Genomic DNA, 72,089 nt, shown 5'->3' on the forward strand with positions numbered 1-72,089 from the left:
CACCTTTGGTGTAGGCTCTCCAGACCCTGAGGAAACATACCTAACTTCTAAATGTTTTTAGAACATAGAAACACCCCTGTTGTTTCATCATGGTGGCAACAAAGAATTAGTGGGCATGATACAGATGGCACTGCAAACAGAAATGCAATACAAACACCCCTCTAAAAATCACTTATTGTGAATTGGATCAAATTTAAGATCAAGAGAATTCATGTTAAAAGAAAGCCCTTATATGCCCAGATTTAATATTTTTATTTCCAGAAAGTAGTAATTATTGAATAGCAAATAAATGGAATTATTTCACTTTCACGTAGAATAACAGCCTGAACCCTGCAGTGCAGCTTAACAATACTAATGAGCACCACTGAGAGTATCAGCAGAATGCTAGCTAGGGGGAAGAGAAAAGTGGTTCAGAAATCAGTGTGAGAACATGCAAATAAAACACTTACCAGTTTTCAAGCCTTGCTCTCACAGTCATTGCCTCTACTATTAGGACAGTGAACAGATTCTGTGATGTGCAATTTCCTATGTGCTTTTTTTTTAATGCTACTGGTTGTTAATTTTTAATTAGGATGAAAGTGTCGAATAAAATATAATATCTGAAATGTAGAATTAAGGATGCTGCTTCTATCATTTTGTGTTTATTGTTGTTTTCATCCTTGTCGATTTAATATTTTGGCTAAGGGCCAACTCCCTGCCTATTGAAGTCAACTGGAATTTTGACATTTACTTTAATGGGAGCAGAATCAAACCTTAAGTTCTTGTTTTCCCTGTTGTTTTTTAAATAAATGGACAATCTGTAGGGTAATTGACATAAATATAATTGATTGTCTTAAGGTTCACACATCACTCTAACTGGAAAAATGTAAACACCAAACTGTAGTAGACTGAATAAAATGGTGATACAGTTTGGCATGCGCTTAGGGTTTTAGTTTGGGTTTGCTGCTGGACTTACCAGAGTTTTTCTAATGATGGGAAGTGTGAGGAACAATGCCAGACCTGCACAGAATGCTGTGTACACAGGGCAAAGGAGAAACTCAATAGGTCCCTGATCCTGCAACCTTGCTCTGCATATGTAAATAACCTTACTTCCATGGGGCTTGTGCTAATGCAGGGGTCTACCCATGTGGACAGCTTGTAGGATCATGTCTTAACTGACTATATAGTGGAGACAGTAAAGCTGAAAGTACACAAAATGCTGCCAAATACAGAAAATAGCAAACTGGAAAAATACATCTTTTTTTCTGCTAATTTTTTTATGTTTCAGTAATCTTAGGTGTTATGTAACTATAATAAGCATAGTGTCCTTTTAAATTCTGCAGAAACTAACTTAGTCTCTGATGTAATACGCTACTGGGTACCAGTTTAGTCCTACCCCTGATTAAACCAATCCTTATCTGTTTTTCTACCTCTTCAGGCAATAGGGCAGCAGCAGAACTTGCTATGCATGTGAGAGGATGGATAGCATACAACCCAGAAGCTCAGTTGTAGAAGAAATGCTTTCAAGAATCGCAACTGAACGTGTGATCCAAAGTTCATTGAAGTCAGTGGAAAGACTTCCATTGACTATAACGGGTTTTGGATCAGGCCCAGGGGCTTCGGACAGTTCCACAGGCAATTATACTGATAGTTCATGCTTCTCCTTCTGTCACACGGCTAGATTGCTCTGGGGCTGGCTGGGTTACCTAGCTCTCCTGGAAGCCATTTCCTTTGACTGAATTTTGATTGTGAGGAATAGGTTATTGTCATATGTTTGAAAAGGAGGCTTTACACAAATCCTTACAAGATCAATATGCCAGGCTCATTTTATAGTTAAAATAAAAAGCATCGGCTCCAAATGGCCACATATGACTTTGATGTAACTCAATTTGTGCATACCTGTCCCCTCTTAATCAGAATCCAGGAGTAAACTTGTGTCAGCCTTTCTATTGAAAACACTCTGTACTTAGGGGCTAAGAGTCTCTTTTCATACACCGAAAATCTTCAGATCCGCAGAGATCATGAACGACTTTAAAATCCTGAGCCTGATCCCAAACCGTTTAGAATAATGTTTTAGGCCTGGCTTTGCCGAAAAGTTATTGCCATAAAAGCAGGAGGTGTGTAAGGCAGCCAGTGCATTAAAAGCAATGTAAAAACAATAGAAAAGTGATATTTGCCATGTACTCGTGATCTTGGCCAGGCTTCAGCATGCATAAGATCAAGCACAGCAATCAGGATTAATTGTGTTACAGCTACAGCTCACCTACAGTCCCATATACAGAAACAAGGGAATGATTAGAAACAAGTGTGGTAAGGTGGAATAGAAGAATGGAACTTAGAAGCTAAGTTGCTCTCCTGCAACTTGATTTGCTATATATGTATCTATACACAAATGGGGAAATTATCCCTTCAGTTGACAGCAAAGTTTTATTTGACGTTTGAAAGGATAAAACAATGTCCCCAAATTCTTCCATAAAGTGAACAATGGGGAACACCTTATGGCTGTGAAGACTGAGAGGAGATTGTTTTAAAGGACTGTGACTCTAGGCTTCTTTGTTGTGTTAGCAGAGCTTTTCCGGGGGATTTAGCATGGATTGATTTGCAGTTTATTCTGCAGCCATTGTTTGTAAGGTGCTTTGCAAGCTCATGTACTCAACCTTAATTGTTCTAAATTAAACTATCGGGACCAGACAGCACACATTTCAATCAAATTTACAAAATATTGCCCCACATTCCATTGGGATTGCGATGTGTGCAGTGTTTGTGTACATGAAGGAGCAGGGAGGAAGCATACTTAGGAAAACATTTTCTTATAATTTAATTTACCCTTTTATATTTGTTCATAAACGTAAAACAAACAAGGACAGAGATCCAGGCAAAGCTAAACAAGTGAAGTAGTTACAAAGATGCCTATACAGTGGTATTTTTCTTATACTGTTTATGCAGTTGCTTGTGTATGTTTTGGAGCACAGTGTGTGTACAGAACATACAGTCCAGAAAAATGGTCATGACAGTGGGGAGAAATTTTTGATGCTGAATAGAGTCACATTGACTCTGGCAGCGACATAGCAAGCAATAAAAGTTTAGTTGGACTAGCATATAAGGGAGCAATATAGCTTGTATTGATTTGTGTGATTCTGGGAGAAAGAAGCAAATATCAGTAGGGCTGTAGCCCTTCTAAGCCAATATGTCTTTGGACTATGGTGAAAATGCCCTTGTAACATTTGCATGAAAAATACCTTGCTTATCCTGTACTAGGTCTGAACTGGGCTCATGGTAAACTTTGATGCTCTTTGGAAGAGCTATGTTGGCAGTAGCAAGCTCCACAAAAATGGTGCAGACATGCACTGTATACAAAAATGTAGTCTGCAAGTAGAAGATTTTGGGAGGCCGAGATACAACGTAAGAGCTCCATGGTGGAATACAAGCAACAAACATTCTGGAAAGTGGCAAGAAGATGCTAGCCTGAAACCACAGCAGTGCTGGAATCAGAGCTCAGTAAGGGCAGGTCTACACTACCCGCCTGAATTGGCGGATAGAAATCGATCTCTCGGGGATCGAATTATCATGTCTCGTCGGGACGCGACACTCGATCCCCGAATCGACGCTTCTACTCCACCAGCGGAGGTAGGAGTAAGAGCCGTCGACGGGGGAGCCGCGGAGGTCGATTTTCCGCCGTCCTCACAGCGGGGTAAGTTGGCTCCGATACGTCGAATTCAGCTACGCTATTCGCAAAGCTGAATTTGCATATCTTAAATCGACCCCCCTCCCTGTAGTGAGGACGTAGCCTCAATCTCAAAAGATTCAAAGATCTGGTTCACTTTGCCTGCATGTGTATCGAACTCTGTGAATCTCTCGCCGTGATTTAGGATCCAGTAGCCGAAGAGCTGAAGCACTGATAGAAAGATGCTTTTTTTATTGCCCACCTGATTAGAAATAAAAAATAACTTTTTGCATGAGACTCCCAGGTGAAATTTTCAGGCCAAAGATATTTGCTTAGTTCAGGGAAGCACCTGAATTTGAGGGTATTTTTTTTTAAGTCAGATCATTTGAACTTTGGACCAAATCCTGTGGCTAAGCTGTATCCGTGGCCTTTCAACTCTCCTATGCCTGCCGAAGATCAGCCTCCTTGGGCTGTTGTGGAGCTGCCTCAGGGTTTGCGGTAACTTAAACCAGGCTGCAGTGAGCACAGAATAAGAATAAAAATGCAGTTGAAGACTGTCATGGCAGAGGAATAACCGGCCTGTTCCCATTTCCTCCAGCCATGCTCCCTTTTCCCTGCCTCACCAGCAGCAAGGAGGGTGAATGCTTTCAAAGCCCTCACATTGGTTGTGCACCAAAGGATGTCATTTACAATGGGATGATCTTCCCTGGGGTAGATTAAGCATGTTTTAGGGCCATATGATGCTGGTGGGGCCTTGCAAAATGGGTACACCATGATAGTAAATGGTAACTTATATCTCCTCTCTCACTGGAAGGCCGCACTGACCAATCAGAGATCGAGGGCTTAAACCTCCACAACGTTTGTATCTGGACTACAGAGGGAAAGACTCAGGTTCACATGGCCACACTGGATGGGCACTCTCCCAAGTGTTTACTAGCTGACTTATTTTACCTTGTCTTTTGTTGGTTTCACTGCTCTTTGCACCACTTGAGTCCTTCTTGTGGTGAAGGGCCAGAGGGTCCCAGGAGAAGGAACCAGGGCAGAGAAAATGAGAAGGTTCACCAGATTTGGGAGGGGAGGAGACATCATGAACAGCACAGCCATCAGAGGGCAACCCCAGAAAAAAGGAACCGTGCTACAAGGCATTAGGGTAGCCAGTGGGGAGAGAAAAGAAGATCCTTGCCGGCCAAGGTCTACTCCCACCCTGAAGGAAAGAAGGCAGGAGGACAACATATAAGACAATTGTTTGAAGGCTGGAGATAAAGGGGACTTCTGGGAGTGAAGCACTACAGTTGGGATGAAAATGGCAGTGAGAGAGGTGGACAAGCCTTGGAGTTTGGGGAGGAGGTCAGGCAGAGTCAGCCTTGGAAGGGGATCAGGATTTGATGTGGGACCCAAAATAGAAGAGTGATGAATTGTGGGATGGGGACTGGGACAGGAGTTTAAGCCTTTTCTCTGCCCCCATTTAAAATTAGGACCTTTTCTCCCATTTCTAGTGTAGAGAAATAAGAATCAGCTAAACAGAAGCTCCACAAACTCTAGAATGTTACAAATGATGTGTCAGAGTTTTTTTTTCTTCTGCATGTTTTACTATTTAGGCAAAGTATTTACTTCTATTTATTGATCACACATGTGCTTCCTTGAAGAGTCTGAAATAAACGCTCTCCAACTCAATTTAGCATAACCGTTTGGATTAGTTAATTTTAGTCAGTGTTTGCTAGGAGTAAGATCTACCAACATCCCATGTTGGACAGACATTAAGATCAGTATGAACATTGACAGACTTGTTCTCTAAAGGGAAAGATAAAAGTATTCATATGAACAGAAATGAGAAAGGTCAAGACTCAAAATCCAGCAGACAAGTCTCCAAACAACAGATTGTCTCATGAGGTCACAACTCATGTAAGCCAAATACTTACTATATACATGCTGACAGATGCACAGAAGGGAGCAGATTACTTTATTATCAAAGAACAACATTGACTGTAACTTTACAGAAAACATTAAAATGTGTTTAGATGAAAGTTTAGTTATGAAAAAACAAACTTAAAATGTTCAGATGAAATAATGAATGGTCCCAGTCCCAATACATCATTTTCATTTGGTTACCAAGCTCCTGACTGGATATCTATCTAGGTATTTATATGCCAGTCATTAATGGGTTTATCATCTCAAATACACTATCTTTCACATTTTACAGATTGGGAATTGACACACAGAGACTAAGGCCAGACTAAGAGAAAGAAACAGGGGCCTCAAGGTAGATTTCTAAGTCCATACTTAAAGCTTGCCTGATTTTCAAAGTGCGGAGCATCCAGCAGCTCCCTTTCAAGAAGTGGGTGGCACAGCCAAGATTTTGAACCCACATCTACTGAGTCCCAGTCCAATGCCTTTATCACAAGACCATCCTTTCCTCTTATTGGTTAAGTGTCGATGTCATACAAGATGCAAATAAAGACAGTCTCTGCCCCAAGGTAATGTGTCTTGTGCTAGGTAATAACAGCCCTGGGTGCTGCCATGGCAGATAAAGATATGCTAATTAGATAATTGTATCCTCATGTTTAGGTGTTATATGAGACACTGCTCATGTGGGAAGGAGTAATGGGGCTGGACGGGTTTCAATTTCATCCAAAGAGGATCATTTTCGATTTTTTGGAGGGTTTGAAAACACCAGCCTTAAAAACAAAAACAATAAAAACCAGGATCTGATACATAACACTGTAAAGGCGCAGTGCACATGTGCAGCAAATACTCTGAACAGGGACTTTTACCAGGAGACCGTTCAATAGATATCAGGTTAAATTTTGTTTACATTGTCTAAGGAGGTTTATTTAGATGAGTGTGTGAGTACAGATTACTGCACTGAGTCAGGCCCAGGATGACAGTTGACCTGCAGTTAATCAAATGTGATGGCTATTGGTGTCTTACATGGAATAAGTTTGATGGGTCTCAGTCCATTTTAAAGCAGACAAATGGAAACTAACATCACACAACTGGCACCATTTTTGGCAGTCTCAGCAGAGAGCAAATGTATTTGTAGGCATGGAGACGAGGTTACTCTTAAGGTATGTCTACACTGCTGTTTAATTGCAGTGTAGATGTTTGGGCTAAGGCTGGAGCCTGGGCTTTACGACCCTTCAAGATGGGAGGGTACCAGAGCTTGGGCTACAGCTCAAACCCAAATCTGTACACAACAATTAAACAGCCCCGCGAGCCCGAGTCAGCTGGCATGAGCCAGCTGCGGGTTTTTAATTGCAGTGTAGACATACCCTTACAGACTGTGAATGCCAGTCTGGTTTGAGGCACATTGGCGATCCAATGTGGCATGCTTGCACTTGTTCTTGGGCTTCCCAGCGTTAGGCAATACTTGAACCTGTGACCTCATTCCTGAAAATGCTAGTGTGCGTAACTGATAAATAAAGGTACAGCAGCCACTCCTGGCTTGGCTGGGTTCTCTGGTAAAGTAGCTTTAGGGATTTTAGGGGGAAAGACCAGCGGGTTCTGGGCATTCAATCCTAGCTTTCCATCTGAGCTGCTAAAAATGGATTTAATAATATTTCTAAGGAGCATTCTTCCAGTGCAAACTGCTAGTCGCACCCAAACAACAAATACTGAAAAAAAAAAAGTGAATACAAGATTTCCCCATTACAGAGCCTCAGTCCTTCCTCCACTCTCCCACTGCCATATGCTGGCACCATAGCAGAGAGAGAACAAATATTTTGTGGGAGAACAAATACTCCAGCAGCTACAATTCCTAAAGTAAAGTTTATTATTTGTACAGCAAAAAATCAAAACAACCTTTTATTTGTCATTGTGGGAGAAGAAGAAATATGATTCCTGTCTTCTTGCTTTGTAATGTCCTCTCCTTCAGATGCTCATTTTTGTCCAGTTGTCTGTTATGTTACTGAAAGCAGGGTTTCTTCTTCTTCTTCTTTTTTAAATATCTCACTGTTCTTGACTTGACCTCTTGCTCATGTAACATCTCAGTTTTTAAATGGTCATTCCCTATCACCATTTCTTTTGGGGAAACACATTTCTAAGCTTAAGCATACAAGATTATAGCAGATTTTTTTAGTTTACAGTGTAGTGTGTTCCCCCTGTGATAGCTTCTCCTCAGGAAAGCTATTCTTTCATGCAGCCATAGCACCAGCATTGATCAGTGGAAAAGTTCAAGGCAGCAACTCATCAAGCACAGCTTCAATACTAGATTCCAGACAAGGTCTGCAATAAATAAGACCAGTAACAAAGCATCATATTTCCTCCCTACACAGAAAACCAACAGTGACACAGCTCTAAATTTCAGAATATAGGGACAATTTCTTCTCTGCACTACAGCAAGATGAAAGCTGGATGTATTTTCCCTTTTCATACGAAATATCTTTAGATAATTGTGAATTTTAGAGATGCTAGCCTTTGAAGTGCAGTAGCATATAATTTTAAATGCACAGGTACTTACTGTATCAGATTTTTCAGGGTCTCCACTAGCTAATACTTTGGTTTTCCGAATAGGATAAACATCATGGTGTTACTGAATAGGTGTGCTTAGAATATATTATTTTGACTCCCAGTGTTAGTTACTGCTTTAAAAAAAATGGCTCCAGGATTTCAATGTTAGCCAACAAAAAAGAACAGTCTATTGCTGTAAGCAGATAGGAGAAAAAAATTCCAAATAGCAGCACGATAAAAAAATATACACCCTATGAGGCCCTCACAGATTATTGCTATTGATTTCTTTCCTGGAGACGTGGAAATGTTACCAGATGGGGTGTTAGGCAGTATGTGTGTGGGTGCAAATGCAGTTTATTGCTTTCTGTCTAGAAATCACTGAAAACCTTCACAATTCTGTTTGGCTGTGTCACATAAAAAGGTAAATTTTTGACCTACAAAAAGCTACATGACATACCATAGCAAATGGGTCTTTAAGGAAAATAAGATCAACAAGAGAATTAGAAAAAGAAAATAAATTGCTTCATACACATTCTAATCATTTGGCCTCCTCTTGGCCTCATCCTTGTGCTACTTTAATTTAAATTTATTTGACAGACTAAATATATTTATTTCATAAGTTTTCCTTCCTGTCTTTGCTTTGAAGAGTGGACTAGTCTGGCTTGTATTTTCTGCTCATGGAAGTGCTAATAAGATTTGTTGTAGGTTTCTAAAAGTCAGGTACTAGAGCTGGAGTATAATGCACAACTGTGTCTGACCCCCTCGGGGACGCACCCATTAAAAAAAAAAAGTCTGACCTTCTGTCACTTTCTTCCTCCTCCCTTTTAATGATTCCTTCTATATCCTTTTGAGAAGATCTTTACAGCCCTTTGACCCCTGTTAGAACAAGAAGACTTAAACAAGCTAAAAGTACTCTCAATATCAGTTGTTGCCAACAAGAACTCAAGAGACTTTTTAGGAAATGCCAAAGACAATAAGCTATGTTTTTAATACATTTAGAGGCAGGTCCGAATTCAATATGATATTCTTCCTTAGGTTGTTTTATACCAGCATCTATTAGTTTCATGGACACTGCCTACTAGAGGAGCAATCCCCACACACAGTAAAGTTTCTGTGTCGGAAGCAGTCCTACACTTAATGCCAACACAGTATTTTGTATGAGTACTCTACACTGTGACTTGTTATTTGGAAAAGAGCAACAGAATGTTATACTTTAGAAGAATCGTTTGGCTCTGGCTCTTTGTAGGCGATGTTATCCATTCCTGCCATTTTTTAATTGATATGTAACTGTTCTCTTTACTCTGTAAACTTTAATCTCACCTTGAGGTCAAGCTCATGTAGTTGATGTCTGAGGAAAACAAATGTAGCTGAACCAGGCCATGCCAAGCAATGTTGTCCTTCCCTTTCTTTCCTTGAATATTTTTCAGGTTATGGGGCACAACCTGGCAATTTGTAACAAAGCAGATCAGAGCTCACAGCTGGATAACAGCTTGTTATTGAACTCGGACATCAGAATGAACATCCTGTGAGAGGAAGTCTATATGAAATAGTGAGAGCAGAGTAGTTGGAGTAGAAACCAAGGGATTAAAGTGCCTCCACAAACTATAATTTAAAGGGGCTAACAATTATGGTAGCTACTAAAATGTAAAGGAGCCATTTCTTTATGGCATTTTCAATATTTTAGATACTTCAGGTTTGTTTATGGGAAGGGTCGTGTGTTTTTCTCAAGCCATATTTATTCAGTTCAAGTAGAAAATTTCATTTCAGAGGTGAAGTTGCTTAAGTGGCAGGTATTGACATAGGATGGGATTTTCAGAAGTGCCTAAGTGATTTAGGAGCACAAGATCAATTGAAAGTCAATAGTCACTTAAGACTTTTGAAAATACCATGCCTAAAATTCAATCAATTAAGCAGTTCATTTCAAATGGTAAGATATTTAGTGACTTTTACATTTAGGGAAGACTATTTTTGAGTGGTGAAGTAATTTAGGAAACAGCAGTAGCAGGTAGAGGCAATTCTGACCCAAATCCTCTAATGTGCATTGCCCCTGAGCTTTGGGAAAGTTTGGATCTTCCTCCTGACTTAAATTGTGCAGCTGACCCATGCCCAGCCCACAACATTTTGGCATCTGACGCGGGGAGCTCAAATGACGCCTCCCATACCCCCTCGCTTGGGCCAAAACTTTGAAAGGTCTCAATTCTGCCTTCTTCCAGTTCTACTCCTCTCATGGTACTGCTCTGCTACCTACCCCAATAAAGGAGAACTAACAACTTAAAATGCCTTGCTCAAAAATTTTAAGTAACACTTAACTTTCAAAGCAGCAAAGAGTCCTTTGGCACCTTATAGACTAACTGACGTATTGGAGCATGAGCTTTCGTGGGTGAATACCCACGAAAGGGATAGCTTTCCCTAGGGGGAGGGATAGCTCAGTGGTTTGAGCATTGGCCTGCTAAACCCAGGGTTGTGAGTTCAATCCTTGAGGGGGCCACTTAGGGATCTGGGGCAAAATCAGTACTTGGTCCTGCTAGTGAAGGCAGGGGGCTGGACTCGATGACCTTTCAAGGTCCCTTCCAGTTCTAGGAGATAGGATATCTCTATTTATTTGTCAGATGCATGTATTCACCCACGGAAGCTCATGCTCCAATACGTCAGTTAGTCTATAAGGTGCCACAGGACTCTTTGCTGCTTTTACAGATCCAGACTAACACGGCTACCCCTCTGATACTTAACTTTCAGACGCCTGAACATCAAATGTAACTTTTCTGGTCTGCATAGTAAACACTGGCATTTTTATCTGTTTGAATAATCAAAGTGGTGCTTTCCGTGCCTTCTTGGTTGCAAAGATTTGAACTGCTTCCTGCTGAAGGTCCACAGTCTGGGCCAGCTCATGCTCTATTGAGATGGTTGCAAGGCCGACCAGTCTCTCCTCTGTCATTGTGGAGCGTAGATGTGTTTTTATTAACTTCAGCTTGGAGAAGCTGCGTTCTCCACTGGCAATGGTTACAGGAAGTGTTAGAGGTATGCACAGAGCAACAAAAGCATTTGGAAAGAGGGTGGTCATCTTATTTGTGCACATATATTCCAGAAGAGCCTTTGGAGTTGATCCTGCTGAAATGTATCTTGAAAGGGCTTTCAGTTCATCACTTAAATCACTCGCATCAATATCGCGCATGTCATCATGTGTCAACACTGTTTCTAGTGCCTTGCTGGTGTAGGTCTTCTTCAGGAATAGTGAGGAGTTTTGGAATATCATACAACATCTCAAATATACTGCTGTGTTCCTTGAGCTGCATGAAACGTTCTTCAACTGACTGTATTGCACAATCTAGAACCTGGTTAAAGAATTCAACTTTGAATTGTTGTTTGGGGTCTCTTATGGGATTATCCTATACCTCGTAATCAAAATGTCATCTTCTTCGGTGACTCTTGTATTCTTGAATGGGTGGGAAAATAGCTTCCGTGTGAAGTTCCTCTGCCAACTTCTGTGCACTCTTCAGAACCTCATCTGACCGGTAAGACTGTAGGTATGACTTTGCTTTGTCCAGTTGTTCCATTGCTCCAGATATATCAAGGTCAACACCTTGTAGTCTCTTGCTTACAACATTTATTTCAAACAGTATGTCATGCCACAACACCAACCACACATACATTTGAAGTTATGTATGTTTCTGGTGATTCCATTTCCCTCTACCACTGTTCTCCCACGAACAATTCCTATCATAGCATTCAGAGTAGCAGCCGTGTTAGTCTGTATCCACAAAAAGAAGAACAGGAGTACTTGTGGCACCTTAGAGATGCTCTAATAAATTTGTTAGTCTCTAAGGTGCCACAAGTACTCCTGTTCTTCTTTTATCATAGCATTATCCTCCATAATGGCAACTATGGCATCATCTATCTTCCCAATTTGGTGTTTGATAGGCTTTATTGCCTCCACTCAACTTTCCCATTGTGTGGCACTCAGTCGTTTCAGTGTCAGAGAGGATGTTCCCAGATGTTGCTTCAAAATTTGCCATCTATGAGTTGATGCAGAGAAAAATACATAGATGCTTTGAATTACATTAAAAAATTCAGTAGCCTCACTAGAAGCTGATGCTGCATCACTGACCACCAAGTTCAATGAATGAAAACTGCATGGAAAAAAAAATCTCAAGGATTTAACTCTCGGATCCGTATCTGCACTCCTCTGTTCTTTCCTCTCATGTTGGCACCATTATCACAGCCCGGACCTTTCATGTCAGCTATCACAATTCCCGTATCTTCCAGCTTTTTAAGAAGCACATTTGTCATACCAGCTCCTGTAGTATCATCAATGTCAATAAATTATAGAAAATGCTCTCTGACAGTCACCATTGCAGGGACATTTTCACTAGGTTCTGTTGTTGTTACAAAACGCACCATTAAAGTCATTTGTTCTGTATGGCTGATGTCAGGTGTGCAGTCCAGAATAACAGAGTAATATCTTGCTGACTTCAGATCTGCCACAATCTTCTGTTTGACTTTTGTTGCCAGTAACTGTATCTCATTTTGAATCATTTTTCCAAGGTAGTGGTGTGTGTACATTTCTTGGGTGGTGACTCTTCTTAGATGCTCCTGGAGTACAGCATCAAACTCAGCCATCAGCTCCACAATTTTAAGGAAGTTTCCATTGTTCGGCACGTACAGCTGATCTGAAGTACACACAGTGCTAGATTTTGGGTAGCAAGGATTCTCATAATGACAATGAGCCTTTTCAGAACATTTTGCCAGTAAAGAGACTCTGATGCAATCTTCTCTTGATGCTGCTCTATGGTGGCCTTTAACCTTAGTCTTATCTCAAGCTCTTTTCACCTATGGAATCCTCTCTGGTGATTTGCTGCCTTCTCGTGGCATGCCAGATTTTTCCAGTCCTTTGTTCCTGTAGAACCCAATGTGGCTGGAACTTTAGACTGGAAGAGTTTGCAACAAAAACAGTATGCAGCATTCTGGATTTTTGAGTACATAAGCCATGGCCTCTCCACTTTGTCACCATTGGGGATTTTACGCCAGTAATGTGTTGGATGGAAACTTCTATTTTCATTGTCTTTGGGGAACATGAAGATTTTCACTTGCAGCGAACCGCGGCCAGTGGGAGCCATGATTGGCCGGACTTGCGGACGTGGCAGGTAAACAAACTGGCCTGGCCCGCCAGGGGCTTTCCCTACACAAGCGGTGTCCCAAGTTTGGGAAACACTGCTCTAATGGGTTGCACCAAAACATCCACAGGCTTTGAGGAAGCTCAGATGCAGATTGACCCTTTCTACTCTCAAAATCTAGCAAGCTTGAGGAAATTAGATGGCTAGACAGAGACCTACAGTTTAAAGATTGTAGGCAAGGATAATTAACACAAATTGCCCACTGTGTCTTGCTACCTCACAATCCTTGTTAATGCTTGATGTTTTTGCAATAGAATTTACTTACTTTGATATCTGATGCAATTTGCTGCTAAAGTGGTTTAAAGGATTTTGCTTGGGTGCTGTTAGTTGTGCCTGTGTATTGCAATGGATAATTCAGTCTCCTTTGTCATGATAAAGAAACTCTTTTAAGCAGTATTAGTAGTATTGAAAAAAATACCTACATAGAGATCAGTTGACTAAGGGTTTATTTGAGTGAATACAGTATGGAGATAGAACTGTCAAGGGTGGCCTTATTGGGTCGTATATAGACCAGTAGTTTTATAAAGGATGAAACTACTCTTCATGGTAGAGATTCCAAAGACAGTACTAAGGAGACCTCTAAGATTAATAATGTTGAAGCAGTGGACATGATCATGAATATATTAGGGCCAGTACCCCACATAAGTGTTCCTGCAAACACTTAAAACATATAAATAATTTTACTCCTGTAAGCAAAGTTATACTTGTGCTTGTGTGTTTGCAGGATCGTTACATAGTGTGGTGTCCCAGTGGCTGTCCAGATAAGAATGAAATGTGGAGTCTGACATTTCCCATATGAAAAAGCCTTTGTTTTAAGAACATACATAAAGCAGAACATTACTGCACTTCCGTTGCATAGTGAAAGCTGGAATGGTGAATGCAGAAGCATTTCAGATGTTGCTGGGTGAAACCATCTATTCTCACTTTACAAGCATAAGCAAGTAAATATTTTATAGGAGGAATATTTTCCCCCAATTAATTTGCAAATTTGGCCAAGGACAATCATTTTACCATTTTCAGCCAAGAACCCAGCATTCACAGAAAAATGGTAGCAATTTACGTGCAAGTTCCCTGCTATGGGCCTAAGCCCGATAAGTCTAGTATGTCCCAACCTGAAGAAAAGGTCTGGGATTGTTTAGGTCTGGGATTGTAGCATTTGGAAAGGCCTGTTATGCATCAAGTGCAGGGGCTTCAGAAGGAGATCATCATATTTATTTGTAGATTTATTAGATTGATAGAAAATCGTCCCCCTCCCCCTCACAAATATTCTCCAGGTGTAACTCCATTGAACTCAGTGCACTTACTCTAGTTAAACACTAAGGCCCTGATCCTGCAAAGTGCATGAGTAGTTTATTTCAATCAGACTACTCATGCTTAAAGCTAAGCATATGCTTAGGTGTTTAAGGGACTGGGCCCCAAAACTGTAAATATTCACATGAAAACAATACCTAATGGATCTTTACGCCATGCTCTATGAGTCCCATCGGCTCCTAAACCTTTAGGTTGTGTAAGGTTTTCATGAAATATTAAATAAGTAAAGCCAGCACAACAGTCAAAGGAAAATCTAACAAACTGGCCAGACACATCTAATGAGTAAAGAAATGGAAATATGTAGAGTTTATGTAGGTACATCAGTGGTCAGAAATTAACAGTACTTTAGGTGTGTTTTAAAGCATTGAAATAAAAAAAAATAAAGAACCTAATATATTCTGAAAATTAATTTTTGTTAAAGGCATTTAATTAAATGAAAAAAACCCTCATTTAAGTTCTTACAAAACACATAACTCTAGTATACTAAATAGAATAGTCCTCACTGTTAGCACAGAGCCAGTATAAGCCGTTAATACATTGAAATAGCAATCACTAGTTAATGAAATCCAGCCTTAGAAGGGGTCATTTTAGAGTTCTGCAATAACCAATGAAAATTGCATGCAAACATTATGATCATTTGTTATCATTATAAATTGTGATAATGTCATGGCTGACGTACAAAGATGATGACCTGAAAGGCCATGACATTATGACATTACATTTTATCAATAATGAAAAATTGCTTCTTTTGCATGATTGTACCATAGGTGAAAGTGGATCCCAGAAAGGCTTCTAGGTTGTGCAGTTCACTAGTGCCTGAAAGGAAAACAAAAATAAATAGGGAAGTAAAACTGTGTGAAATTTTACAGCCTCATCATGCTAGCAAATGGGGTCCTGCAGGCAGCGGTGATCTGTGCACATAGAAGAAATTAATTTATTTAATTTGTATACAAAAACAGAGTCCCCAATGCCTGAGCCTCTGATGCATTTACATCTATAAAAAAAGTGAAGGCACATTTTGTGCCTAAGGCCTTCCCCTTTGTTGGGGGCAGAGTAGAGCTGCATAGTTTCACAGGGGGAGTATTAGGAAGGACTGTGCCCATCGTGAGCTTCCTGGTGCACGTGATGGGGGACATGCCTGCTGATACACTCCTTTATGGGGGCATCATATTCCCTCCTGTGTGATGTTCTTGCTATGTGGCCTGCTGCAGAGAAAGAGTTGGGGCATAGCCTCCCCTTCTCCCTGCCTCTTTGGGGCACTTTGTGGGTCTGGGCAGTATGGGGAAGGAGTCCCTACTCCTCAAATGTGCCTGCCCCTTACAAAGGCTGTGCAGGCTCCCAACCATGCTATATCCGTTTAAGCACTGGCCTAGAGTAGGCACACAATTAGCAGCAATAAATTAACATCTTGTCAACAATGGGCTGTCAGATGAGCCCCCAAGCCCCCGCTGCTGCCATTTCATCATAAAGAGAGCAAACTCAAAGCAGCATCTCCTACCAGCTGCCCAGGCAACCCTTGTACAATGTTCCTTTCATATCATCCCACCTCTGGCAAAGGCCTGACAGAACAGAAAGTCCTTACTCGGTGCCATGTAGATCAACTAACATGGGCTTTCTGAACTAGCAAAGGCAGAGAGCTCAGACTCAAGTCATCATTAGCTGATTTAACTCAAGATTTATATTTTGATTTTAGGCCTAGTCCTAAATTCCTTGCACATCCAGAACTCCCGCCATCATGCTTAATGGGCAAAGACTTAGACTAGCTTTCAACTTCTCACATTTGGCCAATAAGTCTTGCAAATAAAGCATATATTGACTTCTCTGTGCCTCAGTTGCCCATCTCCAAGATAGGTATAATATTTACTGATGTTTCAGAGATGCTACAGCTTAAAATGCATGCCTTGTTTTAATTGTTTGGAGATTCTCAGATAAAAAGGGTGCTACATATTACTAGTATTTGTCAGAACAACTTCATAGTGAAATATGAAGATTTAAGAAAAATTGTATTTAAGGCTCAGTCCTATGTTTCAATATTAAGACCAAACAAAGGAGAGTTGATCATTTTAGTGGCTGGTTTACCAAGGTTGTAATATTTACAAGCAGGCATGTGCAGTGATGACTTCCCAGCAAATCATGTACATGGTGATTGTTTGAGAACTTGGAAAAAAAATTAAAGCAAAATGTAGAGGTATAACAGTACCTTCTCTATTCTCCTCAACTGCACTTATTCTATCAGACATCAATAAAGATCAGAACACTGTACTACACATAGAAACCATGGAGTGAAACTCCTAATATAGAAACTGGAAAGGAATGTAAAATCTTTAGATTTTGGGGTGTAAAATAGATTGTTTTCTTTTATCTTTTATGCAAGTGTTTCATGGCAGGAACATAAAATATCCTATTTGAGGCCAGCTTTTCACAGTCTCTGCTTCTGTACAGGCTTTGTTGATGCCACCCTTTCAATCAATCTCTCTGCAGGAATTAAAAACAATAGTACCTTAGAGTTGAAAATGTAAAGAAATTCTGTCTCAATTCCAATGGAAACGAGTGTCTTGGTAGCAGTGACAGAAAGCTGCTTTTCGACACGCTGGATGGGAGTGGGCAGAAAGAATGGCTTGGACCCGTTTTAACCTAAGATGTTCACTTTTGTGTGCATGTTTGCGTCTGCTGGTGGTATGAAATCCCAGGGCATCTGCCAAGATGTATTGCTTAATGTTCTCTGCTTTTCAAAGGTTCAGTAAGCAAAAGGGGTTATCCTGAGCAAGCTACTGTGACTATGACAGGAGCAAAACACCTCTGTGTATAAATTTGAAACCTTTAACCTTTTAACTGTCAAATTTCAATATTTCCGGTCACGGTGTTAAATGCATCCTAGTATTTTTATTGAAAGTGTTTCTAGTGTGCCTGATGAAAAAAAATCAAAGTTTGCTTTTATATTTATACACTGTTAGTAAGTTGTTAAAAGAAGAATAAAACAAGGTGACTGCCAGCAATATTTTGTATTAGTGTAAGCTTTACAGCTTCAGCATAATAAAACAGGATTCCTGTTTTCTCTATAACTTATGATGTACTCTAAATGACTTAGTGTTATTGCTGCTTTAATATACACTACATCTTAATAATGATAAACATACTGTAGTATGTCTAGGCCAAGGTTCAAAAGGCCGGAATGGAAAGGAATATAGGAAAATACTGGATAAAATGTGACCTTAAAAAGCCTTTCAGCTTAAAATCAAGTTTCAGCTCCTCCAGATACCAGTATTGTCTTAAATATTTATCCTTAGTTCATATTCTCTGTCCTTCTATACAAAAACAGAGCTACTACACTGACAGCTACAGTGTCTTTAAATTGTCCTACGTAGAAATACAATTATATTTTGGTATATTTTTCTACTCTATCCAATTTTGTGGACATGTCTTCCATCATTCCATCATAAAGACCTTTATGACAGCAACTGGGTGAAAAAAACTAATGGTTTCAGAAAGCCATTTTCCTTTCAAACAGTAAGTAAATATTATCAGAGATGTGTGTGACAATGATAGAGAAAGCAGACTTACAGAGCAGCCATTTCTGGGAGACTCATTTGACTCTTGCTCTCATTTTATTCAGAGTAGACATGGCCATGCATTTCAGGTGGGAGTTTTTAAGAATGCGTTTATTAAACTAGAGGATGTTATGAAATAGAACACATTATTAAAGATCAGTGGGTAGTAAATTATCCCATACCAGCTTCTGCTTGCCAGTCACAGAAATCACCCCTTCTCTCTAGGTAAAGCTAACAGTTTAATTGTCAGCTAGCATTTGGCTTGCGCCCAGTCCCGCTCCCACTGAATAGAATCACAGAACGGAAGGGACCTCGAGAGGTCATCTAGTCCAGTCCCCTGCACTCATGGCAGGACTAAGTATTATCTAGGCCATTCCTGACAGGTGTTTGTCTAACCTGCTCTTAAAAATCTCCAATGATGGAGCCTCCACAACCTCCCCAGGCAATTTATTCCAGAGCTTAACCACCCTGACAGTTAGGAAGTTTTTCCTAATGTTCAACCTAAACTTCCCATATAAGGGGAAATGGTCCCCTTATATGTATGATGCAGAAACTAAATAATTGAAACCTACAATGGGGCCAAATCCTGCTCACTGTTGAAGCCAATGTGAGTACGGCAGGCAGGATTTGGGCCATGGTTAGATACTGCTGCCATGTAGGAAACCTGTGTTTAGGAATAACATGAAGATCAAAGGCCCAAGTCTGATATTACTTGATCTAATTGTATAGCAGTGTAAAGCTATTGGCTTGAACTTACTCTAGATTTACAACAACTCTGCCCTCCAATGCACTGGCAGGTGGGAAGTTATCTGCCCCAGGATGCTGATTGATGTATATTACTTCCCTCAGGGAAACAAGGGGCAGCAGGGAGATCAGAATGAGATCCCAAGAGCCAATTTCTCCACATGTGTGGGTCACATTCAAATCACTGGGAACTTCCTGAATGCATCCAAGGACAGAATTTGGCCCTAAGCAAATACTTGACTTGTCATGGAAATGATACATGGGGACTAGAGAGGCAGGTAAGGGAGAGGGCAGAACTCCCTCTTTAACTGACTCCACTTTACCAGGAGATCCAAGTAGCAACATGTGCCCATCCTGGAGGGTGAGGTCCTTACTTTCGTACTGCCTCCTTTGGGGCAGTGTGTGTCTTCCCTGAGTGCAGGAATTATGATGAGTGGATTTTATGCAGGGAGGTTCCTTGTATTTTCCTCCCATCACCCCCGCCCTCAATGTACATCCATGCAAAGACCAGTGACAGTCATACCCACAGGCCTCGTTCGATGAGAAGTCAATTGGGAGCCAGTGAAGACAGGTGATTTTGTACCTCTTTCAGCTGAATCAGAGTTCCAAATTCTAACTTCTGTACCCAGGGAGATCATGTACATTTGTGACAGTCATAGAATAAGTACCTGGAAACGAATACAAGGATTACAACTTTTGCACAGATCTAGATACAATATGGCTAATGTTATTCTTTGTGGCCCATCCTAACATGGGTGTGTGCAGGCCTACTGGGCTGTAAAGCCTTCCTGCCCTTGTGTAGCCTGCCTGGGTTCCTGATCTGGGCACTGGTGGGAGATGCTACTCCTCCTGCAAGCAGGAGGTAGAGAGGGGGCAGAACTCTGCCCTTCAATGCACTGGCAGGTGGGAAGTTATCTGCCCCAGGATGCTGTTTGGTGTATATTACTTCCCTCAGGGGAACAAGGGGCAGCAGGGAAAGAACTGACTGTCTGAGCCTCAGCCTAGCTGTTAATGATTTAAGGATGATGCAATACACATAAGTGATATAGGAGAACTGTTTCAGAACACCAGGCAGGACAGCATAACAGAATGGAAACTGATTATGTAAAACCTGGGAGAGGACTGCGGCTTTGGGTGGATGTAGCAGGCTTGTTAGTGACGTGACTCGTGAGCAGTGTAGCACACTTTGGTGTCTGACTTTTTAGAAGCACGCCACAGCCGGCTGCAACATTGTAGACTTCCAAAACTGACATAAAAGGCCATCTCTTTAAAAGCTGACCTCCCTTTTGTGCCTGAATGGAACATGAACATTCCTGTCATTTTACGGTATAGTCTACATTCCCCACTGTATGTATGTATTACATACAAAAATACTAAGTTAAAACAAAGTTATTTAGGTTGCAAAGTCAGGCATCCAAAATTCAGGAAATGCCAGGTTTATGGATGTTGTGCAACCTTAATTCTGGCCCCTGCTGTCTCCAACCAGTGCAATGAATGAGGCAGTGGGCTAGGGAAAAAATAGTGTGTGATCATTTAATGAAAGACCATATCATATGCACAAGAGGGACAAATGAAGGTGGTTTACATGTGACATTTCCTAACTTTCCAGTACTTGACTTTGTAACTTTTTAATGCCTTTTTAATGCCTTTTAAAATATATAATTTTCTACATGTTTTTTCCCCAAAAAGATTAAAAAATACTATTACACACCACTGTAAAAAACTCTTCCTCCTATCATCATCAGGGCTCTAACTATGACCCTTCAGCATTGCAGCACCACATGAGACCCCTGAGCTACAGAACTAGCAACTGGAGAAGGCTGTTATCCTAGAGTATGGACCCTTGGGGCTATGTGCTAGATCCAGGGGCTGCTAACAGGAAGCCCAGCTTGGCCAAGTTCGCTTTCCTCTGTCAGCCTGGGAGGTTGGGGTCTTCTGCCCCATTTGGTACCCCCAGAGGGCACCGTGGACTCCTGGGGGCCATGTGGTGCATGTGGGATGGATTTATAGGGGAGCTGGGGGAGTTCCTGCCCTATATATTGCCCCTGCATAAGAGGATGGGACACTGGGGCCTATGCTGGGCCTGGGGTTGTGGTCAGCTATGGGAGCAGGGCCAAGCCTTGCTCTTCTACCCAGCTGCAACAGCTGCTCTGGCCAGTGCCAGGCATTCCCAGTGCAGCATGCGCTGCTGTTGCGTTGGTGCCTGTGTGGGCCTGGTGTTAGAATGTTCATGTTCAGTTATTTTGGCAGGCTGCCATCACTTTCCTGAGATACAAGTGAGAGAAGAGAAATGGTGATTTTAACAGTTTATAACTTAGCTAAACGTGAATGGAATTTCATGGAATAAAGAAAAGACAGTTCTCTAACTCAAGGGCTTTTCCTCTGCCAAATTTCATAGGCCTGCTGCAAATAATAGAAGTATCGGATCTTCTCAAAGAAAGATCTTTGAGAATCTTTTATAATGGAAAGTGTTAGGCCTCTTAAATGTAGAAATTATATCAACTCCCCTTATAATTCAGCTGTGCGCTATAGTGAGGGTATACAAAATATATATAGTAAAAATTCACAGGAAGGAGAGAGTATGAGATGTATAGCATTAGGGCAACAAGTGAATTTGGGTCAAATCTTGCTTGCTTTTCATACACAACTCCAGTGGCTTAGTGTATGAGGTGAAAGAGATTTGACATTTATTCTGTTTCATACTTTCTGCCTTAGAGAGTAAGTATAAATTATAAAAGGAAACAACAGGTTATAATCAGTGCAAGAAAAATAGGACAATAGAGATTTTCTCCTGTGAAGATCATAATGTTTGAGGATGTGTAAAAGTACTTCACTGGGTCTATAATATTGGGCATAGATTCCTTATTGGCCCGCTTACATCTCAAGAACAAATGAACAGGGTAAGAAATGATGATTGTCTGTGTATTGTACCTTGATGTGCAGCTCCAAACATCAATATTTCCTTTTACTCTAAAGAGTGCCCATGAAACTAGGACTGCATTCACCTTGCAGCAGTAATCAAAGGAATGAAAATGAGAGTGACAATATATTGAGGATGAAAAGATATGAAGCATTAAAAGTCTTAAACAGTTAATGAAAGAGATTGTAATAAGGATAGAAAATGGCACCAAACTTTTGCTGTAATTTGAAACCTTATTGATGAAAAACGTATCAGAGGTGGTTATGTTCCATTAATTCTATGTTTTTTTATATTGGTTCAAGCTTCACATGCATTAATGTTTTCACCCTATCTGGCATCCAATATCTTTAACTGGTATGTCCACTAGGGTTGGAATTTCCAATAGGACTCAGCTCCCACAGTTGGCAAGATTTTTTCAAAGAGCTCAGCATGTTATATGTTCATTGAACTCATCTGAAAAGCTAGTCCTTATGTAGGTGCGTAAGTTGGTTCTGAGCTCTTTTGAAAATCTGGCCTCTTTTGTGGGAGCTGAGCCCTTGAAAATCTGGGCCTGAGCTCTTTTGAAGTGCTGGGCCCTCTCAATAATATGTTGAGTGCAAACCAGACTAGCCACATAGCTAATTGCTACATTTGCACAAGATGTTAATCTAATATGGTTTAGTAGCTATTAATTTCACTACTTTTTTATAAAGGCAGAAAAATATAGCACCAAAGAAAACAATTCCCTCGTACTAGTGGCCTCATTTAGACTTGAAATAACTTTTAGAAGGAAAGAACCAGGATTATTATGGTCCTATAATTATAAGAGCCCCTTTGGCAAGGGCAGAACTAAATCTGCATTAGAGAGGGAAAGTAAATTTGATGAAATGCAATGGAAGCTGCCTTCCAAGCCTCCATCTGAGAAGGATCTAAGGAGTATGAACGACAGAGCCAGTAGCCAGGTTCAGATATGATGATCTGCAATTCTCTGAGCCTCAGCTTCTTGGCTATGTGACTAAGTAAAGCCTAAGGTCTGAATTTGGGCCTAGGAGATTAGAAAAAATCATGATAAAATTTAAGTTTTAATAGATGAGGATGTTTAAGATTAGAGCTGGACTTGAGTTACAAAATTTGCATCTAGAACCTGTTCTGAACTTCCTCAAAGTTTGATGGAACATGAAGACAATAGATGTAGTTTTCCAGGTGTTGTTTGTCATTCGGCTCTGCAGAGATGTTAGATGAGCAGTCCACAAATTTTTGTTGTTGAGAAAAATAAGATTCACTGATCTCCCAAATGAAGAAAATGCATTGTTCACAGTTGGATAAAGGTGCTGGTTACTTTTGGTCTATGAATCAGCTCAAGTAATTTTGAATGTCTGAATGTACCTGCTCCAGACATGTTGGCAGCAGCAGCTCCTGGAGTCAGAGGTTTAAATTCACTTATTATGAATGTTTTGTACATTTCCCCTCCTTGATTTTTATACTTGCAGATAGAAAATGTCAGTGACTTGCCATTCCTTGCACTGTGGTTCACTGCTCCATGCACAGAGCTGGAGTTTCACTAGAGAGGAACTGACGTAACCGAGACAGATCTGGAGAGTGTTAAACAAAAACTGCCTGCCAGCTTTCAGGGAAAGACGGTTACGCTGTACGTCCACCACCGCTAAATGTTTCTTGTAAGCATGTGTGCTGCCTGCATCTGTTGATCAATTCTGTTTACCATATTACAAATTTCAAAGCTTGAGAGATTTCAGATGGCTACAGCATAGTCACCACTTTAATGAAACAGAGAAAGGGACTTTTAAATAGATTTCAGTCTACACTCTTATACATCTGGCAACGTCCACCACCTTTACTCATGGGTGATCAGCACTGCTCACCTTTTGGAGTTGCCTCTTAGTACAACCCTAGGTACAGCATTTTAGGGATAAACCTTCATCTGCCTATATATCCCAGTACTTGTTGCAAATACAGAAACAAGTAACTAATGTATGAGTTTAACAAATGCACTCCAAGGTCAGGACTTTGAACCAATCACATCTTTCTTAGGTATTGCAGAGGTGTGCACCCATGACATGTTAGCTATGAACTTCGGGAAACATTTTCAACAGTGCTTAAGTGACTTATGGGCCTAAGGCCTAGTCTTCACTTACCGGCTGGTCCGGAGGCACGCAATCGATGTTCTGGGATCGGTTTATCGCGTCTGGTTAAGACGCGATAAATCGATCCCGGAAGTGCCCACAATCGGCGCCGGTACTCCAGCTCTCCGAGAGGAGTACGCGGCGTCGACGGGGGGAGACTTCCGGCCGCGTCTGGACCCCGGTAAGTCCGGACTAAGGTACTTCGAATTCAGCTACGTTATTAACGTAGCTGAATTTGCGTACCTTAGTCCGAAGTCCGGACTAAGTGGGGACCAGCCCTAAGTTCTATTTTCAAAATGACTTAGGGCTGGTCCCCACTTAGTCCGGACTTCGGACTAAGGTACGCAAATTCAGCTACGTTAATAACGTAGCTGAATTCGAAGTACCTTAGTCCGGACTTACCGGGGTCCAGACGCGGCCGGAAGTCTCCCCCCGTCGACGCCGCGTACTCCTCTCGGAGAGCTGGAGTACCGGCGCCGTTTGTGGGCACTTCCGGGATCGATCCGGGATCGATTTATCGCGTCTTAACCAGACGCGATAAACCGATCCCAGAACATCGATTGCGTGCCTCCGGACCAGCCGGTAAGTGAAGACTAGGCCTTAGGCACTTAGGAACAAGTCCCACTGATTTTTAATGAGACTTCAACTCCTAGGTCATTTCTGAACATGGGACGTAGCTGTTTTTGAAAATTTTACCCTTAGTTCTAAAGCGAAAAACTGCTAGTTTCATGTATGTATTCCATTCTGAGTGTCACTTCCAGTTTTCACATAGTATATGAGTGAGCTTACAGTTACCTCAGTAGCATCATTAAAACCTGTTGTGACCTCGACATGTTGAAGTAACATAGAATTAAAGTTGTAGGCACGGAAAGAAAAAGAATACTGTAGGTATAATGTAGAGGGAATGCAAGGAAAAGGCTTTAAATAGGTTGTCAATCTGTGTCTGGTCCTTTATATTGTTGTTTGGTAGCCCAGTCTTCAACCACTAGACTACTGCACCACAGGTAATAAATGAGAAATTTCGAGGGCTATTGAACCCTGTAAATTTTCACAGTGGATCAGCACAAAGTTATTTAGCACAGGTGTTTCGGTAATTGCGTTACATTGGGAAAAATCCACCGCACACATTTGGCTTCAGACTCATCTGTGTAGCGTTAGTGCAATGGCTCTCATAGAAACATGTAGAAATACCCATTTAATTTATTTCAAGCTTCCAAACTGGCAATGATAGAAGGCAGGACGGGGATGCGGTGGGGGAAGAGGCAGGGGAAGTTGCTCATGTAAATTCAAAACCAGACTCACTGCAGGGGAAGCCAAAATAGGAAATCTAGAAGATCCTGTATTATTCAATGAAGACAATTTTTAATGTATATACATAATTTGAATTTCTCTCCTTTTCCCCCTGCAATTTGTTACTTGGCACATGAAGAACACAAGCATAGAAAATAGCAGCTGGTGCCTTTTTTAGCCTTATTACTTATTATTAATTATTCTTTTATTGCAGTGCGCCTCCAGTCAAGAATCAGAGCCCCATTGTGCTTGGCACTGAGCACAAAAATATGCTCCAGAGAGCTAAATCTAAATAAACATTAGCACTTAATTTCACCTCTTTCCCTCCAAAGATTACATATCAACACTATGTGGCTGTTTTGTTACACAGTATCTCTGGATTCCCCCTAAATACCTAGGTATTTGCATGTGAAGTCATGGGAAATGTTTGCAAACCTTTTGATAAATCTGGCCCCCTGAATGAGCCCCTTGATTTTTGACCCCCCAAAATCATAGTTTCATCTGCATGGACAGAAACCTGGCAAATTTTGGCAGTTTCAACTGCATGTAGTTTCTGGGATTATGAAACAGGTAGCTGAACTCCTGCTGTTTGCTCTGCTTGCTTGGTACTTCCTGGTTTGCAATCTTTCAGCAGTATTGCTAGATAATATTTGTAGCCCTTCTCTACTCCAGAGAATCTAAAATTTTGCTGAAAGCCAAGAACTTTATCTTTCTGGGCATAAAAGAGGGGATAGTGGGCTAGGTTGTCTCCCACCCCCCAAAAATACCCAAATGTCAAGAAGTCTCCTCAAAAAAGTCTTCCTGGCCACATGACACAGCCCATACTCTTCAGACCTATCACTACTTGGAATGATATTTGGGGTTATTACAGTAGTTGGGGAACTACTTTAACGACCTCTCTGGATTTAACTAGATCCCACTACTGATTAATACCAGTTCATTCTGTGGAAAGCTAGCCTTCTACAGAAGGTAGTTGCGATGTATTTAGCAACATTTTTCAAATATACATTGTTTCAAAAAATCGTAAGTTGTCATACAGTGCATGTTTATTTGGATCTGGTTTAGACAAAGTTCAGGCAACTGACCTCCAAATGAATTCTCATGAAAACAATGATCTTTGCTGATTATGAGCATCTTTGTAAGCTCTTTTGAGTAGCTCTTACATAGGACAGTATGGGCCAACGGAGAGGGCAATTTGCTAGGAGTTAGGTGACCAAAAATCTATCCCAGGGCCTGCCACAATTCATAGTGTTTTCCCATCTATAGAATAGGAATAATGATGCAATTTTTGTGACACACGGAACATTATTATTATTATACTTTTTACACTTCCTCACTTCATACATTTACCAATGAAATAATGTTTTAAATCTGAATTGGGACAAAGGGTTAAAATGAATTTAAAGAGCTCAATGGTCATGAAAATGGCCCTGTTCATTAAAGCCTTTTTGAAGACTTTTGTAATAGTTAAAACCAGAGTGGATCAACTAATAAGATGTGATTTGGGAATATTTTTGTGAATAAATAAAGGGAGTTTGCTCAGAAGTAATTGTGAAGTCGTTAACTGTGTGTTTTGACATCTCCTTCCATGTTTCTTGAAATGCTTACGTAACTCCCAGGATTCTAAATTAAGCACAAAGAATTATTCACTAATCATCAACATTCTATTTAAAAAGTTTATCATCCAATCAGAGAACAGAAATAATACAGTGTGATTTATGTGACCAAAGAGCTTCAGAGTAGGCCCTATTTGTGATGCATTGTCAATGAAGACAGTAATTGATTTCAGTGGGCTTTGGGTTAGACCCATAATGACTAAGGATAGGTGTCCAGGAACAAACCATGGCTGAAATTTATTTACATAAACCATTAAGCAAATACTTAGGAATAATGAACACATTCACAAGAAATCAGGTCAGTTCAGAAAGTGTTTCCAGACAGAAAAAAGGGCTAAACTTGTTGCATAATTTATTCCGTTAGAACAATGATCTTTATTGAGCTGGTGACGAGACAGATTGTCTTTGCAACTGATCCATGATTATTAGGAGTTCCTTCAGCATCTCTGTAAATAGCTGGCTTTTGGCTTGTTTGTGCAGCTTCTATTCAATTGTTGTGCATTTGATTCAATTTACCATTTACAGCCATTACTGTGTGTCATGAACCTTCTTAATGTGAAATGTGAGAATCTTCCCTTAAAGAGGTAGGCCCAAATGTGCCCCTGTACTGTCAAGTGAATTGGAGAGCAAACATGCAATAATGCCAGTTGCCAGGGCCGGCTCCAGGTTTTGGCCGCCCCAAGCAGCCAAACAAAAAACAAACAAACAAAAAAAATCCGCGATCGCAATCTGTGGCAGCAATTCGGCGGGAGGTCCTTCGCTCTGAGCAGGAGTGAGGGACCGTCTGCCGAATTGCTGCCGAACAGCTGGACGTGCCGCCCCTCTCCAAAGTGGCTGCCCCAAGCTCCTGCTTGGTAAGCTGGTGCCTGGAGCCGGCCCTGCCAGTTGCATACGCTGCCAACCAGCATGTTGGGGAGTGTGCCTATGTGGCATGCTCCCCTCTGCAAACAGTATGCAGCTAGGGCTCTGCAGAGGTGGAGGGGAGAGAGGGGAGGCTAGGGAACACCCGAACAACTCTGATTTTCTACTAATAATCGCTACTTGGAGCATCAACTTCTGCTCCATATGCCCTATGAGAGAGGGCCTAGAGCAGAGGCACCAATGGTTGCATAGTCACCGAGCCAGCTGTGTTGCCAATAGGGAGAGGTACCTGAACAGGAGCACATGTAACTCCACTGATTTCATTGAAATTACTCCTGATTTACACCAGTATCAGTGAGAAGAAACAGGCTCTCTAAGCATCTGATCTCAAGCCCAATTAAATTACTGTGAGGCTTTCCCATAAGAAGTGTGTTTCTTACAATTCAAATGTCCTGATTTTGGGCACTGCTAATAATATAGATTTTTATTTCACTGCTTCTCATGTGACCGGTCCCTGATATACAGCAATATCAGCAATAGCCAATCTGTCGACAAAATTTCCAAGCTTGATTAATACCGTTTGTCACACTGCGAGTCCACCTGGTTAGAATACAATGCAGTTATTCTGGCTTTGGATCTCAAGAACAAAATCCTTCAGGTTAAATTGAAGCCACTGTAAACAGGCTATGAAAGTTTAATGAAATTCAAATCTCTGAATGAGTCCTCTTTGCTGTAGTGGTTAAGAATGGTCCTGTACAGCTTTTGTAAAGAATGCACAGGGTTAATGACTAAAGAATGGAGTTCTTGTAATCAATATAGTCCTCTGGCTCTATTGATTGGAATCGCCTGCTTATTTTGCAGCTAAGATTTTTTAGCCCATTCAGAACAAAGACACCCTAGGGGACCATTAAGTAAACAGGCATTTAAGACTTTTTCGTTACTAAGAAAGTAGTTAATTATTATTAGTGCCTAAAAGTCTCAATTTAGACAGAACATCCCAATGAACATAATATCTAAGTAGTTTTCTGTATGTTTTCTGTGAATGGATGCTAATTTGAGACCACTCGGAAGTACACACTTCTTGTACTGGGCAAGATCCTGAAAGGTATGGAGCAGGAAATTGGAGCTGATGGCACAGAGCATCTCTCAGGAGGACCTCGGCATCTAGCAGGATCAGATCTGTGGGCGGGGTTCAGTGTTTGTAGGGTGATGTTTACTACATAACGTGACACTACTAAGGAATCCTCATTGATCATTCATTGAAAATTGACATTTGGAGTTTGAGGAAGATTAATAGATCTTTAGAAGTGAACTGAGATCTAAAAAAGCTCTCTCCCCCCACCCAGTGGAAATACTTCACTAACTTTTCATTTTACCATCCATGTAAAGAAAAAATAGCCTGCTAGAAAAAATGTCATGTGCCTAATTTTCAAATGGAGCCTCAGCTGCACACATTAGAGGCACAGATGCTGTGGTGAAGAGCACAGCATCCACGACTGAAGCAATATACTGAGAGAATTGAGATTCCACTAGCTTGCAGCTATGCTTCCATAGAGTTTTGTGGCACTGATGGCTGCAAGGCCATTTGAAAGATTCTAATACCTACAAGTATCAGTGTTAGTACACACTTCAATAGCAGTGTCTATACCGAAATTTGGGCTCTCAAAAGACGGGCCTAATTCACACATTGATTTGGAATATGAATCAGAATCTCAATCAGGTCACTGAAACTGGCTTCTCTGTCCCACAAAAAATGTTGTTTGTCCAATGGTTCTGGTTCTTTCCCTCCTGCAGATCTCACTTCCAAATTCAGTTACACATTTTGGATTAAGGATACGCAGAACTGAAGATGGGGTCCTTTGTTTACATGCTTTCATCTATAAAACGTTCCCTTTTTGGACAATGACGCCAGCATCCCTTTCACTGATATTCCTGTATTATTATTACTTAGCCCTGCGGTTTTATTTAAAACCAAAGGTATATTTTTTGTTCTATTTGGAGGGGAAAAGAGGTGTGGATAATGACATTTAACTAAGGAGCTGGCTAGTACAAATGAGATACTTTATGATTTGATGCCATTACAGTTTTTCTATTCTTTGCTTTTCCAACATTTCTCGCTTGTTACACTTAAAATTGTGAACCCACTGCATCGGACAATAGAGAAGCCACCTGGGACTACCACTACCAGCACATCTGAGCTCTTTCATCCATCTTAAAAATTAATTAGCATAGCCTGCTGCTGCTATGGGATCTTGTGATAGAAAACCAGATGTGGTACACCACTACACAAGCATTTATTCACCACTGGTGACACTCAGAAAACATCGTATTTCACATATGATCCAATTAATAGGTTTTTCTTTAACAACAAATTCCTACATATTTAGGTTATTAAATACAATTTGGCAATATTTTGTAGTATTTATCACACTTGCATTCCTTGATATCAATTCTGTTTGTAGATTCTCCTCACCTTCCACTTCCTGGGATTTAAATGTTGACTCAGGAATATAATTTGTATAGTGAAATGGCTTTAGCACATTTTGTACAATTGGTTGGATTTTAGTTGTGGGTGATATTATACCTCTATAATGCTAGGTGAAGACACAAGCCTATCTGCATTTCTAAATTTTACATACAAATTCCAATTTCACCTTCATGCCTTAGAACAACGGCTGAAGTATGTTTGCTCAGAATCTCATTGCCTGTTCTGAGTATGCATCTTATTAATTAAGGGCCTGAATCCTGAAGTTCTTACTCAGGCAAACTTCCCACTTAGAGTTCATTTCCTGAGTACAGGTCCTGGATTTCTCAGTATAAAAAATACCAATAGGCAAACCTCAAAGGGTATAGTATGGATAAATATCTGAACGTGTCCAATATCTGAGAGGCACCAATCCTGGTCATGGCTATGGTTTCTTTGTGCTGCTCAGGTGGAGCAAAAGAGCAGCAAACCTGGTTTAAACTAGCTAGCAAAGGATTTCCCCAGCATAGGAGAAGTGGCTAGGGAGAGGGCATGTCTGGAGACCTGCTGTACTTTGCTGATCCCAAGCTGGTGAAATGGCCCCTAGAAGGTCATTGCAGGTGCTACAACTTACAGCAGCCCAGAAGCAGGTCTACATTTTGTAAAGTGCTGAACTGGTCTGTTGCTGGTGTCAGGATCAAGAAGCGAAAAAGGTGTCTTCAAGTCTCCTTTGCCACATATTCTCACTTAAAGCTGAACTTGACTTGGCCACAGATGAGGATAGAGCCCAGAGAACTGAAAGAAGAGGGAGAAGGATGTGAAAGAGCTTCCCAAAGCTTTCTGAGCCTCAAAACAGAATCAGTTTGGGGATACAGGCTATGGCTTCGGTAAGCTCTGAGCTTGCCTTATCCCTTGTCCCAGTGTGGAAAGTCTTTTTTAAATTATACAATGAAAGTAACACATTGTGCATTACTAGGAATGGTACCATTGAAAGAATATACGTAGAATGATCAAGTCTTTTCTTAATGGATATGTGATCATATAAAACAAAGAGAATAACGGAAGGTCCAAGTTTGGCACATAAATGCAAAGCTGCCAAGGGTCCACAACAAATTACATTAATTGATTTCTAAAATTTGCTAAGTTTTAACATAGTAGAATCCAAAGAACATGCTCTTTTCTGCAGATTTTATCCTTACTCGTTGCTGGTCTTTATTACAGGGGACCAGTACTACCTCAAACCCATTTTTTATGACATATCCCTAAGTTATGCAGGATTTCATTGATAGGAGGATTCCAGTTATGTGCTGTTTTAAATTAAATGTTTAAAGTGAAAATTTGCCCCAGGGATCCAGTTGATGTTAGTGGCAGCCCTGCACATAATAATATCAAGGGCAAAATTTGATGTATAATATGGACCCATGACACATATTAAGAGTAAGGGTAAGGAAGAGTCCTGTAATCACAAACTTTATATACACTTTTGGAAGAAGTTGAAAATTTAAAGAAAGTTTTTCTCGGGCAAGAAAAGACTGATGTCCTTCATGTCTGGCCAGGCTAAGTAGTGTGCACAGAACTCCCATGTTATGACTGAGCAATCTGTTTTAAACAAACACCACCAGGTCGTTATAAACAAACCAGAAAGCAGAAGGTAAAGCATGGAAGTTCCATCTGTCATATCTGACTGTCTGCTACACTTTTCATGATGTGAATTTTGGGTTACTAAATTGGTCCTCTGTCTTTTGTTGCACAAATGATGCGTACCTGGAAGTGTACTAGAAGAGACCCCTAGTATCACAGAAAGTAGAAGTAAATGTTCAGACTATCCATCTAACTGTGGCTGATGTAAGGAATGGACCAGGGACACAAGAAAGCTTTATGTCCAAGATTCCCATGGATGAAGTAATAAACAGATGTCTGCTCTATACTAAGACTTTAGTGGCATTACCTGAACATGTTCTGACATAGGAGAAAGTTACAGGCAATAGGTGAATGGTATATAGAGTTGGGGAATAGAGTGTTGTGGCAGTATATAATGACTAAGAAGCATCCCATTGGCCATGAAGAATGAGGAAGTTTTCATTTCTGCCTTGTAAATTTTATTTAGCCTTTAGAGTAGAAGGATAGGAGTCAGGAGACCTGGGTTCTATTCCTGGCTCCGCCAGTAATTCACTGTATGACCTTGGACTAGCTGCTTAAACTCTCTGTGCTTCAGTTCCTCAATCTGTAACATGGTGATAATAATAGTCAGCCACCTTTACAAAGTCCTTGGACATCCTCAGATGGGAAGTGCAAATTATTATTAAGATGCGAGGCGAGGTATATATTATTTATAACAAATCTAAATGTCCAACGGATGTGCACAATATTTTCAATTTCCAATATTATCCTGGTTTATAGGAATTATACAGCAATCATGTTATACCTTTGTATTCATGGTAATGCAGCATACTTACTAGAGAGACACATAAGTGATCAAATTTCTGATCTATGACCTGATTCCTTTTGCATCAGCAGCTTACAAAACCTAACAAATAACATTTTACATAGGCTTGTATTCTATCCTCAATTTTATCTGATTATTTTTTTAGTGGAGTGATTTAAGAATCAAAGTTACAGCTAAGAAAATGGAAAATTCATTTTCAAAACAATGTGGAGTTTCACTAGCATTTTAGAGTAGAACATTTCTCTGATGGTCTTTGATTCAATCCAGGCTGAACGAAAGACATTTCATCACCACCGAATGCATTTCTTTATTTGCCTTGGATCTATGATTCTGTCAGTATTGAGAGAAAAGAAAAATCAATGCTGCACTATAAACCTCGGGCAGCCTCTGGCCAACGTGGTCAGCATGGTGTGAGCAAAGGAAATGGCAGGGGAAAAAAATTGACCGCTCAGCAATTGTGTAGCACAGTAACGGACGCAGCTCTGGGCTAATAACAGCTTGCAATTACACATGGAAAGCCAAAGCTTGTAGGGCATTCAGTACGAAGGGGATGTAATACAATTTATTGAACCACTGGTTAGAGTTCTGCAGCTTCTCAATAAAAAAAAAAAAAAGAACGGTGGACCTGTACTGCTTAAAAGACAGACTTATATGGTGCTAGCAGGTGAAGGAGACTTGGAGAAAGCAGAAAGTCCTTCCTTTTTTATGTCTTGAGTAGTCTGCAAGTGGGAGAATGCAGCCTATTTATGCTTTCTAAAAATACACCAGGATCTCTTAAGGGGAAAGCCAGTTTTGGTGCTGTCAATATCTAAGGCTCCATTTTTAAATCTCTGCGCTCATACACTCAGTACAGAAGTGCAGACAAATAGACCAGTGTACTGTATTCTAGTGCTGTTCTGTTTACAGATTCTAGTTCTGGTCCATATGTTACAGACACTCTCACATGCATTTACAGTATATTTAAGTGTTTCATACCTTGTCATAATCTTAATTTAAAAGAGCCCTTTTGAACTATGTTTTAAAGCGTAATAAGTAACATTAATGAAAATGTAAAAAGAAATGAAAGGAACAGAATTGATGGCAATCAATGCACTCCCATCCAATTTTAAGGTGGAAAAGGACTTCCAAGACTGCCATTTCCCCCTCTCTTTTGGTTTTCACCGTGTTAAAGTTTGTCATTTACTGAACTCATTACTAGCTGAAGCGATGTGCTGTAAAATAGAGCCTTTCACCTCAGGGTGTAAAGAGATTTCATCAGGCCCCCTTCTCTCTTTTATAAGCTATTGTGTGGAGGAACCTAATGTCTTGAAGACACTCACAGTTCTACCTGCCCGTCTGCAGGGCAAGAACTGTTGCATAGGCTTTCACAGAAAAAGGAACAAACAGCCTCTGAAACATTTGCAAGAATCAGTCATGCTTCACGGCCTCTTTTTAACATATAAAAGAAAGTAGCAATATTTGAAGTTCTTACATTGGGTATTGTAGTCAGGTTGAGATTAGAAGACAGAAGGTCATTGAAATTGCCACGCAGCTTTATGATTCCTCAAACCCAAAATATCATAGTCTAGAAAACATACATTAGTGAAGTTGTGGGGTGAAACTTATTTGACTATTGAGCATGGCAAAAAGTACATAATACAGAAGAAAATATGAAGTTAAAATTTAGAAACCCTGAAATGCAAGGAAATGACATCCAATAACTGTTCATGCACAGACAAAAATGAAAGTTGTAACTAACCGCTAGTTCTTAATAATGATCAAAGGACAATATATTTTCTGGTTTCAAAGCATTATGGGGGTGCTGGCCATGACTCCACAGTTAAGGTTGAATTGAATTTTGCATTTAGAGCAGGCATTAGCCCTCTCTGTTGGATGTAAATGATTATAGAGTAGACTCAGTAAATATAATAAACGGTATCCAGGTAGCAATATAATTTTTTTTATTCTGTAGGGGCTTGATCCTGCTCCACTAACGTCAATGGGAGTTTTGTCATTGAATTGCATAGGAGTGGGACCAGCTCCTACTGCAGTAAGTGGGAAGGAGGTTCCCACCCTTTATTGATCCTGCTGCTTGCAGGGGGAACATACAGAATACGCCATTGACCAATAATAGAAAGTCCTGCAGCTATCAAAAGAAAATGGAGGAAGGAATCAATTATTCTAGTGGGAACCTCATTATCAACACCCAGAAGGGGTGTGTGCATGGTTAGCTGTATGAGAAAACCCCAACTCATATTAGCTGGCATTGTGACCCTTCACCCCAAGCATTTGTATAAATGCACCATCACATTGCATATGTTTGAAAGAGCCTGCAGCAGAATTTCAGCACCAACAGCCATTCTGATAAATTTGCCCCATTTTACATCATTTGTGCTGAATCAAGTAAATCAGGGCAGTAGCAGATACTGACTATTTAGAAGGTTGCGCCACGGAGACAATTTAAAATTATTTTTCCAACCTTTCCCCAAAATTTAGAGTAAAGTTCAACAGGAATTTTAATCTTCAGTTTCTCTGATATTTTTAATGTGGAGGATCCTGACCTTTTAAAATTATTATGCTGATTTTAGATAATAGGCACCTATCGTTAGTCATGTTATCAGATATATTATATAAGAGAGATGATAGCATGACAAATGTCTGATCATTAAAATACTATTGTCCTGTAAGACTGTATGCGTTTGAAAATATCGAAATAGTGGTGTGTTTGTGTTACTATAATGGTATCCTTAATTGATCGAAGAACTATACTGGACCATTCTGAAGAAATTGGGTAAATATAGCAAGACCACAAAGGTCCCAGTCTTTATACAAAGCACATAGATCCAAATCAACATAACTACTTGCTAAATACACCGGTGAAGATCTGGCCCAGAGGTTTTTTCAATAAAATCCTGCTTTTAAATAATAATTAACTAATATTTTGACCATTTAAAGTTTTGTACCATAACCTATTTTCTCAGTACAATGTATGGCCCTGATCCTACAATTTATGGCCCTGTTCAACGAGGCTTGACTCGTATGCATGTGAAGAGGCTAAGGGGCTCTGGATGGGTGCCAGGTTTCACCAGAACAGAGAGGCTTGCGGGGTCAGGGCCCTAAGAGAACAATGAAAGAATGTCAGGATTAGCACATAGAATTTAATGTGTCTTTCCTCAATACCTACTGATAGAATCCCCTCTAACAGATATTTCCCCGGGGAAGAAGAAATATTGCAATTACCACTGTTACACAATTAGGGAAACCACTATTGTCCCTAAATTAAGTCAGATCCCTGCACCTTATAGGATACTGCGCAAGAGATAATAGAATTGTATGTTCTGTTCTTGGGCTCAGTGAACGGTGTTACAGTGGCACAGTGTTCTGTGTGGAAGCAAACACTGACGTGGGGATGGGACTGGTGCAAGGCATCTCTAGTTAGCATAACAATATTTACAAGACTGGCAGAAGAAGGGACTCTCTCTCCCATGACTTTTTCTTTTTTAAGCACAAGGATTGGGGTAGGGAGGGGGGAGGTGAATGCTGACCAACTGCAATGTCACCTGTGGAGAGCCATTAGCCTGCTCAGCATCTAGCCCCTATTTCTACATGCTGAATCAAATTAATCTAACAAAAACAGATGACCTGTGAGCTCTGTCTGCCTTACAGCAAAGTCAAATAAGAGCGAGAGGCAGAGATGAAGAGGAGAGACAAGCAGAGAAAAACAATAACACATGCTTCCTGCAGTCCCTTGTGGTGGCCTAGTACAGAGCCCAATTGTCTATTGCCACATCCAAGCACCTTGCCCACTCTTTTTCTCTTGAGCTGGACTAACCAATTCCTTTTCCACCTTGGTCTCTCTTGACCACCCCCACCTACACACACACACACAGCTGCTGACCTAGAGGTGTTAGCACTCCACAGCTGCCGTTCTTCTCACATTAATCTATAGGAATCAATGGACATTTCATTAGAGTAATCAAGTGTGGATGCATCCTGCATTTATATTCTGTTTCTCCCCCTTCTCCAACTGCTTTCACAGGCTAATTGGTCCTACAGCAAAGACTACATGGATATTTTTCCCTACAGAGGAGTGTCAAGTGCAGTTTTTTACTGCTGGTTGAAATACCTATCAATATAGTGTTCGTATAAAAGCCTTCGCCCATCAGGGCTGCATAGCTGATGATAATACATTATGCACTCTCTGTTCTAATGCATCCTACTTCCTCTTTTACACCTTTATCCCATACAATGGCATCATTTATGTTTGTCTCATTCCATGAATTAACCATTTCCGTCCCTCCCGGCGTTTCAAAAATCATTGTCAGAGTTAATACTTGTCTTTCAGTTTTCTATAAATCCAGGCAATCTCCTTGCTTAAAAGAATTATGCTATAGGAATAAAGCAGGTTGCATTCTTAATCAAGTCTCCTTCTGTCAACATTTGCTACCCCATGATTTCTTTTGCTGTTGTGGTGCCCATAGCTGACCTGGTGCTCAAGCATGGAAAATGCATTCTTTTCAGCATCCTGTGTCGACCGAGCAAGCTTTCTTGTTTTCACACCATCAAGAGGCAAAGTAAAATGTAGTTCTGGTTAGAGGCTGATGGGAAAGGTCAAATGGATAAGAGAACTGCTGCTGCTCCTAAAATGTGTGTATGATGGGAGGCAGGCGATTGGAATGGTTTAGAGTAGCGCAGTTCAGATCATCATTAGAAATGGATGAGGAAGGCTGATATTCACTTAGAGAAAAAGTTTTGGTGAAGAAAATGAAATTTCCCACCAAAATTATGGAATTTCACATTGTGGGCTAGATGTGAAACCTGGAAAAAAATCTTCAAAGGGGGCTGGGCTCCCTGTAACTTATTTTACAAACTAACGAGGGTTTTGAAAGTATCTGGGGGGAAGGAGCTGGGTGAACGAATGCAGAAGCCTGAGAGAACACTATTTCCTGTGTACTACCTCTGAAGTATAGCTCTGGGCTGGGGGCAAGATGGAGCTTCAGTATCCCAGCAGGAGGTTGCAGACAGTATTCTCTCTCTCTGGGATGTCCGTAGGTTCTGGGATCCTAAGGTTCTCTCCCTGTGCAGTATAACTGGGGAGGTGGCAAGAGGAAAAACATAAACATGTGAAATATAAGAGGCCTGGAAGAAGTCATTTGGAGCCAACATCTACTCCCCTTTCTCAAGAGGAGTAACCTTATTGTACAAGCAGTGCCATGCAATGAGGGTGGCAGAATCAGGTTCACAGTGAGAAGCAAACTACTTTTATGGACAAGAAACTGACGAAGAGGAGAAATAAATGGTCAATTTGAAGCATGGCTAAGTGTTAACAGGGGGGTTCCCTAAGGCTCCTTGCTAGGACAGGTTTTGTGTAATATACTTATTAATGATGTGGGAAAAGGGGTGAATAATGAGGTGGCCAAATATGGATGTGACACAAAATTATTTCAGAAAATCAACACTAGAGAAGGCTGAAGAATTTCAGAGGGACCTACCCAAGCTAGGTGAATGCGCAGCAGATGAATTCAGTGTTGACAAATGAAAGATCATGCCTATTGGAAGGAGTAATTTGAACTCATGCACCTTTCTAGATTTTAAGTCAATTATAACCATGGAGAGAAATAACAGAAATTTTATGTTCAGTCCTAGTCACCCATCTTAAAAAAAGATATGGAAGAAATTCTTTGAAGGGCTCCAGAGACATATAGAGAAACTGATTAGAGGCAGAAGAGAGACCAAAAAGATTAGAACTATTAAATTTAGTGAGTAGACAAATAGGAGGAGGCATAACGGAGGTATATGAAATAATGAATGTTACGGAAAAGGCAAATTACTGGACCCTCCTCTTTACCCTCTTACTTAGTACAAGAATATTTCAAGTGCTTAAAACTAATTTACACTTTGCATAACTAACCTGTGGAACTCATTGCAAGACAATATCAATATGTCTAAGAGTTCAGAAAAAGCAAGGCAGCACCCTGTACTAAGGACTGTGTCCTAGGGATACTGTCTGGCACCTTGATATTTTTAAAGTGCTAATTGAATTTTAGTATTTTGAGATTTAAGATTGCAATTTCAACAGCACGTTCACTTTCACATACTGACCAATGTTTTTGTTGCAGTCTGATACTGTCTCTGGTCTAGAATCTACTGGTTATTGCCAGATCCAAGTAATTTGGCCAGCACATCAGCAGAGTGCTTCTAGGAAACAGAAAAAAGTGTATTTTGATTAAGGTACATGTGTCATTTCTTTCCTTTTATGCATTAACAGTTGTACTCTCCTTTATCCTTCTCTCTTCATGCCATCAAGGAACATGAAAGAAGCATGAAAAATTCTGTGCTGCAGAAACAGATTTTTGTGCTAGGGTGAATGGAAGTGGAACATTTTCTAAGACAAAAAACAGCATTTTATTTTAATGGATGTGATGATTGCCCAACTGACAGCCCTAGAAATTAGAGCACTCTTTATCCCAGAAGGGGTAGACTAGAGACAGCAGCGATGCAAAGGCTCTCTATGTTTGCGCTGCCAATATGCATAATGCTTGGCCTGGAGGAACCATTTGCAGGACTGAGAAGGTAGTTCAATAGCCATGATGTATTCAGTCTTAAACTCTTCTTAAACTCTAGCCTAGGAACTAGACTGAGATCGACAACTTATTTCATATATGCCACCAAGCAGCTCTCTGTTGGTAATAAAGTGTAGATGAAAGGGGAGCTGAATTCAAATCCGTGACTTGCGGTATAGATGAAATGTTCTGCATACCATTAGCAATCTCCCAAATTATCTCAGTGCCTGCAAAAATCTACCCTTTTCCATAGCAACACCCTTCCTTCCCAACTTGAGAAAGCTTCTGAGCATTGCATGGTTTGGACATGAAGCCACAAAAATGTCCCTTCTTTGCTCTTTGAGAGCTATCAAAAAAACCCAACAAACCATCCACATAATGGGCCAGTTTCTCAGATGGTGTAAATTGGCACAAATCCATTGACAGTAATTGAGCTATGTCAATTTACATCAGCTGAGAATCAGGCCCAAAATGTTCATCTCTTCATTGATAGCACAAAATTTTTGGAGAACACTCAGAACATGTTGCAATGACATGAATTTCAAATTTTGATTTCTTCCAACTTCTCCATGTCACACAAAACATCCAGTTTTGCTTAGCAAATAGCCAGGTATTCATTTAAAACAAATGCCAGCTTTTATGCTTATGTCTGAATTCATGAAACTGCAATGAGGGAAAGTGAATCTGTTGAAGGGGACTGACCCCCCAAATGCTCAAGAACAGGTTTTATACAGCAAAGACTAACAAGAGTGTTTGCATTTGCTTCTGCTGCCAGAATTCTTTCCCAAGGGAGCACTGCATAATGCAACATAAACTGTGTGAAAAGTTTGATGCAAAGGATGAAATGGAGCTTTTGACGGTTTTACGAAAAGATGAGCCCTGCCCCAACATCCCACTACACATTTTTCATCCTAAGTGAAAATTAAACTTGTGCAGTTGTGCTTTTCAGAGGAAAGGGCTGCTAAAGGTCAGAGGGTAAACCATACTTGCTGCAAATACACATTTTTGCAAGCTGAATCTTAATCATGTGGCTAGCAGCCCTCACACTGAAACAAACAAGGAGAGCTCGGAAAGAGGAGTAGCTCCTGGTAGACGATGAGGAAGTCAAAAGAAATACTAAACAAATTCACCTCAGAATTGATCCATTTGCTCTTTTTTTCTTCATCCTAGTTCAGACCAACTTTCCCCCCATTTTAGAAAGAGAATCAGTTTCAGAGTTGAAGGGAGTGAGACTGAGAGAAGGAAAAAAATTAATAGTAATGTGCAGAGGGGACAACTGCTCACAGGAGTGTTAAAGGCCCTCAAAACTCCTGTTACAAAAGATGGATCCATCAGAAACCGGCTCTGTGAGCATTGCATGGTTTGGACATGAAGCCACAAATTGTTCTGGATTCGGATGCATGAATCTTAGCAACCTTACAATGGATCTGGGCTGAATTTCCAGTGTAGAAAAAAAGCAGAAATTAATTGACTTGTGTGACAATTTGCGTTCTTCCTAATAGAAGCTTAGCACACTGTTCTCACTGGACTAGACTGTCCCCTTGTCTTACTTGGCTGAATGGAGGAGTAAGGCCCCCATCTCACCTTCCTTGCTCAGCCTACCTGGCTCCCGGCTCTGGGCTTAGTGTAGAATTCAGCCCTTGTGTCCTGAAGGGAGGGGTGAAGAGTAGATGGAGCTTTGGTTCCCCGTCTCTCCCAAGGTGTGAGAGGAGGAGTAAATTGCAGTTGTGCTAAGCCTATAGTAACTTCTATGCCCGCACGTGCAGCTGCTTCTTGGGGTGATATAGCTGCACAGAACTGCAGCTCAGGGCTCAACCTGCAGCTTAGTGTAGCCTGCCCTCTCTTTGAAGTAAACAGTGTGACTCTGCCAGCAGGTAGGGGATCTTGGGGGACAACTACTGCACTGCTGGGGTGCAAAATAAACTTTATAAGAAGATGCAAAAACAGGGAAAATTCAATAGTGAGGGGTACGGGGTTTGTTAAGGTAGACAATTGGGGAGGGGTTTCTTTTAGTAAATAAGATGGGGGGTTTCAATAGTGGGGTACAATACAGTGGGGTACAATACAGTTGGTAACCAATTAACACTGAAGTATAAATGTAACAGGTAGCTAACAGTTTGTATGTAAAGGGTGTGTCACAGCAGCATATAACCAACTAACAGTTATGGGTAAAATGTGTTAAATAACCAACAACTCTAGGTAAACATATGTCACAGTGGTGTAAATGTAAAATGTGAGGTGTGTTAGAGAGAAAAAGGGTAACCAATGGGGTTTTATGCTAGACTTCAGTAATACAATTGAGGTTTGGCAGCAGCAGGAGCGGGGTGAACACGTGGAGGCAGTGGTAGAGGAGTGAGGTTGGGGGATGGGGGAAGAGGAGCATGTGGTGGAGCAGAGACCAAAGGCAGAGGCGCTGCGGAGGGAGATTTAAACTCAGGGAGACACAGACAGCAGACAGGCTGCAAGTTTAAACAGCAGAGAGACTGCAACGAGTGACTGGGGAGCTCAGGGGGAGACACGGGCAAGCTTGGGGCGGGGGGGTTAGGGCAGCGGGAAGACAGACTTAACCACAATTATACAGAACACAGTAAAATCTTATCTATGATCTAACTTAACCAAGACTATACAAATTAGCAAGTAACAGAACACAAGGCAACAATTTTTTTAAACCTAACTTACAGAGCACAATACAAACAATTCTTTAAACCTAACTTAACCACAGCTGTGCAAAATGAAATTACAACTTATCTAGACTAAGAACCTGATTCTAATAGGTGCACCTTACACTATGCCGCTTCTTTGATCGGGAGGGGGAGCAGTTCCGGAGGGCAGAGTGGTGTGTGCCCAGGGTACAGCCCCGGGGTGTGTGTGTGTGTGTGTGTGAACTAGTGGTGGCTGCAGCAGTGGGGTGGCTGCAAGCTGGCAGCCCAGGATACAGTCCAGGAAGGCACAGCCTAGCAGCGGCACAGGCTTATTTCCAGCAGCAAAGGCGCTGCGGAGCAAGAAACAGATTATAGATACAGACCAAGGAGTTAGCTTGGGTCTGTCTGCTGGGGAAACAAGGCCAGCAGCTAAGACAGAGGGAGTTTGCAAGAGGGAGTTCTTACCAATCCCCAGGACAGCAGCAAGCACAGAGACAGGAACGGCAGTAGCATCGGAGGATGGAGAGAGGATTCGATTCGCTTACAATAATCAAGAGATCTCCAGGCACAAATTTGTTGTTCGTGAGAGGGGAGTTTAAAAACGGGGGTATGCTCAAAAACAAACGAGAGTGGGGAGAGGGCCCCCCAAAGACCCCTAGCTGATCAGACCAGGTGGCAAAGCAAGGACCTTCTCCGAGGTCTGATCAGAAAATGTCCGGCTTTAAAGGCAAACTCAGGCAGTTTCCCACCAGTACTTTTGATTGGCTCCTCTTGATACAGGGGAGGAGAGAAGGCAGGGAAAGGCTGCAGGTAAGCATAGGCATGCCTGGGCATGTTCTGAGCCACAGGTATGACTCATATGCTTAATTAGTTGGCCACTTCAGGTCTTGCATTTCTGGGCAGCGCCCCCCACACCGAGCCCGGATCTGAACAAAGGAACCAAACAAAGGAGCAAGAAGCCCCCTCCCTATGCAGAGCAATGGCTCCAGTTAGTCTGTACAAGCCATTCCTATGAATAGGGCTGTGACTTTAGTTAGCACAAGGGCTGGGAGGGGCGGCCGCACAGGACAAACAGAAAGGAGAGGGGGAAAAGGAATGCAGCAGAGGGACATCTGTAACAGACACAGTGGTGGGGACTTAAAGAATGGGCTGATGGGATATGCACGGCCAGCTCAGGTGGCTAAACGTGCATGACTAAATCTTTGTTTTAAATATAATTCTATGGGTCAGGACATGACCCATCCCCAGTGCTCATGCAGGGGAGTAACGGGGTATAAAGTGCCCTCTTACTCCCCTGCATCAGCTACATATACTATGGGTAGCTGTGCAGAGGTGGGACCACTCTCCATGGGGCTTCAACATCCTTTTCCCACAACACACTTGGATGGGAAGGGGCAGGGAATGGGTGGAACCCTGGCTCCACGCCCCAGCATGCCTGCCAGCACAGTTGTGCTGGGAGAGGTGGGGTGGTCACGGTGTGTCAGGTACAAAGCTATCACAGGATACTTCCCATCTCGCTCAAGAGCACGGGGGAACTGGGAAGCAGGTGGTGAGTCAATCAGAATCTGCTTCCCAAGCTGCTCATGTGGCAGCACAACAATGTGCTGCCCCTCACCTGGGGCTCATGGCGAAGCCCCAATTAAGCCATGTCTGATTTATAGCAGTACTGTAATAGTTTCTGCAGTGTTTGTTTTTTATTGTTATGTAAAACACCTAGAGGCATTTTCCAGGCCCTATATAAAATCAAAATAAATAATGGATAAAGATAGCTTCAGTTGAATTTTGGATGATTTTTGGACACTACAGCTATTCATATTAAATGTAAACAAGAATAGTGACTCCAAAATATAATAAATAAGATTAAAAGAAAAATCACTCCGCCTGAAAGAATATGTTATCTGGAGCACAAATGCATTTCAGGCATTCTGCAGTATTGAGAGACACAAAGGTACAGAATTATATAAATGCTATGAGTTGCAACATCAAACGTTTTAATTTTTAAATGAAGATAACCATTAAAACTTTTAGAGAGAATCAGCACTTTCTCCATGCCTCCAGATAAACAGAGAATAAATATTCTGGTCTAATTAGCTAAAGAATTAGCTAAATAATCCCTTTTTCACAACAATGACTTTCCCAAAGGCAGTGGGATAGGACAGTCAGAGTGACTGCAGGGAGATGGCTGTTGACCTTCAGGCCAGGGCAACTCTAATTTGCAGAATATGGCAGGTCCCATGAGCCTCTTCTGCACTAGCAGGCTGCCTCTGTCCAGCTGCATCTGCTCCCTGCAGGACCCAAGGACATGGTTAACTAGGCACTTCTGCAAAACAACATACCTTGAAATTATGAATTGGAAAATTAAGCAACACGAGAATGGCTGTCCGTGTGTAGTACTCGCTCATATCAAACCCCGGCAGAAACTGCAGTGTTCCGGCTGTGCCTCTTTAAAGCTCCATTATTTTAAGGGAGGACTATTTTGAAATGTTATCTAAAATTGTGCTAAGTTTTGAGAGCACATCTTGTGTGCTTGTTTTCTGAAGCAATTTTTTGAAGATGCTTTGTTTGAGTGATAAGTGAACAAGTCCTCAGGAGAAAGGAACTATGGTTAAAAACATGGAATTCCTCAGCTGAATAGAGAGCTGGAATTGCAAACCAACTAATGCTCAACATGGGCCTAATTCAGATCTCACTTGCACTAGTTTTGTGTAACTCATTTTATTTCAGTTGCATGATTCTTGGTTTGCAATGGAGAGCTCAAAATCAATTGCCAAATATAGAACCAGAGATTTCCCACTTTGCTCTAGGTACATATGTGCATATCATATGTTCTCAATTTACTGTGTAGGTCTACATTGAACTTTATAATTCAGATTTCTTCAAGGTGACCTACAAAGGATTATTAAAAAAACAGGGCCTGCACGCATTTTTGCTTCTTTTATGAGGTACAAAGAAAAAAATCTGTTTTGTTTTACCTTAGAAATATCAAAACCAAATTCCCACATTTAACCTCAACCAGCTAAAATGTTTTAAAAAATGAATGCTCTTGTCCACACTAAGAATAAAATAATGTTTAACGTCATGCTAATTAACACACATTTTCTAACACAATGCATTTCCTGGTATAGACAAGACCTTAAATGCATCTAGTTATATGGAGAAGGGCATTGATTTGAGTTTTATAATGAAGAATGGAAGATATAGTCTTCTTCTATCTTAAGTAGTCTCATGATCCTTAGAGAGAATAAGGGCACGTCTTCACTACCCGCCGGATTGGCGGGTGGCAATCGATCTATTGGGGATCAACTTATCGCGTCTAGTGAAGACGCGATAAAATCGATCCCTGATCGCTCTGCCGTCGACTCCGGAAATCCACAGAGGCAAGAGGCGGAAGTGGAGTCGACGGCGGAGCGGCAGTGGTCGACTCGCCGTCGACTACGCTATTCACGTAGCTGAAGTTGCGTATCTTAGGTCGATCCCCCCCCCCCCCCCCCCGTAGTGTAGATCTAGTCTAAGACTAGGTGCAAAATGTATGCATATTACAAATAGTTTGCAACAACAAAAAAAAACAAAATACATTTAAAATTACAGGCACTACCAACAAAAAGGAGAAGACACAGAAATCTTTCTTCTTTCACATGTCCTGTTAGCTGAACCAAAATATAAAAAAGTAAATAGGCAACCAAGACAGATTGTAGGGATAGCTTAGATTGTAAACTCTTTATGGATGGGACCGTCTTTTTGTTCTGCATGTGTACAGCACCTGACACAATGGAGTCCTGATCCATAACTACAGCTCCTTGGTGCTGCTGCACTATAAATAAGTAAATAAATAATAAATAATAACAGATTAATATAATGCAGAATATAGCACCTTTAATACCCCAATTTTGTAAGAAGTGAAGAGACAGCAAGCCACATTCTACTTTTAGGTAAACTGATGTAATTCTGGACACCACTGATTCAGTGGAGTTGTTCCACTTTTACTCCAGTATAATAGAGCAGAATTTGGCCCACAAGTTCCTCTTATGATGACTCTCCATCCTTGTATGTGTACCGTATTTTTAAGCCCCCGACCCCTCCTCCAGAAGGAGCTATTCAAAAGTCCTTTGTGAGCATGTGCAGCCCATTGGGAGAGAGTTTCCCTTGCTGCTTCTCTATCTCTATTTCTATTCCACTCCCCAGTCTGTTGAGGTCAAACCCAAGTTGTTACTGTGTCAATTAAACAAAACTACCATTTAAAAAAACAAAAACAAAATGGAGTCGAATCAGTGTCTTCTCTTATGCTGAGCTTCACTAATAAGAGCACTTCATACTAGGAGGAATTTATGTTCCCCAAGCCAGTTTCCTACAGAGTGAATCTCAAGGTGCATGCGGTACATATTTTAATTGAAATAACCAAAGACAGTGATATGAACACATACACGATGCCAAATAAACATGGGAATTCATGGAAGCATTTTTATGAACAGTATTTGGCTGCTGCCAGAAAAATTATACTTCAGCTTTATTTATTTACTTTACAAAACAGTTGACCAGAAAATACAGGCAAATGAAAAGAACACAGCTGACCTCAGAAGAAATTAAAACCTCTCAATTTATCTACAGCCAACACACAAGAAAAGGCTTTCAGTGAAAAATGTATTCTAAGAAACATATTCAGGGATGTTCAAGATCAAAGGTTATAGAATATTTATAATTTTTAAATGGCCTATACCTTTGGTCATCACTAGATCCCATCTGTTTTGTGTGGAAGATGATACAATAGCTTCATCTCTTGCTGTATAAATCAAGTTGTGATCTTTCTTGCATTTCAACAGCTGCAACTGATGCATAACTGAACTAATTACAAATGTCCTTGTTGCCTGTCCTGTATGTCACCAATACCCAGAATGAAGCACCACAAACCTGGTAGTCATAGAAACAACACTTATCAATATAAAGTTTTAAGAGTAAAGATAAAGTTTCTGTTAAATTACAGGCCATTCTTTAGTTACAGAAGATTTGATCACAAAGCACTGTTTTTCCAAAACAACAGCATAAAGCTCCATGCTACTCATCCAGACCTTTCAGTGTGTTGATTGTAATAGAAAAACATAATCCTCTGGGAAATAGGGAATTCGTTTAGAACTTGTACAGGGACTAAAGGCAAACGTCTAAAGGCAGCTTGATGGCTAACAGATAAAGACATTCTGAAGCAAAGGTTCTAGAAGGGGCAGTGGAAAAGATTACATTAATCCTTGTCCCATTACGGACCCAAGCTGGCCTTCAAAAAGATATTCTTGAGCTGAAGAGATGAAAATATTCCTAGCCTTGGATCTGTTAAGAGGCTCTTAATAAAATGTCACTGAGATGATTTAGAGAAAATGGATCCACTTCCTTTCATCTAGGTAGAGATGTGTGTGTGTGTGTGTGTGTGAGTGTGTGTGAGAGAGAGAGAGAGAGAGAAAGAGAAAGAGAAAGGGGTTGAGTTTGCTAATGACAAAAAGGAAGGTTCTAAAATGGTAGAATTCACTGAAACATATTCACACAATTACACTCAGGCTCTTTATGCTCGGTCTAAAATTTACTTTACATTTTAGGCATCTTTCACAAAGGGTTGCCTGTGCAAATATACATAAAAAGCAGACATCACACCAACTGCTTTCTTTTGTGTATCATATATCCTTAGTCATAGACCAAACTTTTCATAATGTCATTTTAACAGGGAGGCCATCTCCCCTCCAATTGGTCAGACTATCTTACTGGTGATTGAATGAAATCCCTCTGGCAACTACAGCAACTTCTTACTGGAAAACCCAGTTTTAGGACAGTATTTTAGGGACAGTTAGCTGTGATGTGGCAGCTGCAAACAGAGAAAGCCAGCTCACCACACACCACCAGTGAGTGCTCTAGGATCCACAGTTTGGGAATCAATATTTCACACCTCTGGCTGTGTTTGGTTGAAGAGAGGTGGGTGAGTGGGTAAATAATGGGCCTCAATCAAAACCCAGATCCAAACAACCTTGGGAAAATATCGATCTGGAGCCAAATGTTGTGTCCGGCCCCTCTCTTTGCAAAGACCCACCCAAACTGCAACCCTGAATCTAAACACGTTGGGGAAAGTTAGGCTTCAGATATAGATCCTGACCCGATAAATCACACCCATAACTTTGTTCTGGTATTACGGACTACTCCTCTCTTTAACCTATGTTTAGTGTAAAACTGCAACAAGTGAAAGTTTCACACAGCCAACTTTCTAAGAGGAATTTTTTTAAAAAAAGGAACAGAGGGTAATTTGTTCTCATGTAAAGTTTAGACCACAAACTTACACACCTATACAAAGTACTGCTCGCAGTCACTATTTTAGTGAATGTCATACCAGAGCAAGGGCCAAGGATGATTCCATTTGCCAACTGGTGGCTCAACACTACAGTATATGGACTAATATTAAGAGTCCATTTGGGGGCTGGAATCAATGAGCATGCTGCCAAGACTCCAACCAAAACTGCCATTGACAGGCAATAATTTGACCAGGTGAGCTAAAATAGCATTTCTGGATGAGAGCAGGAGCTGTGTTACACAGAACTCTGCAGTCTCAGCTGGAAGGACTCGGGAGGACCTTCTTCAGTTCCCATTCAGATGGGTTGGAAACCCCAGAACTTGACTTCGAGGTTTAGCTTTGAACAAACCCTCAAGCTAAAAGCAAAACTAAGTAAAAAAACCCAAACAAACTCCCAAACAAACAAACAAACAAAAAAAGAACATGTTAGGAATGTTTTTAGGAGCCCAGATGGAGTTTATTAAAAAAATCTGTAACATGGTGAAACTGGTGTATGTGAGGAGGTTGAAGCAGAAATGTGAACAAAATCTTCACTATACAATATCTTTTGCTATTGCAAAACTCTAGTTTATGTATTTCCTTATGCTTTTAATATCAAATTTTAAATATAAAGTAAAAACGAAGACTTGCTCAGTTTCCAAGTTTGAACTGCTCCCCCTTAATTAACATGCCAAATCTTCCATGAAAAGTAACTTTGAAAATATAGTTTTTAAAGTTGGCTTAAATGCTAGAATTGTTATGGTCCACAGGGAAAACTAAAATCTCTGGATAGTTCCTAGGTTAAGAAAAATCTGTTGTAGGAGCATGTGGATGGAATTCCAATTAGTTCTCATTGTTTCAGTCTTACTACTTTTAATTCACAATTGACAAGCTTTGGTGAAGTTGGTGAAAAGAAAAAGGGGGATAGAAATATTTGAAATGTGAATTGAATAGCTTTTGTAAATCAGTCAATACATTTATTTTTGCTAATGATAATGATGCATAGCTCTTACGTAACACTCCAAAAATATAGAGCGCTGTCCAAGCATTAACTGATCAATGACCTAATTAATGATTCAGGATCCCCAAATAGTAACAGAATATATGTGAAGGCCCAGCGGAGCCACGCAGCCAGGGGAGGTGGAGCCCCAGAGCTGATGCAGCTGCCTCTGCACTGATAGTCTAGGCCTGCAAGGATCACCAGAGACTCATGCTGAACCTTTGATAATTCTATGGGGGCATGGGAGTGACACTCTGATAGGAACTCTGTGATGGAAACTTCAGAGTTTTCCCCTCCCTCCAATACCTTTCCATGGGTTTTCCCCCTGACAGTGGGGATTTGGCCCATTGATAACAATTCTGCCAATAGTATATGAGTCAGAATAGAATCTATCCTGCTTTTCTCTGTTAGCTATGCAGAGCTAACAGGTTTGAAAAGCGGTAAAAACTTACTTTAGTCACTAAAATTAGTAACAGTGAATATACACAGGAGGCAGATCCACTGAATATTATTATTTGTATTATCATAGTGCCTGTGACCACCTGTCATGGACCAGGATCCTTATTGTGCTAGAAACTGTACAAACACACAACAAGAGATGTTCCAATTTATCTGGGAAGCACTTCAATGCTATAGTAATGAGCGCTACAGAAAACGTTAAGGTTAGATGGATAATATTCCTGCCATTTTACCGTCTTGTACTGTGATCTCGTCAGTTCTCATAAGCCAAGCAAATGTAGACAAGCAACTATGTCTAATCAACATTTACATGGTAGATCATCAAGGGAAACCCAGTGTGATGAAGGAAGGTATACTAGCCTGTCACTAGATGGCACTCTTCTTTGTGAGGCAACACTGACCTGACACGCCAATGACATAAAACAGAGATCCTGACCTGCTGTGTTTATTAAAGGTTCCATAACATGTTTTGTGAGACTAGTTCCAGTACCACAGTCTAATTCCAGCTTGATGAGTTGTTCGGCCTACCTAAATTCCCCAGGTTTCAGCTTGGTATAGTATTTTTCAATTTGGGCTTCACCTTGGGCACTGTAGAAGATGACTGTGACACACAGAAATATAAAATAAAAACTGCTGAGCAGTAATGCAGGTGAAGCTGATCCTATTGGGATTGCTACTGGGAGAAGTTGAGACCAAGGGATGGTGTAACTTGTACAGTCCCAGTGCTCTGCGGAATTCCAGAGTCCCAGAGCGCCGATGCAGCCCTGCTCTGGCCCCAACACCAGTTGGGGTCTATGTTCCATTGGGATCTGTGCTCTGTTCCTAGTTTACCATTCTAATGGAGACAAGTAGGACTAGCATTTGGCCCATAAAACAATAAATCAGAAAGTTTCAGACTTAGTATATTCAAATAATGGTGTTTTTAAATCTATATTTAGATTCAGTTTCATTGTAAAATAAATTATTCTGCTAGTTCAGAGTAAAGCAGGGATCATTTGTATGAACAATAGATACACAGTAATCAGAATGTGATATATGAAAATAAAGATTTGTATCTTAGTCTGGTACTGTGCGATACACAGTGTCAAATTCAGTTTATTGTATTGTACTGGATACATCTAATATTTTAATATTTCTCCCTGTAATCCTCATTTAAAGTATATTTTCACGTAACTTGAGGTGGAACAAGGACATTGCAGAAAGACGTTTCTAGATAAGGTATTATTGGAGATACTGGGTTTACAGTACATGGTGAAATGACTAGCACAGATCTTTCGTTGACTAGCTGATTTTTTAAGGTTAAAACTCAACAGGTCCCTGTTTATCAAAAATGTTCCCACCTCTAGAGGGCCAAATTTACTGCTGGTGTTACTCCACTGAAGGCAGTAGAGAATTTGGCCCAGATTCTGGATTGTAAATCATATTCGTTGGAGGATTATGTGGATTTCATTTATTAAAAGAGTTTGACCACCCTCCCCCCATGCTTGTAAGACATAGAATTTGCAGCCATATTAGTAGTGGATATCTCAGCTGAGAGACATCTTAACATGATGTATAATAGATTGAATGTGCTGGGTCTGAATTCTGGGAAGCAATTGTGCTGTCTTCTTTCTGTGTGCAAAGGGCTAAGAGGAGAACAGACTGTTGGAGATTTGTAGATAAGCAAAGCTTCAAAATATAGTTTATATTTCCTGCTTTTCATTGCTCTTCATTCACTAAATCTGGACATTTGGCTAGTGGAAAGGCCTGAGCAGCTTTTCACTCCATCTTTCTTTCATCGCTCTCCAGTGTCCATAAAGGAGATAAAATAAATTGTCTTCTGCATTACATTAGATATGACTCTGAAGTGCAATCCTCCATTGTAAACATCTCCAAATATTTGGGGCGTTCAAAATGCAGAGCTGAATGGGGAGTTGAATTTTGCATCTTGGGCCTAGCTTTAGTGTTTATAAGGAAGTAATTGATCTGCGTAGAGTGCTTATACCTCATATGGGGAATGCCAGCATGCAGAGCCTCAATATTTTATCTGAGCAGTTTCCTGTTTTTAATGTTTTTTTAATGTTAGCCAGACACATCGTGTGTTGTTATTTAATTGCTTAGCTGTAGCTGCTCCCATGCCCAAACATCCTTGAAAAAGAGGTAAATTCAGGTTGGTTATTATCCAAAATGTAGACTTCATTTCAACATTGTACCTTTTCAGTTTAGTTTCAGGTCTTAGAATTTAAATCTACGGTCGGGACCATTAGATGTCATTCATCTGTGAGATTAATTCCATATTCCAACTATTGATTCCATCATAGTGAACATCTGTGGGATTTACTAAGACTATCTAGTGCTTTACAGGGTCCCAAATAGGACTTTATTCATTCAAAACAGGAGTGAGATGGAGTAAGATATCTTCATTTGACCTGCTCAGAAAAGAAAAATTTTTGCCTCTCAGATCAGAGACTTAAGCCTGTTATGTGCATTGCACAAGTACATTTCTATACACATATGAAATGAAAAGAGCTATTCTCAACTACATTTGTCTGACAGATATTCTATAAAAAAAAGCATTTCTCAGTATTCTCTGTGCCTTGCTCTGTTTTTGGACTTACAATGTTGTTTAACTATTTCAAATAGTAGGCCAGCAAAATTGCAGTTTGCAGTGACTGCACTCTGTGGTGGCAAGGATATAAAAGGACAGACAGGGGGAAAAGAATTTTTATGAAGAGATTAATTAGACAATATTGTGTAAGAAAAATAAATCTGAAATGCTTCCATTTAAAAAATGTCCATAATTGTGCTCTCTACAACCAATGGTTTTAAAAATGGACCAAAACATACACAAGAGGAAGTGATTAGTAAGAAACAATGGCTGTGATTTACCACAGCATTACTCCAGTTTCACATCATTGTAACTCCACTGATATCAATCCCAATGTCCCTGTCATTGGAGTAATGTATCAAGACCAATATCCAAGTCAATGGGGGAAAAAAATTACAGGCATTTTTCTGAAATCTCCTGAGCAGGACAAATAGTTTCACTTTATTTTTCAGTGTTATCTAGACTATAAGCTCACGTATATAAAGTCTATGCTTTGGAGTCCAACAGGTCAGTGAGAAAACAGATCTAGCAAATTAATATCCTCCTAAGCCTATTTTACTGAATCAAAAATAGGTGACTAAATTTTCCTAAAATTTTTCTTCGGTGCATTTTCCTCAAAAGATTCAGAGGAGGAGAACAAGTGCAAAAAAGAAAACTCTGGAAGATGAATATATACAATATTTTAGTCTCTTCGCCCATGTAATAAAGTGAAAACAAATGTTCTCACTTCTGCAACTCTACCACCTCAAATTAATAATGGAAAACATCACATCAGCGCACTCTTTGTGCTCAATAGCCTGTGGCACATTTGAACTCATCAATAGATGTTCAACAATATTACAACTCGTTTAAATCTTGGTAAAGTAGTGTTATGTACTATTGTTATTGACTTTCTTTTTCTAATTATCACCCAAAGGTGACAGATGATACCGCACTAATGACCACACTGCTTAAGACCTGAATCAGCTTTGGATCTCAACTCATTATATCTTAGCAGAACTAAAATCGTAGAATCGCTTAGCAGTTTAAGGCTCAGAGCCTTATCTAATTGTCAAGATTTTGGTCAAGTATGTTGTACAAACCACTATGTGATTCAATGTGCTTCTCTAGATTCTCTAAGATTATCAGTTTAAATGTCAAAGCTCCCAATGCACCTAAGTTAGAATCTAAACTTTTACAAGCCTGCAAAAATACGATGCAGTTATCTCATGAAATGGAAGGTTTTTGCAACATCTTTGTTGTTATACAGGGCCCTTTCTTGCTTACATTCAAGTTAACAGCAAAACTCCCTTTGGCTTTAATAGAAGTCAATAGGAGGTTTAGGTGTACAGCACCTGTCAGGATTGGGCTGGTTGACTTCAGTTCCACTGTGAGGAGGGAGAATGTAACAATAACTCTATATCAGAGGGGTAGCCTTGTTAGTCTGGATCTGTGATATGATATGGATCTGTGATATGATATGGAGTCTTAAAGGTGCCACAGGACTCTCTAACTCTATAGCGCACCTCAGTGTCACATGAACTTCAGATCAAGATATTTATTGTCCATGATGAAAGTAACTGGACTGGCATCTGTCAAAATATGGCATTGCTCACGCTTTACAAAGAGATTGGCCCACTTCACCTTGTTCTTCTATCTGGCAATTTTTAAAAACATTGTACCTCATTCTGGTTTTTCTTCTACTTACTTAACGTGAAAGTGGGTCTGTCTCTCTCACCCACAGAAGTTGGTCCCATAAAAGATGTGACCTGCCCCACCGTGTCTCTCTACTTAACCGGTATGCAGACATAGGCTGGGACTGAAACACCAGATGTAGCCATTACCCATATGTGATAAGTACAGAATATGAGAACGACAGAGACAGATGCACCCCACAATCTCTACTGAGAGCAGTGCAGGATCTCCTGCAACAAGTCTGAAGGAGCTTCAGTGCAGTGCAGTGCAGCAAGTCATCTGCGATGCTGAGGCCCTGTGATGGCACAATCCAGTAAGGGACACAGTTACGACAGCTGGGAATGTGTTAATAAAGCTCAACTCTGCTCCACACGCCCCCAGCAGGACTCTCATAGCAGAACTTAGAGTTGCCCCCACCTAAAGAATGTCCAAGGGAAGAAAAACCCTCTCTGCTCTTCCAGGAGTTAATGCCTCTCCGAAGTGGCCATCTGCAAGGTTCCTGTTTCATTAAAAGGACTTTTAATGAGTCTCAGCCCCCTCACTGTGTCTCCTCAGAATCTCTACTTAATCTTTGATGTGGTGTTACAGTATAGTTATTTACCTGCTTTGCTAGCTCTAAAATGTCCCGTGAAAGACACATTATATATAATTTATATATAATGGCACATATTGGGCATTATAGACTTCGAACTACCATGTTTGCATTGTGCCATGTCATGCTGGCAATATAGCTGGTTGTAAGATCTCAGACTCAAGAACCCATTGCAGAATATGACATCAAAGAAAGATTTTCATTCCCTGTAGTGGGGTTAACAGGGGCTTAGGGTTCCAATAGCCCCAGATCAGCTTTATTAAAACATAACAAAACAAACAAGTTCCTTTTAATACATGTAGAATAAAGAAACAAAAACTAGACAAAGAAGCTCGCTAAGTATAAAGAAAAGCTTCCAGCAGCTCTGAAGCCCTACAGCCGGTAAGGTTAGTGCCATCCATTGTACCAATAGCAGTAGATCACCACACTACACAGGATGATGGTAGAATGGTGAGTTCAGCATCACTGAATATTTTCCCAGTGTGTCACACTTATGGAAATGCCTTTGCTAATAACTTTGGATCCGTTGTGAAAATTCAATGATAACCCACAAAATTTCTCATTTGGTGCCTGGGGGCAGGGTGGGGTGGAGTTGTACCAATGGCTGCAAATCAGGATTCAACACAAAAGCATGTAGTTAAGTATCAAGACCTCATAAAGCCTTTTAATCCTGAACTTAATATAGCACTGTATGTACCTTTGTTTCTATTGAAACTTAGATTTTAAATTGGTTCACACATGGAGGAAGGAGGACACAAGGGTAATTTGGAACAAGGGAGCTTCCCAAATCATAGCCAGTTCATTAACAAGCAACAATTTAGTATGGGCCACATTCTTCCCTCAAGTAATGTGCATCTCCTATTGAAATCAATGGGATCTGGTTGGGTGTTCCTAAAATGTACTCCTGTATGAACAACAGATGATTATAGGTAATTCCCTCACACTGAAACGTTCACCTGCTCGGTAAATTACCTGTAATCACCTGCTCATCCCAAGTTTGTATTTGATAACTGTTTATATAACTCCTTCATTGGCACCACTCTGGTGACAATAGGGGCTCTCTACTTAAGGGAAAAAAATTATAGGCATGACCAATATTCAGTTTCTCTCTTCCCTCTTGCTGTCTAGTCTGTTAGGCCAAGTGTGATTGCTGAACAAATGCTGGTTATGGAAAATAAACCCTATTTTATAGGACATACACTCTTGAATGATGCAGGTGCTATTTAATGGACAGATGTACCTCACCTATCCAACAGCCAATAAAGCCGTTAGAGTGTGTCATTCTATAGCCATAGTATATGAGCTGTCGGTGACAAACTCACTGTAGGGAAGCAGAAAAAGTAGGAAAAATCCATTAAATTAGGACAGGGGTGGCCAAACGTACTGACCTGCCGAGCCTCATATGATAATCTTCAGAAGTTTGAAAGCTGGGTGTGCCCACTGGGGCTCATGGCTCCTGTCCTGTGGCACAATGGTGGGGCTAGGGGCTTCTGCCCTGCAAGGATGGGGGCGGTTCTCAGAACTTCTGCCCCATGGGGCATGCCTGCCAAGGTGTGGGGCTTCAGCAGGAGTGGGGGTAAAGCCTTGACAAACAAGTCCTGTGAGGCTGAAGCCCCAAGACCCTCCGCCCCACTGGGCAGAAAGCCCCTAGCCCCATCATGGGGCTGAAACCCTGAGCTCCCTCCTCCCCAGTCTGGTAGGCAGAAAATGGAGGTGGGTGTTCTCTGAGCTGCACTTTAACTGTAAAAGAGCTGCCCGTGGCTCATAAGCCATGGTTTGGTCATCCTTGAGCTATAGGATTGTTAATTTGAGATCCAAAGGAAACATGTTAGTTTAGTTTATTTCTTATGAAGCTGCCACTAAATTTTTGGAAATACCATTTTAAAATCCCCCTTTAAGACAAAAAGAACCTCTAAATGAGATGCTTAAATGAAGTCTATCAGCTCTAGATTATAGTTGGAGTTGAATTTCTAACCCATATTAAACCTCAAACTAGAACAGACTCTCAGGACCAAACTAAAGCTGGAGCAAGCTTCAGAGCTAAGCTATACTTTCAGGCTAGAGCAAGTTCCATTGCTATCCTAACTTCCTAACTAGACTGAGTTTCTGAGCAGTGCCATAACCCTTAGGCTAAAGTAACCCCCAAAGCTAGAATCAACTCAGGACTAAAGCAGACTTCTGATTACATTGATCTCCCACACTGTAGTGAGCTCCTTAGCTTTATAGTCCCTTAGCCCCACCCTTAATGGGTTTTGGCCAATCAGCTCCCTCCATCTGTCCTTAATGGAGTCTCACAGCCAGCACCAAAGACTGTAGTTTCTCCTAGCTAAAAAACCAAACATATTATCCTAGGTCAAAATATCCAATCTCCCTGTTTTCTAGATAAGGGCAATTAGAAGGAGGTAGGAGAAACCAAGCCTGCAGTTGGCACCTGATAGTTGGGGGTCTAATTTTCCTATGTCTCTTTGGAATGTACTAAGGAATTTTAGTATAAATCACATGCATTACCCACTTAATGCTTTCACAGACCGACCCCCAAGCCTCCATGCTCTCTGTGATAGCTTGCTCTGTCAGAAAGTACTTTTTCATTGTTAGCTTGACAGACAGGTATTTAGGTAGAAAAAACATTAAAGAAAGATAGCAAGGAATTAATAGCAGAAGAAAACTCATTAAGGCTCAACAAATTTGTTTACCACACACAAAATATGGTGGCTATTGTCTAACAATTAGGGCTGGAAACTTCTGAAAAATTTGCAAAGCGCTCTCTCTCTGTCATTAATATGGTCCTATTGACTTCAATGGGAGCTTGGGGATTTACACGTGTTAATGCCTTCTGAAAAGGACTCTATCAAATCCCTGCATGTTAAGGGTTCAGTTCATTTAAGTAGTTAGAAAAAAACAAAACAGACCACTTTTTATTTTCTATAAAGGACATTTTGAAGCCAGCCATGAAACACAGATGCATTATTCTTAGTACTCAAATCATATTAGAAATCATTACATCCTAATATCCTTTGCTCTAAATCAGTTACATCAGTACAATTTTCTCACGCAGACATGTTTGCAACTTTTCTGTTCAGTGTGTTACTGTGATGGTCACCATATTGGCCAACATCACAGATTGAATCTGGACTCCCCAGGACTAAAAGTATGAGTCTATAAAAAGCAGGCTATGTAGTCTGGATTGGTCATGGAGGGGCAAGGCATAACATATGGTGACCAGCAGGTTACTTATCGCCTCCAGACAGAGGAAGCTTGTCCTGAGCATCTGAAGCCAACAGCAGTTGGAATCCCAGATGTGTTCCTACTTACATGACAATTGACACACCAGGGATTGAACTGGGGACCTCCAGAGCTAAAAGCAATAGTTACTACTAAAAGCCACTCTCTCAAGTTGAGAGCTATAAACAGACCCATATCATCAGTGGAGGGGCATATATCACACACATTGGTAAGTGGCTTATGTCACCACAGAAGATGCAAGGAACACTGTTACAGTTCTCAGCTACAGGAGTTAACCTTCTAGTGACCTTAGTTCAATCCCTAATTACAAGGAAAATAGTGGTTGTCAAATTTGCAGGATCAGACCCTTCGTCAGGAAAGTGAAACTATAAGGTATTGTAGAGACAGGATTAGAAATTAGGGGCTTCCGTATGGCCTGCTATCTAATAATCAAGGTCAGTTTTTCTAGCTTGCTAGAAAACAGATTAATATGTCCCATAGTTCTAAATGTATCTTTTTATTTCATTGTATCTTGAACTTTTTGACCTAATGTCATTTTGTTCACTTTTCATTATAGGCAACATTCACCCCTGTGCAGAGGGCTAGTACTAGGCTTATGCATCCCTTGAAACCCATTTAAATCTTCAAAATAGGGTTCAAATGGAAATTAAGTGTTGCAGAGGTTTTGTGCTGGCCCTCAGCACTGGGGTGAATTTCACCCTAAGTTCTTAAATATGATACACATACAGAAACAATCAGTTTTTTCCTAAAAATGGATTGCTTTTCTGTAAAACACCAGTGAATACCTTTTAAAAGGAAGTCAATCTTTCTTTCCCCCTCATTCCTTCTTTCATTTAGAGACCCTCAATAGCTATGCCCTGTAAACACTTCAAGTTCTTAGTATCTAAATGCTGCCATGTTTCCTTCTCTAGTAGTTTATTAGCACTGCCTAGAGGCTAGAAGAACAAGTTCTAGAAACTCTGGAACACTTGGGGCGAATCTGGTAAATACAAAGTTGTGCAGAATCATGGTTTTGGAAGGATTGCTGTAGAAAGTGGCACAGCTTCCACATTCCTTTTTCTAATGAACCAAATGAGTTTCAACAAAATTCTTGGTTCTGAACCCACCAAACCTTAGGTGTATTTGAGTTCAGATCCAAACTTCAGAGCTGGCTCTTACAAATATAATAACAGAACTCATATCCTGCTGTCCTCCCATTCTTAGGAAGCGTGGGTCCTTGCTAACAGATGCACAAGCACTGATGTTAAAACATTTCAGAAATCACACGGATTTTCCATTAGAACACATTGGTTTGTGAGTGTAGAGAAGTAAAATGATTATTAAATTGTTCCTTTTTAATAAGTACATTCAATCAGAAGTTTATCTGTTTTTCTTCTGCTTTCATGGTAGATTTCTAACAATTCCCCCTTCTCTCCTTCTCTATATACCTCACTTCTGAAGCATCCAGTTGCAAGCTCCATTCTTTGCAGCCAGTCAATATTGTTAATTACTTGGCCAGAAGAGTCACTGCTGAGTGACCTAAAGCAGTCCTACCCACAAGAACTGAGCATTTTCTCTGCCGCACTCAAAGCTCCTGTCAACATAGGGAACCAGGGACCTGACCTGACAATTAAATCTGGGTTTTCCATATTGCAGTCCAAAGAACAACCACAAAAAAAAGCACATCATATTGTCATCTTAAACACAGAGGGCCTCCTGCTTTTTAAAATTAGGCTTGTGCAAATATACTCAAGGGCAATTGCATGGTTAATTTGCATGCCTGGCTACTGCAATCATACTCACGATGTGGGTAACTGTATGTATGAATGTCTAACTGTCCATTTCCATAATTACCTGAATCTCACATGCAAATTTGGTGCACAATTTTCACACACACTTTTGCATGTCTAGTTTGGAAAGTATAGCACCAAGAGAATAGTATCAAGTGGTTTCATGGGAATCCACAACAGAGCAATGATTTATGCACAAGTCATAACATTTTGGATAAAATTATGAATCAGTTTAACTTGAGTGTTACAAGCTTAAGGTCACTTTCTTATTCCCCAAAAAGCTCTCTGTATTTTACATGAAGATACCACGTACTATAATAAACATCAAGCTTGTAAATGGCTTAGACTCTAAATGTCAGCTGCAAAGCTACCTTTAAAGATGAAGTCTCTGCCCCTTTCAAAAGGGAGGGGAAAATCCAAAATACCGAGATCCTCACAAACAAAGTGAAGTTTACCACTAACAAAATATATCTAGCAAAAACACACTTGGTGCTTTTCTGTTGGAGTTGCCCTCGATAAAATGTGGGTGTCATTCGAAAAGGGCATCATTTCCAATGAATTCTGAAAGTGTCACACAGAGTATTGATCGATCAAGTCTTTCCGTCAGCGTGACCAGGGCCAGCAAAAAGCTATCCCTGTGATCCAATTTTCAGAGCTCACAGACACCTTCAGTCCTAGGCAAATGGCATCAGCAAATGGCAGGAGGAGTTGGGGGGAGGAGGAGTAAAAAAAAAAAAGAGGGTGGAGGAGAGAGAGATAGTCTTTGCACTACAGTCTGCTTGCCTAAGCATTAAATGTTATTAGCCACAAGCATGGCATTCCCATTGTGCAGAAAAACTGCTATATTTCTGGCTTTTGTGTTGCCAGCAATGCTGAGCCATTTGTAAGTCAAAAGTAGATTCTTATCAGCAAGATATACCCAGATAAGATCACATCCTTTATGATTCCATCAGTGTTCAAACAGTTTTCTGTTTCTGTCTATATATGTGTACACATAGTGCAAAGATGGGCAAGTGCAGCAAAAAGCTACTATGCCATTTCTTTTTAAATACAAATTAAAGAATGATATTGTACTGGAATACACTGAATATTATAGTATGAAGTCTGTAGTGGGTGATATACATAGATGAGTTTCATTCTAGTTACTCTGGAAGGCCTGATTCTTTGAGATAGTGTTTCTGAAACTTGGGACGCCGCTTGTGTAGAGAAAGCCCCTGGCGGGCCAGGCCGGTTTGTTTACCTGCCGCGTCCGCAGGTCTGGCTGATTGCGGCTCCCATTGGCTGCGATTTGCTGCCCCAGGCCAATGGGAGCTGCTGGAAGCAGTGGTCAGTATGTCCCTCGGCCCGGGCCGCTTCCAGCAGCTCCCATTGGCCTGGAGCAGCGAACCGCGGCCAGTGGGAGTCGCAATTGGCCGAACCTGTGGACCTGGCAGGTAAGCAAACCGGCCTGGCCCGCCAGGGGCTTTCCCTACACAAGCGGCGTCCCAAGTTTGGGAAACACTGCTTTGAGACAACATTCCTGTTTTCTGAGGGTTCATTGAGTGCCTGACACAATTTATATACAGATATACTTTTTATGTATAAAATACACAGTAAAAGTTTTGTGACTTAATAAAGCACTGATGACCCCTTACTAGGGGTATGATGCCACACGGATGGGTGAAGAACCTACAATAGGGCAAGACCCAGGATAGTGAAGAACCTAGGTAGGGTAAAAACAACAGGGGGTAGTCTAAAAGGGAAGCTATTGTCTTAGCTTGAAAGAATTCTGGAATGATGTTGAAAAATGGATGCAAGAGTTACATCATGTATAAATCCCCCAGATTCCTCCTGTTATGCAGTTAGGGAAATGTACTGATTTACGCCATTAAACAAAGGCAGAAAGCCATGTAAAATCCTAGCACAATAAAATCCCTGTCTCGGGATACTACTGTAATACAAATTAAACACAATAAGAAGACACGTAGTTAAATAAGAGAAATGGAATGATTCTTTGCCTGTATTAGGTTAATGTACAGCTACAGTATTTGAGTGGGATGAACTTGTTAAATAAATATTGTATGCATATTTATTGTTGCTCAAGACTAAGGCCTAAATCAGCAAAGTCTACCCCATATCTGTTCCATCTGTGTTCTACGCAGAGCTAGGTAAATATTGCTAAGAAAAAAGTATTTGCAAACATTTTTGAATAAAAGCCGCAAGTTCACTTTGACAATAGTCAAATTTTTTATTCATTTCCCACAAACATTCATACAAGTGATTTTTTTGTTTGCAAGTGTCCATAGAAAGTGAAAGTCTTGTGAATCATCAAGAAATTATATGTTTGCACAAAGGTTTGCATTGGAAGTACAATATGGATAACTATTAGCAAATAAATGGTGACACAGCTGAAAGAAATACTTTGCAAACCATCCATAGAATGAAATTTGTTTGCATCGACTTCACAGCACTATTTCAAAAAACAAATCTGAAAACAGAAAAAATGACTAAAATAATTGAATGAATTTTTCATTACAAATAATTTGCCCCGCTAAACTATAGATAGAAAATCTAATAGAAAAATCCTACTTTAGTTGAATGAGAGAACTTGTGTCATCTTCAGAACTACTGTATTAATTGACTTGATCTCAATTAAACTTAAGGAATAAGCCAAGGTTGAACAAAAACAGGCTTAGCTGTTGGTTGTGGTGTATTATGTTGTGTCATGTAAAGTCATGTATGCACATAGATGCATGCTACATACCAGTTTCACATTTACTTAAGGTTGCCTGACACTTTCATGATAAAACCCTGTTTACAGTTGCTTATAACTTTGCCAGAATATAAGGGTTTGGACTGAAATTTTCCATGCTGTGTGTCTGCCTCACGCAGAATTTCTTTGGAAAGTTTCAGGAGAAATGAGTCAAATATATTTTGTCCACATGAAAAAAAAAAGACAGATGTTTTGTTGAGTAGCTATAGAACCTCCATGCTTTGGAACAGGGACTTGACATCTGGCAGGTATCCTGTGGGGAAAATTAATTAAGATCATATCATAATGTAAACGCACCAGAAGGCCAGGAAACCTTAATTCTACCATTTTCTCTTTTAAGTACTTGACTTTTCAACTTTAACATTTTTAATGTAGTTTTTTAGATAAGGGGAGGGAGAGAGAGAGAGAGAGAGACAGAGACAGAGAGAGATGCCCCTCTGCCAAGCAGTAGTAGTTGTCCAGGACCTTGCAGGTCAGTTTCCCAGTGGAGGAGAAATCAGTAACAGAGAATCTGGCTGTATTCCAAATGCAACTCGGTTTATTTACACATGTACACCAGTCCTGGAACAGAGGTGGCCAAACAGTATCCAGGCAATCTTTTCCTTCATGAACCTCTGCCCAACACTATGTATTGTTCCCAGGCAGCAACTCAGTCTCAAGAATTAACTGTAATTGGAGACCTAGGCAAAGAGCAAACTCTTCTGCTAATCTCACATCTCCTGCTACTCAGAATCTTGCATAACGAAACTAACAACCACATAGCATGCCTTCCTAAGACTGAACATTTGCTCAGATGCTAAGAAAAAGAGCTTGGAAGACTATGCTTAACAGTGCCATCTGGTGACACCAGCCATAACAATATGTACATATACAGGCTCTCTATATTCTGATATTAGTTACATTTGTGCAAATCCAAAGTAACTGAGTCCATTTAAACAAATACAAGATAGGGATGCAGATAATCACCACTTAACTGAATACATTTATTTGAACAAAACCTTCTGTACTTCTTCTCTTTGCATATCTGCAAGTTTTAACAGATGTACTTAGAAACAGTTTGCTTAAATGAATAGTTTTGACATCTATTATTCAACTAAATGGCCACTAATTGAAGACACATTTGCTGTAGCATACAGTGACATGCGGGGCACTGAACGTAGCAATCTGTGTGTGTGCACATACCAGCATATACTGGTGTAGTAGGCAGGGATGGTGTTCAAATGGAACTTGCTGACTATACTCATCACTGAATGTATTTATATGGAAGTTAAAAGAGTGAAAAATGTGTTTCCAAATAAAGCATATCCACTGTTCTTCTAATACATTCATGGTAAAACAAGAAATTTACAATATGGGGAACTCCTTTTCAAGGTCCCAATCAAAAATGGAAGGGCTCCCATTGACATCAGTGGGCTTTGGATCAGGTCCAAAGACTGAAAAAGTATCTTCCAGTGGTTCATCTGAATGAACCATCTTTCTGTGAAATGCAGTAATGCACAGAAAAGGGCTCTTTGCATTGTTTATGCTGTGCATGCCTTGGTTTATCATTGACTCTGTCAGTAGCACTGGGTGGGTCATTCAACAGAGATCAAGCTGAATTATTTTTTAATTAATTTAGGATATTTTCATCTTTCTTGTATTCTTGAATAAACTGGTTCTATGGATCAGCTGACTTCTATGGATCATACAGTCTAAAGTCTGAGAACTAATAGAAAATTAAAGGTGAATATGCTTTGTTTCATATCTCTCACTCTAAGCACTTTAGGTTATTTGATGATAACAGGATCTATGTTTTTTCTTCTGTTTATGTGGAGTCTGGTCTGGATGGCTAACAACTAAGGTTTTACTGTTTTGAACTTTTTCCAATAGCTACAGTGTAACAACAAGTTGTATCTCTCTTGGGCTAAAAAAGCCATAGAAGAGATTTGTCTCTCTCACCAACAGAAATTGGTCCAATAAACGATATCACCTCACACACCTTGTCTCTCTAACAGAAGAGATAGGTCATCTGCTTTGTTCTGTACTGATTTGTGAGAGAATGTATTCAGCACATCATACTACACCCTCCATTCAATTTTTTGTGTTTTTCGTGAGCAGACATGGTACAGGATAGACAAGAATCCCGCCTTGAGAGCAGAGCAGGTAGACAGAATCCAAAGACTGATGCAATGTACCTATGATCAAAACAAACCCCAAACGGCTATGTTTTGGACATCAGAAAGATGTCATTAGTTTTATTGTACTTTACATTTTGGACCCATGGGTCTAAGAAGTGCCCCTTTAATTAATCATACTGTTCTTTGGTCACATTCCTCTGTACTAAAGCAGAACTACATTAAAAGTAAACACTTATATTGAGAAACTAGCCAGGCTAATAGACCCCGAGTGTTCAGGGTACTGGGTTTTTTTCTAATGCAATCTTCATATAAAAGTGCTAGATTGTATATTTAAACATTCATAGAACTTTCAGTATAGTTTTGATTGCATGCATGTTATCACTGAATATTGTACTTGCTTATTCACATTCCTGTCATATTTATATTTCATTTTCTGGTTCATTTTCAATGGAATGATTTCAGGCATTGGTTACAGTAGCCTGAAAATCTCTGTCAGGTGATGTAGAGAAAGGGCAGGGTAAGCAATACTCTTCAGCCCAATATGCAATGGGGCAGATCCTTAGCTAATGTAAATTGTCAGAGCTCCATTGAAGTGAATGGTTCAGTGAAGTCAATTGATCTCTTGACAATTTACAATCTGCCCTCTAGTTCTTTCACATGAATTGGTAAGAGATGAGTCACTTAATTCTAGCCCATCCCTAAAGGTGAGTACAATGTGAACCTATGCTATTCATTAATAAGTTTCCAAACAGCAGCTCCTCCAGAGTATATCTCTGGAAGAGGCACTGAGGCCATAGAGAGAAGTAGCATACATACATTTTAGGGGATTGTACAGTTCTGTGTGACTACTTAGATTGTATTGGTTTGTTTTGATTGGTCAGATAAGTCACATGATACTGTTTTCTATTGCATGATTGGAGGAGTGCTCAAGCACTTCCAGCACAAAATGTTTGTGTATTTGAATATAAAAATCTACCTCTGTGAGTACTGGAGCGTGCAGCTTTCTCTGAACAGGCCTGTCAGTAAAACAGGACTGTAACCACCCCTTTTCATGAAGCCTTTTGCTCTCCTCAGGCAGTCCACCAGCTGCTCTGGCTGGTTAGTAGAGGGGATAGAGGCAGAGCTCCTCTCTCTTCTTATCCCTGTCCACATCTTCCAGGTCTATTGGCTCAGAGGGGGTGAGTGTCAGTTTACAAAGAAACACCTTCCCTCGCAAATAAATGAATAAATAAATAAATAATAGTGGGGCTAGGAAGTAGTTTGTTCCAGCTATGGAGCTGGCCATTTTTCAATGATCAAAAAAGTTCATGACAATGTCTATATTTTTAGAGATTCTGAAAACCAGTAAAAACTTTCAAACCCTCCATTCCCCCCCCTTCAAAAAAACAACCAAAATTGGATTACTGGTTTTTTGACCAGTTTTAGTAAAAAGGTCAAACGCACAGGTACAGGAGAATAGTATGTAACTATACCAGGCCTGCTTCAGCCACGTCAGCTCTCTAGCCGGGTTTAATTAAAAAAAAAATCTACAGTAAAATAAGATATTGTTATTGTCCCAAATTTTAATTAAAAGTGAACAAAACTTAGTGGCGTGAATTAGCGAAAACCTTAGTGCCTCAACTATACATTTCCTGGCTTTACAGGTACACACACACACATATACGCTGGATTTAATGTGAATAATGGAAGCAAGGATTGTGGCTACTTTTCATAGGTATATACAGTGTTAACAGTGTATGTACTGCATACACAAAGGCCTGAGTAGAAGCCAAATTTGCACGTCATATCATGGTGTGAGGTGTCCTAGAAAAGCCTATGATGGATGCAAGAAAATAATCCCATATAGTAATTTTACGTATAAAATGCCCCCTGCTGAGTTGCTCAGGGCACTGTATAATGAGATAACCACCCTGCTGAAAGTCTGATAGTGAGGCTTAAAGAACACATCTTTAAGGTACACCTGTTAACAAAGAAGAATGAATAATGTAGTCTAAGGAGACTAAAATGAATTGTGCAGAACCTGTTATTCACTTACACTGAAAATTGAGAACGAAATGTATTGTTATCTGGGACTTTGTGAGCGAAACAAGGTCCCAGTGACAGGAATTTAAGAACAGTTTTCCCTCAAAGATGAGGATAAGCAGTAGTTCACTGAGACTGAGGAAAATGCAAATCCTTGAGGGGAGGCTGCAGATGTGGGGATGTGCCTGAAGCTATCTGGCTTGTCTCTGTGCAGGAGCTATGCCATCTCTGCATCAGAAAAAATAGTGATTGCAGAGCAGCCATGATCCAATCCTAAGTGGACAAACTTAAACACACAGACAGCCTGCTACAGGTACAGCTGCTTCTGCCTCTTACAAATATTTTTCCTTTAACAAAAAGTCACTTGTGCTAGCTTTAGTTATTCATTTTTGGCACAGCTTTGTATCCTGGTGTTCACCCCATTAATGAAAGAGTTAAGATACAATACTCTGAATAGGAAGTGTTTTCTACATTATGTTAAACCCTTCACATAAAGGAAAAGTCCAACTGTTGTGTAGAAAATCCCTTCCCCTCTTCAATCAATTCTTGCTACCACTAGGCATCTAGTCATTTTTGATTCGGTCTCCTGTAGCCTTTACTTTAATGAAGTGGCACAGCAGGCACAGAGAAGGCAGCTGCCAGTATCTGGCTGGCAAACCACCAGTGCAACAAAGCCAGGAAGGGACCTCATAGCAAGTAACACAGAACTATTTTAAGTCATGCCCCAGCCCTTCATCATAAACTCAAGGTTCAAAGCATTGTTGGGCCAGTAGCCACCGAGCTCATCTCAAGGTGATAGTCACCTCTGACCTTTCTGCAGACTCCAGGACTACTGTCCATCCATCTCAAAGCAGCGTGACACTGGTTTCTCTACCCATTTTACAGCCAATGAACATTTCTTATTGATTTATTGATTTCTGTCTGCCTGGGGAAGGAGCTCAGAACAGAGTCTATGTGCTCTTGCAGCCTCCTGCATGGATTTTTTTTCTCCTTCTCCCCCGTTTCTATCCAAGCCGTGTTAGCAGGCTGTGGTGAAGCAGGAATTAGACCATGCGGGAGCCCAATTTGCTAGTGGCAAATGTGCCAGGCTCCAGATGGAACATCAGCTTTTCACCTCCCCACCCTCTATACACATCATCACTCTCTCTGTCTCTTTTCTTCCTTTTTCCTTCCTGTTTTCTTTTATTCATTCTTACTTTAAAAAAAACCCTAGTCTCCAAGCAGATTGTAAGGAAGATGAGCAGGGTTAACTAAGAACCTTTTTTCCCTTATTGCCTTTTCCCTATTATTATCTGATGTTGCAGTATGTGAAAATATTATTCACTAATACGGATACACCTCTTTGTATTGGATTAGAGAGAATTTTCTTTGTTTCTGAGTCAATCAGAGTTATAGTTCAATTTCAGTGTGATTTTTTTAAATACATATACTTTTTATAAACTCCCGAACTTCTGGGGGAGTGAATGGCTCAAGAAATTTGAATCAGGAATAGATATAGACTCTTTTTGTACCTCCTAGTTGCCAGGTCAAATGCAGCCCGGGTCAGTAGTGACTGAAAGTTATTACCACTTGATGGTTGTTCAGTTGCAAAACAATTCCCAGTGGACCAATGTCCACATCACGTAAACAATCTGGGTTATTATTCTCAGCAGAGAGGCTAAGTACTGAATGGGCAGAGAGACTGAACTATCTTCTCACCCATAGAAGGTTCTTCCATGTCAAGATTTAGGCCATATCCATGCTAGCGAGCTTACAGTGGCACAGCTGTACTGATGCAGCTGCGCTGCTGTAAGATCACTTGTGTAGCTACTCTATGCTGAAGGGAGAGAGCTCTCCTGTCGATATAATAAAACCACCTCAACAAGTGGCGGTAGCCATATTGATGGGAGAAACTCTCCCGCCAGCATAGCACTGTGCACACTACCACTTATGCTGGGGAAACTTATGTCGCTCAGAGGTGGGTTTTTTTTTACACCTCTGAGTGACATAAGTTTTGCTGACATAAGTGGTACTGTAAACATGACCTTGGTAACAATGGTTGGATAGGGTTACCATATTTCAGCAAGAAAAAAAGAGGACGGGAGGAGCCCCGCCCTAGCCCCGCCCCTGCCCCTCCCACTTCCCGCCCCCCCAGAACCCCCAACCCTCCCCCCGTTCCTTGTCCCCTGACTGCCCCCTCCTGGGACCCCTGCCCCTAACTGCCCCCCAGGACTCCACTCCCTATCTAAGCCTCCCTGCCTCTTGTCCCCTGACTGCCCCAACCCTTATCCACACCCCCACCCCCAGACAGACCCCTGGGACTCCCACGCCCCATCCAACCACTCCCCACCCCCTGACAGCCCCCCCCCCAGAACTCCCAACCCATCTAAACCCCTCTGCTCCCTGTCCCCTGACTGCTCCGATCCATCTCCCCACCCCTGCCACCTGACAGCCCCCCCCAGAACTCCCAAACACTCCCCCCCTGCTCCTTGTCCCCTGACTGCCCCCTCCTGGGACCCCTGCTCCTAACTGCCCTCCAGAACCCCACCCCCTACCTAAGACTCCCTGTTCCTTGTCCCCTAACTGCCCCCTCCTAAGACCCCCCCCAACTGCCCCCCAGGACCCTACCCCCTACCTGTACCCTGACTGCCCAAAACTTTCTCCACTCCCCCCAAAAAGCCCCCCCCGTTTCTTGACTGCCACCTCCAGAACCTTCCTGCCCCCTGGCCCCCTTACCCTGCTGCTCAGAACAGAGTGTTGGGCTCTGTGCAGCCGAGCCGGACACGTGGCTGAGCTCCCCAGCACAACAAAACCGGGTCCCTGGCCCTGCACAACAAAACCCGGTCTGGCCCTGCACAGTGCTGCTGGACTGGGCTGCAAGGGAGCTGCCGGCTCAGAATGCAGGGCGGATCCGGCTCCTCTACAGCTGCTCCTGAGTCCAGCCCGGGACTTCCCTGCAGCCCTCCCAGCCGCTCGCTCTGCTAATCCCGGACATTGTGAGTGCTTTACAAATTCCCCCCGGACGCTATTTTTAGCACACAAAAGGAGGACATGTCCGGGTAAATCCGGACGAATGGTAACCCTATGGTTGGATAGTGCTGAGAAACTCTCTCTGTCAGTTGCCACATTGTACCCCACCTATGGGAGCAACATCCTGCAGTCCTACCCAGCCTACTGCAAAGAGAGTTTTGAACCAGTAATGACTGCAGGATTTGGTTCTGGATTCCCATTTGGCCCACATTCAGTTACCCAAGATCTGATACCTGTTGTCAGTATCAAATTTAGTCTCATGCAAAAAGAAAGACATTTCTAAACCTCTATAATACTTAATCTGCATAAATGAACAAAGTAAGCCAAGAATTCATGGGTCATCTGTATCATCTCTCGTAACCTTATACTTTCATTGGTAAGAAAAAGACTATGAAAATTAGGGTTGTCAAGCGATTAATAAAAGTAATCACGCTGTTAAACAATAGAATACCATTTATTTTAAATATTTTTGTATGTTTACTACATTTTCAAATATATTAATTTCAATTACAACACAGAATACAAAGTGTACAGTGCTCACTTTATATTTATTTTTTATTACAAATATTTGCACTGTAAAAAACATAAAAATTGTATTTTTCATTTTACCTCATACAAGTACTGTAGTGCAATCTCTTTATCATGAAAGTTGAACTTACAAATGTAGAATTATGTAAAAAATAAACCTGCATTCAAAAATAAAACAATGTAAAACTTTAGAGCCTACAAGTCCACTCAGTCCTACTCTTGGGCAGCCAGTCACTCAGACAAACAAAGATAGTTACAATTTGCAGGAGATAATTTGCTGCCTGCTTCTTGTTTACAGTGCCACCTGAAAGTGAGAACAGGCATTCACATGGCACTGTTGTAGCTGGCATTGCAAGATATTTACGTGCCAGATGCGCTAAAGATTCATATGTCCCTTCATGCTTCAACAACCATTCCAGAAGATATGCATCCATGCTGCTGATGGTTTCTGTTCGATAACAATCCAAAGCAGTGTGGACTGACACATGTTCATTTTCATCATCAGAGTCAGATGCCACCAGCAGAAGGTTGATTTTCTTTTTAGGTGATTTGGGTTCTGTAGTTACCGTGTGAGAGTATTGTTCTTTTAAGACTTCTAAAAGTATGCTCCACACCTCGTCTCTCTCAAATTTTGGACGACACTTCAGATTCTTAAACCTTGGGTTGAGTGTTGTAGCTATTTTTAGAAATCTCACATCGGTACTTTCTTTGCGTTTTGTCAAATCTGCTGTGAAAGTGTTCTTAAAATGAACATGTGCTGGGTCATCATCCGAGACTGCTATAACATGAAATATATGCAGAATGCAGGTAAAACAGAGCAGGAGACATACAATTCTCCCCCCAAGGAGTTCAGTCACAAATTTAATAGATGCATTATTTTTTTAATGAGCATCATCAGCATGGAAGCATGTCCTCTGGAATGGTGGACGAAGTATGCAAGGGATATATGAATGTTTAGCAAAGTGGGACTGAGTGGACTTGTAGGACTTTTACACAGTTTTGTTCTTGAGAGCAGTTATTTAACCAAAAAAAAATCTGCATTGGTAAGTTACACTTTCGTGATAAAGAGATTGCACTACAGTACTTGTATGAGGTGAACTGAAAAATACTATTTCTTTTGTTTATCATTTTTACAGCACAACTATTTGTAATAAAAAATAATAATATAAAGTGAGCACTGTGCACTTTGTATTCCATGTTGTAATTGAAATCCATATTGAAAATGTAGAAAAACATACACAAATATTTAATAAATTTCAATTGGTATTCTATTGTTATAAGTGGGATTAATCATGATTAATTTTTTTTAGTTAATCACGTGAATTAACGGTAATTAATTAACAGCCCTAATGGAAATACTGTTACAGTAGGCAAAATACATTTGCTTAAGACTCTTGTAGAGTAAACCTCAATAGAAAAATATGCTTGAATAACAGTCAAAGAGCATTACAAGCAAAATATACTCTCATGCTTGCCTACAGTTTTATCACAACTGCTTAAACTACAATCTTTGCAAATCATGTGTGCAAATTTACTTCTATATCATATTACCTCAGTGGAATGTTACCTCTGTCTTTCTAATTTGTACTAGGAAAATACTTCCACAAGACATCTAGAGGAATGTATTTGTAATAAAGCATTTTCTTTGTTCTTTGCTAGACTGTCATGATATGTTTAACCATTTCATATAAGTTCTTATAAAATAATTTTTAATCTTTTACTTTAAATGAAACCTTGAAAAATTCAAAGAAATTAATATTTCTAAAGGAATAAAATGAAGGGGTCGTGAGAAAGTTTTTCCAGGATTGCTCCTCAGTCTCTCCCTAGGAGAAAGTATGCAGGTTGGTGATGACAATTCCAGCATCTGGTGGCTCAGCAGAGTATGCAGTCAAGTGCAGGAGGGCTTTGGAATTATCATCTGGCCTATTTATATGGCTAAACTGCAGTTGGTGTTATCATTTTCCTTGTTGTGCTATTCCTTTGGCTCGCTTTTGATTTGAGGAAATTTATGCTCTTGTATCCATCTGAGAATAAGGTGATGTGTAAATCCCTCTTGAGATCCCTAAGTTTATGTGAAAAATGGCCTGCTCTGTGCTTAAATATCCATGCGTCTGAGTAAACCAGAGAAGAAGCAGAACGCTCAGCAAAATCACACTTTCCCTGTTTCCACAGTTGCTCTCTCCTAAGCCATTTTTAAATGATTATTCTAGGTCCTTTAGTGGCTAAACTTTAACATTTATTTGTTGATTGTAGCATTTTTTGCTATGGAGAGTTC

General features: G+C 40.6%; 1 long non-coding RNA gene across 3 annotated transcripts; it reads right to left on the minus strand.

Moving 5' to 3' along the window:
- Positions 1–7,233: 7,233 nt before the first annotated feature.
- Positions 7,234–42,675, minus strand: LOC135973926 (uncharacterized). 3 transcript variants are annotated; one of them, XR_010591017.1, is made up of 5 exons: positions 42,230–42,675; positions 34,052–34,144; positions 30,769–30,929; positions 19,387–19,531; positions 7,234–15,387 (listed from the first exon to the last, which is right to left on the minus strand). It is a non-coding gene; the product is annotated as an uncharacterized LOC135973926 (long non-coding RNA). The 3 variants fall into 3 exon arrangements; XR_010591018.1 differs by lacking the exons at positions 30,769–30,929; positions 34,052–34,144 and having other exon boundaries at positions 7,235–15,387; positions 19,391–19,531; XR_010591016.1 differs by lacking the exons at positions 30,769–30,929; positions 34,052–34,144 and having other exon boundaries at positions 7,235–15,387.
- Positions 42,676–72,089: the final 29,414 nt, after the last annotated feature.

Source organism: Chrysemys picta, chromosome 10 (assembly GCF_011386835.1).
Source record: "Chrysemys picta bellii isolate R12L10 chromosome 10, ASM1138683v2, whole genome shotgun sequence".
NCBI lineage: Eukaryota > Metazoa > Chordata > Testudines > Emydidae > Chrysemys > Chrysemys picta.